This window comes from Helianthus annuus, chromosome 14 (genome assembly GCF_002127325.2).
Source record: "Helianthus annuus cultivar XRQ/B chromosome 14, HanXRQr2.0-SUNRISE, whole genome shotgun sequence".
Taxonomy (NCBI): Eukaryota; Viridiplantae; Streptophyta; class Magnoliopsida; order Asterales; family Asteraceae; genus Helianthus; species Helianthus annuus.
The window spans coordinates 141,593,933-141,666,021 of record NC_035446.2 but is presented as its reverse complement, the minus strand read 5'-3'; the positions used below and the strand labels follow the sequence as shown (position 1 = coordinate 141,666,021).

The 72,089-nt window shown below is 37.7% G+C and overlaps 3 protein-coding genes and 2 long non-coding RNA genes across 8 annotated transcripts in view; 4 read left to right on the top strand and 1 right to left on the bottom strand.

Moving 5' to 3' along the window:
• The first annotated feature begins 30,128 nt into the window (after positions 1-30,128).
• On the top strand, positions 30,129-34,745 carry LOC110904034 (alpha-dioxygenase 1). 2 transcript variants are annotated; one of them, XM_022149844.2, is made up of 10 exons: positions 30,129-30,308; positions 30,397-30,663; positions 32,318-32,467; positions 32,565-32,695; positions 32,849-33,062; positions 33,148-33,293; positions 33,400-33,627; positions 33,743-33,945; positions 34,028-34,271; positions 34,375-34,745. In XM_022149844.2, the coding sequence occupies exons 1-10, from the start codon at positions 30,189-30,191 to the stop codon at positions 34,598-34,600; spliced, it is 1,929 nt and encodes a 642-aa protein (XP_022005536.1). In that variant the 5' UTR covers positions 30,129-30,188; the 3' UTR covers positions 34,601-34,745. The 2 variants fall into 2 exon arrangements, with proteins under 2 accessions (XP_022005536.1, XP_022005535.1); XM_022149843.2 differs by having other exon boundaries at positions 32,565-32,698.
• A 2,722-nt stretch (positions 34,746-37,467) lies between these two features.
• On the bottom strand, positions 37,468-38,301 carry LOC110907487. The gene has a single exon (XM_022152466.1). The coding sequence runs from the start codon at positions 38,299-38,301 to the stop codon at positions 37,468-37,470; it is 834 nt and encodes a 277-aa protein (XP_022008158.1).
• A 4,954-nt stretch (positions 38,302-43,255) lies between these two features.
• LOC110905996 lies at positions 43,256-45,697 on the top strand. 3 transcript variants are annotated; one of them, XR_004879512.1, is made up of 5 exons: positions 43,256-43,490; positions 43,585-43,798; positions 43,999-44,019; positions 44,624-44,691; positions 45,655-45,697. It is a non-coding gene; the product is annotated as an uncharacterized LOC110905996 (long non-coding RNA). The 3 variants fall into 3 exon arrangements; XR_004879511.1 differs by having other exon boundaries at positions 43,256-43,632; positions 43,724-43,798; XR_004879510.1 differs by having other exon boundaries at positions 43,256-43,798.
• Positions 45,698-47,807: 2,110 nt separating this feature from the next.
• Positions 47,808-49,915, top strand: LOC110905997. The gene is made up of 2 exons (XR_004879509.1): positions 47,808-47,838; positions 49,393-49,915. It is a non-coding gene; the product is annotated as an uncharacterized LOC110905997 (long non-coding RNA).
• Positions 49,916-70,963: 21,048 nt separating this feature from the next.
• The window catches only part of LOC110907488 (actin cytoskeleton-regulatory complex protein PAN1-like), a 6,552-nt gene continuing 5,426 nt past the window's right edge, over positions 70,964-72,089 (top strand). Inside the window, exon 1 of the mRNA XM_022152467.1 lies at positions 70,964-71,522. Coding sequence (XP_022008159.1) covers positions 70,964-71,522 — 559 coding nt within the window. The remainder of the gene's footprint in view (positions 71,523-72,089) is intronic.

Genomic DNA, 72,089 nt, shown 5'->3' with positions numbered 1-72,089 from the left:
CAGCCTGTGGTTCGTCTTGCCCACAAACTCACCAACCAGGCTGTGGAAGAGGGCAGGTTGCCCAAAAGGATCAGTGCTGCGGAAGGAACTTCTAGTGATGGCAAACGAAAGTGTGATGGAAATCAGGGCAAGGATGCTAACTCTACTCAGGCCCCAGCTCAGCAAAGGAAAACTGAGAACAACAAAGGCACTCAGCAACAGGGTGGCTACCGGGGAAGTTACCCTAAGTGCAACAAGTGTAACAGGCACCACAATGGGGCATGTAACAAAGGTCAGTGCCAGCGATGCCACAAGATGGGGCATGAAGCCAAGGATTGTAGAAGTCAGTTCCCAGCAAGGCAGAACCAGCAACAGCCCCAACAGCAACAGCAGCAGGGAAACAACCGCGGATGTTTTAAATGTGGGGCAACGGGGCACATGCGAAAGGATTGCCCTGAACTGAATCAGAATCGCAACAACAACCAGGGAGCTGGGAACAATGAGCAAAACAACAATGCTGGGAATGGTACAAGGGGAAGAGCTTTTGTGATTGGAGTTGGAGAAGCAAGGAACGACCCCAACGTCGTGGCGGGTAAGTTCCTACTTGATGATCGTTATGTTTCTGTGTTATTTGATTCCGGTGCCGATGCCAGTTATGTATCCCTTCGCATTAGTAAGAAACTTAAGCACCCGCCTGCATTATTAAGTTCTAAGCACATCGTCGAGATAGCTAATGGTAGGAACATCGAGGCCACGCACGTGATCCATGACTGCACACTAGAATTGTCTGGTCACACGTTTAGTATCGATCTTTTCCCTGTCAAACTTGGAAGCTTCGACGTCGTCATCGGCATGGATTGGTTATCCAAACATCGCGCTGAGATCCTCTGTCAAGAGAAAGCGGTTCGTATTCCTCGCCGTTCTGGCCAACCCCTCATCGTTCAAGGCAACAAAGGTGGAGAAGTCACAGGCATTATCTCGCTTTTAAAAGCCCAGAAGTGTTTACAGAAAGGGCACACCGCTATCCTAGCACTTGTCACCGACACCCACGAAAAGGAGAAGAGGATTGAAGATTTTCCTGTAGTACGTGACTATCCCGAGGTATTTCCCGAGGAACTACCTGGACTCCCTCCCCACCGTCAGGTCGAATTCCAAATCGAGCTAGCCCCCGGAGCAGCGCCTATAGCTCGTGCGCCTTACCGTCTAGCCCCTGCAGAACTGAAGGAACTCTCTACGCAACTACAAGAACTATTGGATAAAGGATTTATCCGTCCCAGTTCGTCGCCCTGGGGAGCGCCAGTACTCTTTGTTAAGAAGAAGGATGGCACATTCCGAATGTGCATCGACTATCGTGAGCTGAACAAGGTTACCATCAAGAATCGTTACCCTCTCCCGCGCATCGACGACCTATTCGATCAGTTGCAAGGATCGAGCTACTATTCTAAGATTGACCTGCGATCAGGCTATCATCAGCTGAGAGTTCGTAATGAAGACATCTCTAAGACTGCGTTCAGAACTCGTTACGGTCATTACGAGTTCCTCGTTATGCCTTTTGGAATTACTAACGCGCCTGCGGTTTTCATGGATCTCATGAACCGAGTGTGCAAGCCTTACCTCGACAAATTCGTGATTGTGTTTATCGACGACATCCTGATCTACTCAAAAAGTCAAGAAGAGCATGAACGACACCTACGCCTTATCCTCGAACTCTTACGCAATGAGCAATTGTACGCCAAATTCTCGAAGTGTGACTTTTGGCTTCGAGAGGTCCATTTCCTTGGGCATGTGGTCAATAAGGACGGGATTCACGTCGACCCCGCTAAGATCGACTCGATAAAGAATTGGCCTACACCCAAGACTCCAACCGAAGTTCGCCAATTCTTGGGATTGGCAGGATACTACCGCAGATTCATCAAAGGATTCTCAGAGATTGCTCAACCCCTCACGACTCTTACTCAGAAAGGCATTGTTTACAAGTGGAATGAAGCTCAGGAGTCGGCCTTTCAAAGGCTAAAGGATAACCTCTGTAGTGCTCCTATTCTCTCGTTGCCTGAAGGCACTGACGACTTTGTGGTTTACTGCGATGCGTCTATCCATGGGCTCGGTTGCGTGTTAATGCAACGCGAGAAAGTTATTGCCTACGCCTCTCGACAACTTAAGACGCATGAAAGGAACTACACTACGCATGATTTGGAATTGGGAGCAGTAATCTTTGCTCTTAAGATTTGGAGACATTACCTGTACGGTACCAAGTGCACAATTTACACCGATCACAGGAGTCTCGAGCATATCTTTAGGCAAAAGGAATTAAACATGCGACAACGTCGATGGGTCGAACTCTTGAATGACTACGAATGCGCCATCAAGTACCATCCGGGCAAGGCCAATGTCGTGGCAGACGCCCTCAGCCGAAAGGACACTATACCAAAGCGCGTGCGAGCATTGCAACTTACCATCCAGTCTAACCTCCCTACCCAGATCCGAAATGCTCAAGTCGAAGCATTGAAACCGGAAAACATCAGGGCTGAGTCTCTGCGAGGATCGAGACAGCGATTAGAACAGAAGGAAGATGGCGCTTACTACGTAACAGGGCGCATTTGGGTCCCACTCTATGGAGATTTACGTGAACTCGTGATGGACGAAGCCCACAAGTCCCGTTACTCAGTACATCCTGGTTCGGACAAGATGTACCACGACTTGAGGACTACATATTGGTGGCCTGGCATGAAGGCCCACATAGCAACATACGTCAGCAAATGTTTGACTTGCGCGAGAGTCAAGACAGAGTACCAGAAGCCAGCAGGCCTACTCCAACAACCAGAAATCCCGAAATGGAAATGGGAGCAAATTTTCATGGATTTTGTTACAGGGCTACCTAGATCTCAACGCGGAAATGACACCATTTGGGTAATAATAGATCGATTGACCAAGTCCGCGCACTTTCTGGCTATTAAGGAAACAGACAAGTTTTCTACCTTGGCGGAGATTTACTTAAAGGAAGTAGTTTCGAGGCACGGGGTGCCAACCTCAATAATTTCAGACCGAGACGCTCGTTTTACTTCGGAATTGTGGCAAGCTATGCACAAATCCTTTGGCTCACGTCTGGACATGAGCACCGCTTATCACCCACAAACGGATGGGCAGTCTGAACGCACCATCCAAACCCTAGAAGACATGCTTAGAGCATGTGTGATCGATTTTGGCAAGAATTGGGAGAAGCATCTACCGCTAGTGGAATTCTCCTACAACAACAGCTACCACACTAGTATTCAGGCAGCACCTTTTGAGGCATTGTACGGTCGTAAATGCCGGTCACCTCTCTGCTGGGCGGAAATCGGTGATAGTCAAATCACGGCCCCAGAGATGGTGGTAGATACAACGGAAAAGATTGCCCAGATCAGACAACGCATGGCGGCAGCTCGTGACCGTCAGAAAGACTATGCTGATAAACGTAGGAAACCACTAGAATTCCAGGTCGGTGACCGGGTTCTACTTAAGGTCTCACCCTGGAAGGGTGTGGTTCGTTTTGGTAAACGGGGCAAGCTCAATCCGCGATATATCGGACCATTCGAAATTACCGAGAAAATTGGTAAGGTTGCTTATAGATTGAACCTGCCTGAAGAACTGAGTGCGGTACACAACGTATTTCACGTATCTAATCTGAAGAAGTGTCTATCAGATGAAACACTCGTAATTCCTTTCAAGGAACTAACTATTGATGAACAGCTACACTTTACTGAGGAACCGATTGAGATCACGGATCGAGAAATCAAAATCCTCAAACGTAGCCAGATACCTCTTGTACGAGTCCGTTGGAACTCGCGACGCGGCCCAGAGTTTACCTGGGAGCGGGAAGACCAGATGAAGCACAAGTATCCCCAGTTGTTCCCAAACGAAAACCCCAGCACTGAAGCTACAGCCGAATTTCGGGACGAAATTCCAAACTAACGGGGGGATGATGTGACACCCCGTTGAAACGTTCTCACTTGTACTAGCTTGACAGTGACTGCCTTAACTTTCGGGACGAAAGTTCTTAAAACTTGGAGATAATGTGACACTCTAGGTTTTCCGAACAACTACTTTGTAATTACATTGTGCGTGTATATGTGTTATAAAATGAAAGTTGTGATTTCTTTTGTGCTATGTGCCGATAATGTGTTGTATGTATGTATGATATAAATATATATTAGAGTAGAAGTGAGTCGAGACCGCGAACCCGACTCGAGACCACCCGGTCTCGAGTGAATAGTGAACTTATGGGCCGTTGGGCCGCTTCCTTTAGCCTCACACGAAACCCACTCGGAAACCCATAAGGGTGCATGGCCCTTGAATGGGTTATAAAATCCCCACATAAGCCACACTTCCCTCATTTTGACACTCAAACATTCTCTCACACTCTCTACCTCTCACTAAAACCCTAAAACCCTAACAAATCAAGATCACTTCCTCACCCTCTCATCTCTCTCGGATCCAACCGTAGCATCAAGACTCCCGGATTTCTACTCGGAACCATCACTCGGAAGTGGAACCTTTGATCCTTCGCACCCACAACATCAACCGGTTAGTGTTTTTAGGTGTTTGCTATGATTCTTGAGTATGATGATAAGTGTTGCCATGCTTTTAACTTAAAAATGTCACTAATGATGATGATGAACATGTTTTAGCTAGTTAGAAGTCGAACCGTGTGTTGTTACTTTGATGATGTTTTGACCGTATGATATGCTAATGAAACATGCTAGATTTAGGAACCTATAATGAGGATACCAATTATGTCCGATTATGTTATGATGATTTGTGATAAATGTGTGGTCTTTGATCCTGATAATTCATATGAAGAACCTTGTGATTATGTGTTTAAAAGTGGGATGAATATGTGAAGAACATGTTGAAGGTGTGATGAATGTTATGAATATTTGAAAAATGCTTGTCTTGATCCATTTTGCTTAGTAATCAGACAAGGAAACATGTTGGTGCAATATGGTTGGATAGTACACAATCACACAAAAACACAATTTCATTGGCTAGTACATAGGACAGGTTCTAGAAGGATTCAGGTGCACGTAACAGTGGTTGCGAGTCGGAATCCTTGGTTGCGACTCGAGACCAAAACGTGATTCGTCGAGATATCCCGGTTGCGACTCGCAAGCAGCACATGATGAACCGAAACCGAGGTTGCGAGTCGGAATCCCTGGATTGCGACTCGAAACCAAAGCATGATGAACCGAGACCGAGGTTGCGAGTCGGAACCCTTGGTTGCGACTCGAAACCGTGCATTCTCGAGTCGAAACCGCCCTTGTCTCGACTGGGCTGCTTAAGTGTTATTGGGCCAAAAGCTTGTTGGACTATCTATTGACTGGACTGCTTGTGTATCTGTTACTGTTGTGAATGTTAGAACAGGCCCAATAACCCAACTATTGAATGTGTGCATACTAAGTGTGTCTATACATGTTTGCTATACGTGATTACTTGTACCCCAACTTGACCTATATCTGGTAACCATGCTAGGACGTGGTGACCAACGTGATTGACCGGGTATTTAATCTACCGAGCAACCCAAGGTGAGTTCACAACCTAAAGCATGCGTTCCCGGTGGTTTGGGAAACGGAACTACAAACAACACTATCCCCTATGAGGGATACAACTTACTTTTCTTCCCTTGTTATTGGGAACCTTTAGTTAATTACTGTTTATACGGATTGCAACTAACGGCACTAAACGAAACTCTATCGCTCAAGTCCCTACTACATAATACCGATTAGTCGCCGGGGCCAGGCGAACGGGTTATTAGTTGATAGCGCTATTTAGGTTTTACCAACCTCACACCGTGCCATGGTTTGGGATCGGTCGTGAACTAATGTACTCAGGCATCCGTCAATGATGATAGAACATTGACATCGGGGCATCCTGCGGAAACGCAAACGGTTACCTAGTGTTCGGTATTGGAAAAACAGTTTAGTCGCTAACTTTTGGGGTAGCTCCCCATGGCATGTATAAACGAGTAAATTAACTGGTGAAACAAGTTTTTGGTAATTAAAACTGGACAACTAGTGAACTCACTCAGCATTATTGTTGACACCTTACTGCATGCTTTGCAGGTAACCAGTGACTGAGGAGCTGCTGCTTGGGGATGTGTAGTGTTCGTCAAAACCCGTGTGTTGGGTTTTATTTATCTTGAACCATGAACTATCTTTTAAAACTATTTGGTTTATGCTTCCGCTGTTTTTGTTTAAACTATTTATCGAACTTAAACTACGATGTTGCTAACCACTTTGGATAGCAATTATTTTACTATTAACCAATGCTTAGTATAATTGGTGGCTGGATCCTGGTCAGTCACGCCCTCAAGCGGATGTTACTCCGCAGGTGGAATTTGGGGGTGTGACAGATTGGTATCAGAGCCATTGGTTATAGTGAACTTGGTTTTAAAAAGGGGAAAAATCTTTTTGAGAAAAACCAGACTATAACCCGTGACTCGTGACGACACTACACTCCAAGTGCAACGCTCGACTTATTTGACCTCATAGCTCGGACCCATGTTTACTTGCTTGCTTGTCTTATGCTTTCTGCGCTACTATACGTACTAGTTTGCCTAATTAGATAGATTCGCCTCCCCTCTTCTATCTCATTCTCGCTATGTTACGACATCACACTCATACTATGTTTTCTGGCTATGAAGACAATGAGTGGACGCGGACGAGGAAACGTCAACATGACTCAGGCTCAGTTCACTAACCTGATCAACACGGTGGCTGCAGCTTTCGCAGCTCACCCTGGAGGTAAGCTCTTGTTTTAGGATGTTTAGATCCTACCGCCACATCGTCTTTTCACCTCTAAGCCCATTCTTATCACTCTCGCAACAGGTCAGCATGCACCTGTGCAACCACGTGTTTGTACCTTCAAGACCTTCATGGATTGCAAGCCTCTACCTTTCAATGGCACTGAGGGTGCCATAGGCCTCCTGCACTGGATCGAGAAGGTCGAAGCTGTTTTCGCTGTCTGCGAATGTCCCCCAGCTAATTGGGTAAAGTTTGCTACTGGTACTCTTGAGGGAAGCGCGCTTTCGTGGTGGAAAGCGCAAATTCAAATGCTTGGTTTGGAGACTGCTAATGCTACTGCATGGGAAGATTTCAAGGATATGATCAAGGAAGAGTATTGTCACAGCACAAACTCGAGGACGAGTACTATGGTCTCAAGATGGTTGGGTCAGAGATTGAGACCTACACCAAGCTGTCCAACGACTATGCTGCACTTTGCCCAAACATGTCCCGACCCATGTACCGAAGGATCGAATTGTACATCAAAGGCTTAGTCCCAGAAATCAAGGGCCATGTAACCTCGGCCAACCTCACTACCATACAGCCTGTGGTTCGTCTTGCCCACAAACTCACCAACCAGGCTGTGGAAGAGGGCAGGTTGCCCAAAAGGATCAGTGCTGCGGAAGGAACTTCTAGTGATGGCAAACGAAAGTGTGATGGAAATCAGGGCAAGGATGCTAACTCTACTCAGGCCCCAGCTCAGCAAAGGAAAACTGAGAACAACAAAGGCACTCAGCAACAGGGTGGCTACCGGGGAAGTTACCCTAAGTGCAACAAGTGTAACAGGCACCACAATGGGGCATGTAACAAAGGTCAGTGCCAGCGATGCCACAAGATGGGGCATGAAGCCAAGGATTGTAGAAGTCAGTTCCCAGCAAGGCAGAACCAGCAACAGCCCCAACAGCAACAGCAGCAGGGAAACAACCGCGGATGTTTTAAATGTGGGGCAACGGGGCACATGCGAAAGGATTGCCCTGAACTGAATCAGAATCGCAACAACAACCAGGGAGCTGGGAACAATGAGCAAAACAACAATGCTGGGAATGGTACAAGGGGAAGAGCTTTTGTGATTGGAGTTGGAGAAGCAAGGAACGACCCCAACGTCGTGGCGGGTAAGTTCCTACTTGATGATCGTTATGTTTCTGTGTTATTTGATTCCAGTGCCGATGCCAGTTATGTATCCCTTCGCATTAGTAAGAAACTTAAGCACCCGCCTGCATTATTAAGTTCTAAGCACATCGTCGAGATAGCTAATGGTAGGAACATCGAGGCCACGCACGTGATCCACGACTGCACACTAGAATTGTCTGGTCACACGTTTAGTATCGATCTTTTCCCTGTCAAACTTGGAAGCTTCGACGTCGTCATCGGCATGGATTGGTTATCCAAACATCGCGCTGAGATCCTCTGTCAAGAGAAAGCGGTTCGTATTCCTCGCCGTTCTGGCCAACCCCTCATCGTTCAAGGCAACAAAGGTGGAGAAGTCACAGGCATTATCTCGCTTTTAAAAGCCCAGAAGTGTTTACAGAAAGGGCACACCGCTATCCTAGCACTTGTCACCGACACCCACGAAAAGGAGAAGAGGATTGAAGATTTTCCTGTAGTACGTGACTATCCCGAGGTATTTCCCGAGGAACTACCTGGACTCCCTCCCCACCGTCAGGTCGAATTCCAAATCGAGCTAGCCCCCGGAGCAGCGCCTATAGCTCGTGCGCCTTACCGTCTAGCCCCTGCAGAACTGAAGGAACTCTCTACGCAACTACAAGAACTATTGGATAAAGGATTTATCCGTCCCAGTTCGTCGCCCTGGGGAGCGCCAGTACTCTTTGTTAAGAAGAAGGATGGCACATTCCGAATGTGCATCGACTATCGTGAGCTGAACAAGGTTACCATCAAGAATCGTTACCCTCTCCCGCGCATCGACGACCTATTCGATCAGTTGCAAGGATCGAGCTACTATTCTAAGATTGACCTGCGATCAGGCTATCATCAGCTGAGAGTTCGTAATGAAGACATCTCTAAGACTGCGTTCAGAACTCGTTACGGTCATTACGAGTTCCTCGTTATGCCTTTTGGAATGACTAACGCGCCTGCGGTTTTCATGGATCTCATGAACCGAGTGTGCAAGCCTTACCTCGACAAATTCGTGATAGTGTTTATCGACGACATCCTGATCTACTCAAAAAGTCAAGAAGAGCATGAACGACACCTACGCCTTATCCTCGAACTCTTACGCAATGAGCAATTGTACGCCAAATTCTCGAAGTGTGACTTTTGGCTTCGAGAGGTCCATTTCCTTGGGCATGTGGTCAATAAGGACGGGATTCACGTCGACCCCGCTAAGATCGACTCGATAAAGAATTGGCCTACACCCAAGACTCCAACCGAAGTTCGCCAATTCTTGGGATTGGCAGGATACTACCGCAGATTCATCAAAGGATTCTCAGAGATTGCTCAACCCCTCACGACTCTTACTCAGAAAGGCATTGTTTACAAGTGGAATGAAGCTCAGGAGTCGGCCTTTCAAAGGCTAAAGGATAACCTCTGTAGTGCTCCTATTCTCTCGTTGCCTGAAGGCACTGACGACTTTGTGGTTTACTGCGATGCGTCTATCCATGGGCTCGGTTGCGTGTTAATGCAACGCGAGAAAGTTATTGCCTACGCCTCTCGACAACTTAAGACGCATGAAAGGAACTACACTACGCATGATTTGGAATTGGGAGCAGTAATCTTTGCTCTTAAGATTTGGAGACATTACCTGTACGGTACCAAGTGCACAATTTACACCGATCATAGGAGTCTCGAGCATATCTTTAGGCAAAAGGAATTAAACATGCGACAACGTCGATGGGTCGAACTCTTGAATGACTACGAATGCGCCATCAAGTACCATCCGGGCAAGGCCAATGTCGTGGCAGACGCCCTCAGCCGAAAGGACACTATACCAAAGCGCGTGCGAGCATTGCAACTTACCATCCAGTCTAACCTCCCTACCCAGATCCGAAATGCTCAAGTCGAAGCATTGAAACCGGAAAACATCAGGGCTGAGTCTCTGCGAGGATCGAGACAGCGATTAGAACAGAAGGAAGATGGCGCTTACTACGTAACAGGGCGCATTTGGGTCCCACTCTATGGAGATTTACGTGAACTCGTGATGGACGAAGCCCACAAGTCCCGTTACTCAGTACATCCTGGTTCGGACAAGATGTACCACGACTTGAGGACTACATATTGGTGGCCTGGCATGAAGGCCCACATAGCAACATACGTCAGCAAATGTTTGACTTGCGCGAGAGTCAAGACAGAGTACCAGAAGCCAGCAGGCCTACTCCAACAACCAGAAATCCCGAAATGGAAATGGGAGCAAATTTTCATGGATTTTGTTACAGGGCTACCTAGATCTCAACGCGGAAATGACACCATTTGGGTAATAATAGATCGATTGACCAAGTCCGCACACTTTCTGGCTATTAAGGAAACAGACAAGTTTTCTACCTTGGCGGAGATTTACTTAAAGGAAGTAGTTTCGAGGCACGGGGTGCCAACCTCAATAATTTCAGACCGAGACGCTCGTTTTACTTCGGAATTGTGGCAAGCTATGCACAAATCCTTTGGCTCACGTCTGGACATGAGCACCGCTTATCACCCACAAACGGATGGGCAGTCTGAACGCACCATCCAAACCCTAGAAGACATGCTTAGAGCATGTGTGATCGATTTTGGCAAGAATTGGGAGAAGCATCTACCGCTAGTGGAATTCTCCTACAACAACAACTACCACACTAGTATTCAGGCAGCACCTTTTGAGGCATTGTACGGTCGTAAATGCCGGTCACCTCTCTGCTGGGTGGAAATCGGTGATAGTCAAATCACGGGCCCAGAGATGGTGGTAGATACAACGGAAAAGATTGCCCAGATCAGACAACGCATGGCGGCAGCTCGTGACCGTCAGAAAGACTATGCTGATAAACGTAGGAAACCACTAGAATTCCAGGTCGGTGACCGGGTTCTACTTAAGGTCTCACCCTGGAAGGGTGTGGTTCGTTTTGGTAAACGGGGCAAGCTCAATCCGCGATATATCGGACCATTCGAAATTACCGAGAAAATTGGTAAGGTTGCTTATAGATTGAACCTGCCTGAAGAACTGAGTGCGGTACACAACGTATTTCACGTATCTAATCTGAAGAAGTGTCTATCAGATGAAACTCTCGTAATTCCTTTCAAGGAACTAACTATTGATGAACAGCTACACTTTACTGAGGAACCGATTGAGATCACGGATCGAGAAATCAAAATCCTCAAACGTAGCCAGATACCTCTTGTACGAGTCCGTTGGAACTCGCGACGCGGCCCAGAGTTTACCTGGGAGCGGGAAGACCAGATGAAGCACAAGTATCCCCAGTTGTTCCCAAACGAAAACCCCAGCACTGAAGCTACAGCCGAATTTCGGGACGAAATTCCAAACTAACGGGGGGATGATGTGACACCCCGTTGAAACGTTCTCACTTGTACTAGCTTGACAGTGACTGCCTTAACTTTCGGGACGAAAGTTCTTAAAACTTGGGGATAATGTGACACTATAGGTTTTCCGAACAACTACTTTGTAATTACATTGTGCGTGTATATGTGTTATAAAATGAAAGTTGTGATTTCTTTTGTGCTATGTGCCGATAATGTGTTGTATGTATGTATGATATAAATATATATTAGAGTAGAAGTGAGTCGAGACCGCGAACCCGACTCGAGACCACCCGGTCTCGAGTGAATAGTGAACTTATGGGCCGTTGGGCCGCTTCCTTTAGCCTCACACGAAACCCACTCGGAAACCCATAAGGGTGCATGGCCCTTGAATGGGTTATAAAATCCCCACATAAGCCACACTTCCCTCATTTTGACACTCAAACATTCTCTCACACTCTCTACCTCTCACTAAAACCCTAAAACCCTAACAAATCAAGATCACTTCCTCACCCTCTCATCTCTCTCGGATCCAACCGTAGCATCAAGACTCCCGGATTTCTACTCGGAACCATCACTCGGAAGTGGAACCTTTGATCCTTCGCACCCACAACATCAACCGGTTAGTGTTTTTAGGTGTTTGCTATGATTCTTGAGTATGATGATAAGTGTTGCCATGCTTTTAACTTAAAAATGTCACTAATGATGATGATGAACATGTTTTAGCTAGTTAGAAGTCGAACCGTGTGTTGTTACTTTGATGATGTTTTGACCGTATGATATGCTAATGAAACATGCTAGATTTAGGAACCTATAATGAGGATACCAATTATGTCCGATTATGTTATGATGATTTGTGATAAATGTGTGGTCTTTGATCCTGATAATTCATATGAAGAACCTTGTGATTATGTGTTTAAAAGTGGGATGAATATGTGAAGAACATGTTGAAGGTGTGATGAATGTTATGAATATTTGAAAAATGCTTGTCTTGATCCATTTTGCTTAGTAATCAGACAAGGAAACATGTTGGTGCAATATGGTTGGATAGTACACAATCACACAAAAACACAATTTCATTGGCTAGTACATAGGACAGGTTCTAGAAGGATTCAGGTGCACGTAACAGTGGTTGCCAGTCGGAATCCTTGGTTGCGACTCGAGACCAAAACGTGATTCGTCGAGATCTCCCGGTTGCGACTCGCAAGCAGCACATGATGAACCGAAACCGAGGTTGCGAGTCGGAATCCCTGGATTGCGACTCGAAACCAAAGCATGATGAACCGAGACCGAGGTTGCGAGTCGGAACCCTTGGTTGCGACTCGAAACCGTGCATTCTCGAGTCGAAACCGCCCTTGTCTCGACTGGGCTGCTTAAGTGTTATTGGGCCAAAAGCTTGTTGGACTATCTGTTGACTGGACTGCTTGTGTATCTGTTACTGTTGTGAATGTTAGAACAGGCCCAATAACCCAACTATTGAATGTGTGCATACTAAGTGTGTCTATACGTGTTTGCTATACGTGATTACTTGTACCCCAACTTGACCTATATCTGGTAACCATGCTAGGACGTGGTGACCAACGTGATTGATCGGGTATTTAATCTACCGAGCAACCCAAGGTGAGTTCACAACCTAAAGCATGCGTTCCCGGTGGTTTGGGAAACGGAACTACAAACAACACTATCCCCTATGAGGGATACAACTTACTTTTCTTCCCTTGTTATTGGGAACCTTTAGTTAATTACTGTTTATACGGATTGCAACTAACGGCACTAAACGAAACTCTATCGCTCAAGTCCCTACTACATAATACCGATTAGTCGCCGGGGCCAGGCGAACGGGTTATTAGTTGATAGCGCTATTTAGGTTTTACCAACCTCACACCGTGCCATGGTTTGGGATCGGTCGTGAACTAATGTACTCAGGCATCCGTCAATGATGATAGAACATTGACATCGGGGCATCCTGCGGAAACGCAAACGGTTACCTAGTGTTCGGTATTGGAAAAACAGTTTAGTCGCTAACTTTTGGGGTAGCTCCCCATGGCATGTATAAACGAGTAAATTAACTGGTGAAACAAGTTTTTGGTAATTAAAACTGGACAACTAGTGAACTCACTCAGCATTATTGTTGACACCTTACTGCATGCTTTGCAGGTAACCAGTGACTGAGGAGCTGCTGCTTGGGGATGTGTAGTGTTCGTCAAAACCCGTGTGTTGGGTTTTATTTATCTTGAACCATGAACTATCTTTTAAAACTATTTGGTTTATGCTTCCGCTGTTTTTGTTTAAACTATTTATCGAACTTAAACTACGATGTTGCTAACCACTTTGGATAGCAATTATTTTACTATTAACCAATGCTTAGTATAATTGGTGGCTGGATCCTGGTCAGTCACGCCCTTAAGCGGATGTTACTCCGTAGGTGGAATTTGGGGGTGTGACAATTGAGATCAAGAACAGTTTGAATGAAAGGTTGTTAGCTGCATAGAAGGAGGCTATGTTAGAAGCTAACTACCCTGATGAAAAGCTAGGGTTGACTGAAGAGCAGTTATCCTATGGCAAGGACGGAATCCTGAGATTAAATGGAAGAATATGGGTTCCTGTTTATGGAGGACTTCGAGACGTCATCCTTCAGGAAGCCCATAGTTCCAAATATTCCGTTCATCCTGGAGCGGATAAGATGTACCAGGATTTGAAGGCAAACTATTGGTGGATAGGCTTGAAAAAGTTTATAGCTGCCTATGTAACTAAATGTTTGACGTGTGCGCAAGTCAAAGCTGAACATCAAAAGCCGTCAGGTTTGCTGCAACAACCTGAAATTCTCACTTGGAAATGGGAAATGGTGATGATGGATTTCATCACCAAATTGCCAAAGACAAAGAAAGGGAATGATACTATATGGGTCATAGTTGATAGACTGACTAAGTCAGCACATTTCCTACCCATTAAGGAAACTTACAGTTCAGACACGTTAGCCCAATTGTACGTCGATAAGATTGTGTCTCTACATGGAGTATCAGTGGCTATTATCTCTGACAGAGATACAAGATACACGTCACACTTTTGGAAAAGTTTCCAACAGTCTTTGGGCACGCACTTAAACTTCAGTACGGCTTACCATCCTCAGACGGATGGGCAGAGTGAGCGTACCATTCAAACTTTTGAAGACATGCTTCGTGCATGTGTGATTGATTTAGGAGGTAGCTGGGATAAGCACCTACCTTTGGTCGAGTTCTCCTACAACAATAGCTACCATACCAGCATTCAGGCTGCACCTTTTGAGGCACTATATGGTAGGAAGTGCAGAACGCCCAACTGTTGGGAGAAGTAGGAGACACTCAATTATCAGGTCCTGATATAGTCTTTGAGACAACGGACAAGATTGTCTAGATTCGCGACCGCCTAAAAGCTACCCGAGATAGACAAAAGAGCTATGCGGATAAAAGGCGAAAACCCCTCAAGTTTGAGGTTGGTGATAAAGTTTTGCTTAAGGTATCACCTTGGAAGGGGGTGATGCGATTTGGTAAGAAAGGTAAGTTAAGCCCAAGGTATATAGGACCATTCGAGATAATCGAATGCGTAGGAACAGTGGCTTATAAGTTAAACTTACCTGAAGAGCTCAGTGGTATTCACAATGTGTTCCACGTCTGCAATCTGAAGAAATGTCTAGCTGATGAATCACTAGTCATACCACACACAGATGTGCATATAGATGAGAGCTTGAAATTTGTGGAAAAACCTGTTGTCACACCCCGATTTCCACGTGTATCACCGGTGGGCCCGGTGGGGGATTACCGTGACGTAGTTGGCAACAATATAGTCAAACCACACAATTATATGAATGCACAGCGGAAGCATAAAGATAAATATAATTCAACCTTTGATTGTAATATCGTATGTATCACAAATAGTCGAATGGTATCCACAGGGGATCAAAATAATAGTAAAAATATTGTTCAACAGACAAGGCATCAAAAGCTTGCGAGACTCTTTAGGATGATAAGGAGCTATAGCCAGCCGATTACGTTTAGTACCTGCACTTAATCTTTTTGGGGAAAATACGTCAGTTTACACTGGTAAATACATTCAACCGACACTTTTGTAAAATGTTTATTAAAAATTGATTTGAATGCACAAGGCACAAACTCTTTTATAACTTGGGAGAATTATTTAATATTATAATCTTGTGAACGAATTACATGTTCCTTTTGCGTTCAGTAGCCCGGATCTAGTCCGGGTTAAAGATCAATAGACACACCACATTGCGTAAAACCGTGGTGGGTAAACCAACGGTTACGTCTTTTATTAATATAGACATAATGTCGGGTGTACGCCTACACCCGGATGTCGAGGTCGTGGCCATTTCGTAAAATGATGCCAAGGATATCCGGGACATGGTCATTAACCCCCCAAAGGCTTTTAAGTAACAAGACTGTTTAAACGAGCCGATCAAATTATTCAATTAACCACCTAACGATGGAAGATTTGATGCTCGATCAAGCGGTATTTTATATATACCGTAACCCAAGCCCGTATAACGGAAAATAAGTTAAAAGTATTTACCTTTGCAAGTATTGTCCTTAATTGATTAAATCACATATATCTTTTACTGGGGCTCCTATTCTGGAACGAAGGTCTTAAAATAACCTATTAGAATCCTAACGGGTCTTTATATTAGCTGTAGCCTAGACCGGTCAGTTTCAAGGGATAAATACGGTTTAATCGCGTGAAAGGCGAGAACCGAGAATGGAATGTGATTCTGACCCAACAAGTTCGAAGACTTGTTTTATATGGGTTTAATATTCACACTCTGGATTTTGGGGTCAAAATAATATGGTTTGACCCGTATCGGCTAATTTATGTAAACTAGTTACATAAGCCGAACCGTGCGCGCAATAGGCGCAACAAGTAACCGTAAGAGTCCTACACTTGTTTCCTAAGTCAATATGCTTTAAAGAGGTTGTGGTGTCAGTAGGATACCTTCCGTGATGCCCGTAACGAGTTTAAGTTTATTATACGCCCCGTAGGGGTTTTCCGGTCATTTTAAAGACTTTTAAAGGAGGTTTTAGAGTTCTACAGGAAATCTGGGTTTCCCGTTCAGTTTATAAAGTCCAAAATACTTTATTTATTATTTAAAATCAGTAGCAACTGGAATCGGGTCAAAAGACCTTGTAGAACTCAAGTTTTGGCCGAAAAGGGCATATTCGGTATTTACCGAACCGTAGCCATAACCGCAGGTTATGAGCAGGTTAAAATTTATTAAAAATCTTTAAAAATCCCAAAATATTATTTTACAACAGTGAGTAAAAGGTTTGGTGACGAAATCTTGTTTTAGGTAGGCGTCATGCTAATCGCGCCGTTTATTACAAAAGTTTCTTTTAATTGCGCTATTTAGCATAACTCCTATTCTAGACCTCGGATTGGCGTGAAACTTTAGGGACATGCTTAGAATTTAGTAAGCAAGGTTATGGTCCCTTCACGTGTCCGAAACACTCGTTTTATTTTGAAAAGGGCGTTACGGTCAACTTTTAAGCAATTAACGGAAATGCGTAAAGACTCGGACAAACAACGAACCGGTCACAGAGGGTGATACCATCATGTGACCTGGTCCTAAGAGAGTCCTAAGGCATATCTACATTGCACTAAAACGGGTCAGAACTGAAGTCAAAGCAAAAGTCAAACTTTTGCGACATTCGGCTCCGAACCGGGTCAATATAGCAAATGGCCGAATCAAACAATCTTAGACAAGTTTATATACTTAATATCATGTTTTATGAGTATTCAAACAGGTTACATATCACCTACATTACAGATTATGCAAGAATCGCAAAAACGGCTTTCTGTTGACTTTTTAAGTATACGTTTGACTCGACATTTGGCCTAGTTAGAGTGGTGATCAGGGGGAACCCTTTTAGGGGTTTATTACCCACATAAATACCAACTTATAACTACTTTCAATTCGAAATATGACTGAGTCATTGCAGACTAATCTCGAAGTCAAACCGTAATTACGACGGTTTGATTTTTAGCTATGTAACTAAGCAAAATTAAACCACAAAGGATTGAACGACTTACAGAGGTCTTATGCTTGCTTAGAGGACACTTGAGAGGAAATGTTGAGCTCCAGATGTGATCAATGAAGGCAGAGAAGGTGTGAGTAACATGTTATGCAATGAGGCCTTTATATAGTACTTCTAAGGCCTTAGATTATTGACAAACATGTCTACCCATGCCCCTTGATCAACAACATGTGTCCTCTAGTGGTAGAGAGTGATTAGGGGTCGCCCATACCTCTGGGAAACCCATACATTAATGTCTTAACGTTTTAAACAGCCAACAGCCAACTTTCTGTCGCTGGGCATCGCTTACGGACCGTATGGTTTGGGCCTTGCGGTCCATAAGCCTGTGGCGGAGACAAGCCAAATCTTTTACCCCCTTACGGTCCGTAAGGCAGGACCTTTGCGGTCCGTAAGGGTTGTTTTTAAATCTTTTTAAATCTTTTGTAATGATTAACGAATCTTCGGTAATTCATAACCTAACCTTTCGGGTTTGAAGGGGTAACTTTGCGATTTGGCCCTCGGTTAATTACAATTAAGGGCCTCATGCCTTTTACCCGTACTGTTAAGCCCCCGGTTAGTTTAATTATTATCCGAGAAGCCTTAACTTTCATTGTTGACGCTTTTAACCCCTCTCGTACGAATTTGATCATAACTTTCTCGTTTTAAAACGGAACTTCGCGGAATTTATATAGTACCTTCTAGTGAGTGTATTTTACTGTTACAAAGTCTCGGGTACGTCAAAGGGTCACTCAGAGGTATAATTAAACATGTTGACACAGTTAACCCCTGCAGCTTGTAATCTCTCACTTTCTTCCGCGTTTCGCTTCCGTACGATCCATGATTTATTCGTTTGAAGGTACGAGCATCGTTTAGGGTTACTATACAGTATACTTACCCTTGTTTGACATTTATAACCCTCGAATTTACATACTTTCAAGGTTTGTCAACTTTAGTCCTTTATTTAATATTAAATGCCACGTGCAAACTCAAGACACGTGTCAATACATTATTGGACACAAAATTTCGAGGTGTTACATCCTCACCCCATTAAAATAAATCTCGACCCGAGATTTACTCAAACAAATAGGGATATTTCTCTTTCATCGTGGATTCAACTTCCCACGTGAATTCGGGACCTCTCCGGGCATCCCATTTAACCTTGACTATAGGTACGTGCTTTCTTCGAAGCTTTTTCACCTGTCGGTCTTCAATCGACAAAGGCTTCTCCACAAACTTCAAGCTCTCATCTATATGCACATCTGTGTGTGGGATCACCAATGATTCATCAGCGAAGCACTTCTTTAGATTGCAGATGTGGAACACGTTGTGAATTCCACTGAGCTCTTCTGGTAAGTTCAACTTATAGGCAACTGACCCGACACGTTCGATAACCTCAAAAGGTCCTATGTATCTCGGGCTCAGTTTACCCATCTTACCGAAACGCATCACCCCCTTCCAGGGTGATACTTTTAGTAGCACTTTTTCACCTACCTCGAAGTGAAATTCCTTACGCTTTGGATCAGCGTAACTTTTCTGCCTATCACGGGCAGCTTTGAGACGTTCCCGAATCTGGACAATCTTGTCCGTTGTTTCGAAAACTATCTCTGGTCCTGATAATTGGACCTCTCCAACTTCCGCCCAACAAACAGGCGATCTACACTTTCTACCGTATAATGCCTCGAAAGGCGCAGCCTTTATGCTGGTATGGTAGTTATTGTTGTAGGAGAATTCGATTAGTGGTAGGTTCTTATCCCAACTACCACCTAAATCGATAGCACATGCACGCAGCATGTCTTCTAACGTTTGAATAGTACGCTCACTCTGACCGTCTGTCTGAGGATGGTAAGCCGTACTAAAATTCAAACGTGTGCCCAAAGATTGTTGGAAACTCTTCCAGAAATGAGACGTGTATCTAGTATCTCGATCAGAGATAATGGACACAGGTATGCCATGTAAGGCTACAATCTTATCAACATATAACTGGGCTAATGTGTCGGAGCTATAAGTCTCCTTGATGGGTAAGAAATGAGCTGACTTAGGTGCTGTTTGTTTTTTCTCAAGAAGCTCTTTTGAGCACTTATGTCTGCGTCGCGCAGAGGCGCGCAGAGATAAGGTTCCTGCAGCTTGTTTGTTTTCTTGAAGATCTGCAGACCAAAAACGTCTGCAGAAGCTCTTCCCCAAGCAGACTTGTCCACAAGTCTTCTAACCTCTGCAACCTCTTCTCCCTCTTCAGCCACCACCTCCGACACCACCTCCACCTCCACCACCATCATCTCAGCCACCACCATCATCATCATCGGAGACCTCCACCTCCGACACCCATCACCTCCACCTTCAACAATCACCACCTCCATCTTCACAAGAACCGCCGCTCCAGCCCTGCTCCGCCGCCCACCCTTGCTCCGCCACCACCTCCAAATCGAAAACAAAACCCTCATCATCATCAACATCGCAAACAAAACCCCCAAATTGAAAACCCTCATCATCATCAACATCAACATCGATCGCAAACAAAACAGACCTGCAACTTCGATCTGAACTTCGATTCACAGCCGTCGAGCATCACCACCGCCTTCGAGCATCACCACCGCCGTCGAACTCCTCTCTCTAGCTGTTGTTTCTCTCTCTCTCTCTCGCTGTTTCTCTCTCTAGCCGCCTTCGATTCACAGATCTGAAGGAGAAAGGGGTGGGGGTGGGATGGATTAGCAGGTTTGATGGCGGTGGTGGTGCGGTGGTGGTGGTGGCGGTGGTGGTGCGGTGGTGGTGGTGCTTTGGGCGGTGGTGGTGACAGATTCTAGAGAGAGAGTGTGTTTGTAGAGAGAGAGAAAGGCAGAGTAGTGTGTGTGTTGTGTGTGAACTGTGAAGAGGTTTTGTAGAAAAAAAACAAACCCTCTTCTCCTTGCAGACTGCAGACATTTGGTCCATCTCTTCTCCTGCAGATGCCTGCAGATATGGTCCGCAGACTGCAGACCTTTTGCCGCAGAAAAAACAAACAGCACCTTAGTCAGTATATCGACTATAACCCATATTGTGTCATTTCCCTTGCTCGTCTTTGGTAACTTGGTGATAAAATCCATAGTTACACACTCCCATTTCCATTCAGGAAGTTCAGGCTGTTGTAGCAAGCCAGATGGCTTTTGATGCTCAGCCTTGACTTGCGCACAAGTTAAGCATTTGGCTACATAAGCGGCTACAGACTTTTTCAAGCCTATCCACCAATAATTTGCCCTTAAATCCTGATACATTTTATCTGCTCCAGGATGCACAGAATATTTGGAATTATGGGCTTCCTGGAGGATAACATCTCGTAGTCCTCCATAAATAGGAACCCATATTCGCCCATTCAATCTCAAAATTCCATCATTGTTAAGAGTTAACTGCTCCTCAGTTACTCCTAACTTTTCCTTAGGATAATTAGCTTCTAACACAGCCTCTCGCTGTGCAGCTAATATCCTTTCGATCAAGTTATTCTTGACTTCAATGCTCTTAGCATTGATTCGGATGGGTTTCATCCTTTCTTTCCGGCTCAGGGCATCAGCGACTACATTCGCCTTGCCGGGATGGTATCTGATCTCACAATCATAATCGTTTAAGGTCTCCATCCAACGGCGTTGCCTCATGTTTAGCTCCTTCTGATTGAACAGATGTTGAAGGCTCTTGTGATCTGAATAGATCACAAACTTGATTCCGTATAGATAATGCCTCCACAGTTTTAGTGCGAACACAACGGCACCCAACTCCAAGTCATGGGTGGTGTAATTCTTTTCATGCACCTTCAACTGTCTCGAAGCATAGGCAATCACCTTGCCTTTCTGCATGAGCACACACCCCATGCCAGTGTGTGACGCGTCGCAGTAAACTACGAACTCTTCGGTACCTTCCGGTAGCGTCAACACAGGGGCGTTGCTTAGCTTTTGCTTTAAAATATCAAAGGATTCTTGCTGCTTAGGGCCCAAACAAATTTTTCCTTCTTCTTGGTCAAGGAGGTTAAGGGCGCAGCAATCCTTGAAAAATTTTCGATGAATCTCCTGTAGTATCCTGCCAACCCCAGGAAACTATGGATTTCGGTAGGCGTCTTTGGCTCTTGCCAATTCATGACTGCCTCTACCTTAGCGGGATCCACCTGGATACCACGCTCGCTTACGACATGTCCAAGAAATTGGACCTCTCGTAGCCAGAATTCGCATTTAGAGAATTTAGCATAGAGTTTCTCGCGATGCAGCAATTTGAGAATACATCGTAGGTGTTTCTCATGGTCAGCTTTGTTCCTTGAATAGATAAGAATGTCGTCGATGAATACGATGACGAATTTGTCTAAGTACGGCTTGCAGACGCGATTCATGAGATCCATGAACGCAGACGGTGCATTTGTGAGCCCAAAAGGCATCACTAGGAACTCGTAGTGACCGTATCGAGTCCTAAATGCTGTTTTATGTACGTCTTCATCTCTGACCTTCAGCTGATGGTAGCCCGACCTCAAGTCGATCTTTGAGAAATAACTAGCCCCTTGCAACTGATCAAACAAATCGTCGATCCTTGGCAATGGGTATCTATTCTTTATCGTGGCCTTATTAAGTTCACGATAATCGATGCACAGGCGCATCGATCCGTCCTTCTTCTTAACAAACAGGACAGGTGCTCCCCAAGGAGATGAACTCGGTTTAATGAAACCTTTAGCCAACAGTTCATCCAGCTGGGTCCTTAATTCCTTCATTTCAGTTGGTGCTAGCCTGTAGGGTGCTCTAGCAATGGGAGCTGCTCCAGGGATGATATCTATTCTGAATTCCACTTGCCTTTCTGGTGGCAAACCAGGCAGATCTTCGGGGAAAACTTCTGGATACTCCGAAATGACAGGAATATCTTCCATCTTTGGTTTGGGTTCTTCAATAATCACTTGTGCCATGTAGATGACACAGCCTCTTTTTAAACATCTAGAAGCCTTGAGCATAGTTACGTTCTCGGGCAATCCGTACTACGTATCTCCTCGAATGGTAAGCGATTCACCAGTCGGAGTTTTTAGCACTATTTGTTTTCTGTTGCAGACGATCTGGGCCTGGTTGTGGGATAACCAGTCCATACCCAGAACGATGTCAAAACCAGCCAGTTTGAAGGGGAGTAGAGATAGTGGAAAAGAGTGGTTCCTAATGGATATCACACATCCATCTAGTATAGTGGAGACGGTTTCTACCATGCCGTCTGCTAGCTCTACCTCGTATTTTACATTTAGGGTTTTGACAGGCATGTTCAGCAATTTGCAAAATTTTTGGTCTACGAAGGATTTATCAGCGCCTGAATCGAAAAGTACTCTTGCAAAGATATTATTCACGAGAAAAATACCTGTGATTACGTTGTCGTCTTGCAAAGCTTCCTTCACATCCATCTTGAAGACTCTAGCATTGTTCTTCTTGGTTTCTTCAGTCTTCTTGGCGAGCTTGGGGCAGTTGCTTTTAATGTTCCCCTTCTCACTGCAGTTATAGCAGGTTGCATCCTTTATGAGTATTCAAACAGGTTACATATCACCTACATTACAGATTATGCAAGAATCGCAAAAACGGCTTTCTGTTGACTTTTTAAATATACGTTTGACTCGACATTTGGCCTAGTTAGAGTGGTGATCAGGGGGAACCCTTTTAGGGGTTTATTACCCACATAAATACCAACTTATAACTACTTTCAATTCGAAATATGACTGAGTCATTGCAGACTAATCTCGAAGTCAAACCGTAATTACGGCGGTTTGATTTTTAGCTATATAACTAAGCAAAACTAAACCACAAAGGATTGAACGACTTACAGAGATCTTATGCTTGCTTAGAGGACACTTGAGAGGAAATGTTGAGCTCCAGATGTGATCAATGAAGGCAGAGAAGGTGTGAGTAACATGTTGTGCAATGAGGCCTTTATATAGTACTTCTAAGGCCTTAGATTATTGACAAACATGTCTACCCATGCCCCTTGATCAACAACATGTGTCCTCTAGTGCTAGAGAGTGATTAGGGGTCGCCCATACCTCTGGGAAACCCATACATTAATGTCTTAACGTTTTAAACAGCCAACAGCCAACTTTCTGTCGCTGGGCATCGCTTACGGACCGTATGGTTTGGGCCTTGCGGTCCGTAAGCCTGTGGCGGAGACAAGCCAAATCTTTTACCCCCTTACGGTCCGTAAGGCAGGACCTTTGCGGTCCGTAAGGGTTGTTTTTAAATCTTTTTAAATCTTTTGTAATGATTAACGAAATCTTCGGTAATTAATAACCTGACCTTTCGGGTTTGAAGGGGTAACTTTGCGATTTGGCCCTCGGTTAATTACAACTAAGGGCCTCATGCCTTTTACCCGTACTGTTAAGCCCCCGGTTAGTTTAATTATTATCCGAGAAGCCTTAACTTTCATTGTTGACGCTTTTAACCCCTCTCGTACGAATTTGATCATAACTTTCTCGTTTTAAAACGGAACTTCGCGGAATTTATATAGTACCTTCTAGTGAGTGTATTTTACTGTTACAAAGCCTCGGGTACGTCAAAGGGTCACTCAGAGGTATAATTAAACATGTTGACACAGTTAACCCCTGCAGCTTGTAATCTCTCACTTTCTTCCGCGTTTCGCTTCCGTACGATCCATGATTTATTCGTTTGAAGGTACGAGCATCGTTTAGGGTTACTATACAGTATACTTACCCTTGTTTGACATTTATAACCCTTGAATTTACATACTTTCAAGGTTTGTCAACTTTAGTCCTTTATTTAATATTAAATGCCACGTGTAAACTCAAGACACGTGTCAATACATTATTGGACACAAAATTTCGAGGTGTTACACCTGTGTCGATTGAGGATCGACAGGTAAAGAAGCTTCGGAGGAAGCATGTGCCTATTGTCAAGGTCAAGTGGGATGCCCGCAGAGGTCCCGAATATACGTGGGAGTTAGAATCCACGATAAAGGAAAAATACCCTCAATTGTTCCAGTAAATCTCGAGGTCGAGATTTCTTTTAAGGGTGTGAGGATGTAACACCTCGAAAATTCATGCCCAATAAAATAAAGACACGTGTCATGTGAGACAAACGTGTCAGGAACCCGGATCAAATAAAGATGTATGGTAGGATTTAATAAGGGCGTCATGTTATTAAAAATACATCTGAACGACCCAAGGGCGACATGTTATTAAAACACCTCTGAGCGACCCAAATTATAAATCCCAAGATCCTTAAATCATTTGATAAGCATCGAATATATTATCCGGATTGTTCCTAAATAAATAAAATTTCCATTTTCATATGGAAAAATGGATTCTATGAATTGTTATTACAACCTTCGCTAAATAAATTCTGGATTTAAAAGAATTACACTTGATATATTATTCATGTCCAACCCTCAAGAGAATCCAAGATGCATTCTTGGAAATTCTGTCATTTCAAACCTTGCCATAAGGATCCAAAGTGAGAAAGTTCATGCAAGGCATGCAAAAGCCTGCCCACATGGTCCCCTACTGCAAAGCATGCATGAGAATCCGTCACTACACAATTGCATGGTCAAATTTTGGAAGTTTGCATGATTTTTGGCTTCTGACCATCAGTTACGGACCGTATGGCTTTAAGCTTACGGTCCGCAAGGAGCATATCTGGGCGATTTGAGCAAGGGTCGGTTACGGACCGCAACCGTATAAGCATACGGTCCGCAAGAGAGGCATACGGACCGCAAGAGCTTAGGCTTACGGTCCGTAAGCCTGTCGCTGGCAGCAGGTTTTGGACAGCTGCCTGTTCAGCCTGTTGCACCGCCTTAGTAATATGGTTTTCGAAATCAGGGGCATGATAAGCAGTATATAGCATCTTAGGGACACCTGGGATGATCTTGTAACCATCATAGACTATCTTGGCTTGATCTTGAGCTCCCTACTTCACTATATAGGGACTTGAAGTTGTGACATTGGACTTGCTCCTTTTCACTTTCACTCAAGACACTTCTCTGGAGCTCCTGGACAGCAACCAACTCTTCTTAGGCTCCATAAGCATACTTAGGACCCTTGTAAGTGTCCTTAACCTCCCTTAATCCGGTTTAGCTTAATTAATTAGTTTAAGAGTCAAACCGTCGTAATTAAGGTTTGACTTCGAGATTAAACAATAATTACTCAGCCAAATCTCGAATTAAAAATACCTATAAGTAGGTAATTATGTGGGCAATAAACCCTTAAAAGGGTATTTCCAGATTCCCACTCTAACTATGCAAATTGTCGAGTCAAAGCTTACTTTAAAAAGTCAACAGAATGCTTAATTCCAAATTAATACATAATTAGCAATATAGGATATATGCAACCTGTTTGATCATTAATATAACTTGGTAATTAATGTAAGAACATGTTTAAACATGTTCAACTCGACAATTTTCAGTTTAGACCCGGTTTGGAACCGAAAGTCACATAGTTTGACTTTCGCTTTGACTTTCAGTTCTGACCCGTTTAGGCCAAGTTTAGGATTGCCTTAGAGCTTCTTTTGGACCTAGTTACATGTTAGTATAACCCTCTGTGTTTATACGACTTGGTTCACTAGTTGTCTAATTATTATGCAAGTTTCCGTTAAATGCTCATATGTTGACCATTATGCCCAAATGACCTTAAAATATGATTTTTAAAAATGTAAAAGAGTAGACATCTTAGTTACTGGATTAACTTGTACCCAAACTTTGACATCAGTTTGATGTCTAGATTAAGAGTTATGCTCCTTAGCGTAATTAGAAGCATTCTTAGTAATTAATTGGCGTAATTAGCATATAGCGTATCTAAACCCAAATTTTAATATCAAACTTTATGCCCATTGAGATATAATAATATTTTGGGATTTTTGGAGATTTTTATTTATTTTTAGGCGGAGCATAACTTAGAGTTTTAAGCTTATTTCGGTTATTGCCGGTTTTATCCTTTTAGGCTATAAAATGAGTTTTATAAATCCTTTTGACCTCAAACCTTTTTCTACTGATTTATTATGTTAAAATAATTATTTTGAGCCTTCTGGAATATTAAAAATACCAGCTTTTTATACAAAACCCGGAAATGGCTCCAAATCGCCTTTTTAGGCATTTTTACGACATAGTATGTATCAAAACTAGTTTATATGTATAAGGGTTAATACCTACTGATATATTCAGTAAATTTTTATATTATAACAGTAAACTAAAGTTTTAAACTCAGGTTTCCAGTTTTGACCTTTTAGGCTTATGTGAAATTACCAAAATGCCCTTTCGGTGCATAGGATGGTTATAATTTATAAAATTCACATATATATGACACTATACTGTTATGACCCATTAAAATGAGTATATTTACTGATTTATTCAGATATATAACTCAGGTTACTAGTTTAACTCTTTTACACCCTTTAAAATGACTAAAATGCCCTTTCGGGGCATAGTTTGAATTAAAAATTATTTTGGGCATAATAGGACATATCTTACTGATATCACAACATATTTGGTGCATATTAACTCAGGAAACTTGTATATGATTTATATGGTTACCCGTTACGCACTTTCGCGTTCGGATCGGCTTATGTAACTAGTTTACACATATTAGCCGAAACAGGTCAAACCATATCCTTTTTGTCTCAAAATCCAGAATGTGATTATGTTACCCATATTAAACAAGCATGCGAGCTTGTCGGGTCAAAACCACATTCCAAACCGGTCTTCGCCTTTCATGCGATTGAACCGTATTCATTCTTGAAACTAACCGGTCTAAGCTTAGGCTAATTTAAAGACCCGTTAGGATTCTAATAGGTTATTATAAACCTTCGTTCCAGAATAGGAGATCCAGTAAAAGATACGTGCAGTTGCTTATTGTGAATTATACTTGCTCAGGTAAATACTTTTAACTTATTTTCCCTTATACGGGCTTGGGGTACGGTATATAAAATACCGCTTGGTCGGGCATTTGACCTTAATCGATTAGTGGTTAAGTATTATCAAGATGACCCGTTTGAAAATTTGTTTTGTTTGTTTTACGCCTTTGGGAGTTTAATGACCATGTCCTGGATATCCTTAGCATCATTCATGAAATGGCCACGACCTTGACACGCGGGTGTAGGCGTACACCCGACAATGTGTCCATATTTAATTAAGGTATAACCGCTGGTTTCCCGCCGTGGGTTTATACTATGTGGTGTGTCTATTAATCTTAAATCCGGTACGAACCGGGCGACTAAACGCATAAAAAACATGTAATTCTTTTACAAGTTTAAATTTGATTAATTATCCCAAGTTATAAAAAGTTTTGTGCCATGTGCATTCAAATCAATTTTTAAAAACATTTTCAAAATGAGTCAGTTAAATTGTATTTACCAGTGTAAACTGACGTATTTTCCCCAAAAAGATTAAGTGCAGGTTCTACACGTAATATGCTGGCCTCTCCTTAGCATCGTTTAGAGTCTTGCAAGCTCGGATGCAATAAATCTGTTGAACAATTCTCCTTTTTATTTTGATCCGCCTGTGGATCTATTTCAGCTACATTGTGATATTTGAATATTATAATTTGTTTGGTTGAAATAAATCTATCTTTTTGCTTCCGTTGTGCATTTATAATTTGTGTTGTTTGACTATGATGATATCAACTACGTCACGATACTCCCCCACCGGGCCCACCGGTGACACGTGGAAAAATAGGGGTGTGACATACAAACAGGGCAACAACGATACAACGAGTCGCAAAGTGTTCAATATTACGGACTTTAGTAGCCTACATATGGGGTAGCTCCCCATGGCAGATATAAATGAGTAATCTAACAACACAAGCTTTTGAAAATAAAACTGAATAAACCGTGAACTCGCCATCTTTATGTTGACACCTTACTGCATGCTTTGCAGGTACTCAGTGACAACTCAGGAGCTTGCAGCGGGGAGTGTAGTGGTTGTTTGACCCATGTTGGGTTTCTTAATAATAATTATGAACTTTTGAACTCTTGTTTGAACTGTTTAACTTATGCTTCCGCTATTAAATTTAAACGTTGTTTTTGAACTTTAAACTTTGGACTTTAGATGCTGATAGTCACTAATCGTATTGGTAGTGATGAAAACTATTTTATTGTACTTATTGTTCAATATAATTAGTGAAATGATCTTGGTTAGTCACACGCCTCATGGTAATACTTCACATGTGAAAATTGAGGGTATGACAATTGTTGGCATATATATGAGACTGACACCTCAGGTTTTGTTAGATCAGCTCATATTCTTCTTTAATAATAAGTAAAGATTAGTTTGTAACTTTTAGTTATGAAAAATAGTCATTAAACTAAAAGTTTATGGATGTGGGAGTTAGAAATATATTTTTAATGGGAAAATCTTAATTAAAAACACCTAAAGAGCACAAACTTTTTAGCACCAAATTGTCTAAATATATTTCTTATTTTAGGTCTGTTTTATGTTTATATAATAAATTTCATACTTTTCAGCTGCAGCTAATTTGTCAAATATCTTTCAACAATCAAATTAGTTTCAGATTTTAGTTCTAAATAAAAGTTTAAGCTTTTAGCTTTCAACTTCAACTATGATTAGGTTTTTGTTCCAACTCCAACTTGCCTAATCACTACAAGAAAAAAGACTTTTCCGCCACTGTTATCGCCGTCTTACAATTGAACTCACTGGACTTGCTCGACGAACCCTAATAGCCCCAAAACGAACAACAAATCATTGTTGCGTTCTGTTTCTTGTCGGAAATCTGTAAATAGATAGAACAATTACACCCTAAACGAACGTAAATGACGAAAAAGAGGGATGGGGCTTACAAGCGACGAGTGAAGGCTGTGGTCTCTTGCCGTAAATCACCATATGAGAGGAAGGGAATTACGAGTGGGTTTAGGGCTGAAGTTGCAAATCAGATATGGACCGGTACCTTTTGGTGTATTATTATTTAATAAATTAAAAATTAATGCCCGGACCTATAGGAACTATATTTAGTCGCAATAGGTTAGCAAAAATAGTTTTTTTTTTCTCACTTTTCTGCCCCATTTAGGTTAATAAAAATGAAAAAGAAAAAGATTTTCTTTATCAAAACGAAAATTAGTCGCTACACATATTTCCCCAAAGCGGGATATTTTCCCTCCATCCCGCCAAACCTATAGCGACGAATTTTAGTCCCTACAGGGTTCAGAAAATGAAAATTTGTGAAAAACTTGTTGCCACCAATTTTCGTTGCTACATGTTGTCTATCGCGACGACATAATTTCGTCGCTAAAGAGTTTGTCGCTAAAAGCCAGATTTCTTGTAGTGAATTACCAGATATACTAAATATCATTAACCTGTGAGAACTCATTTCTTTTACTTAATTATGACAGGTAGAAATGTTAACTTATTATTAATTAAGATCGATCTGATATATACTTGGTCTTTAACAATCAAATGGATAAAATGAAAATGGTATATATTTTGTCAAACGAGTTAAACAGTTTATTAAGAAAAAGCCTATATTGTTTCTCAGTTACGTAGTAGTTTCATAATCAAAGTTATATTAATTTTGTAAAACTAAACTTCCACGATGATATAATTTTAGAGGATAAATTATCTGACCCGGTCCTACCTCAAACAACATACTTGTGCTAAGATAATTTTTGTATTTTATATAATGTGTAGTGGCTAGTGATTGACTGGTTGTACATTTTTGACTTAGAAAATGTCCACATTGTGGTTCTTTACAGTAGTTTTCTGTAAGACTGTAACTAATCTTCTTCATTTCTGTACGTACACACTCAATTTTATTGAATATTCAGAGTCAAACCACAAGCGTGTCTAAAGTCCCCATATCTATATCTATAATGTTATATATAGGCCATCTTGGCATTGTAAACCTCACAAAAACATCTCACTTTGCCCATCAAACACTTCATCAATACCCAAAATGAAAACATTCATGTCTTTTGCAAAACAACAACTTCTTTCACCCGTCAAACACTTCATCCATGCCGACTTTCATGAACTCTTTGAAAGGATGACACTCATCGACAAGTTTCTCTTCTTGGTACGTTAATGCTGCATGCATGTAATTAAACACTTAATTAAACTTTTAATTTACTATAGCTCATTCTAAGATTATAATACTTTGGCAGATCATTCATGGTGTCGATAAATCCGGGATAGGATGGCACCGTTTTCCTGTGTTCTTAGGTCTTACTTACTTGGCCATTCGCCGGAGTCTTCATGATAAGTATAATCTGCTCAATGTTGGGAAAACTCGGGTAGGGGTTCGGTTTGATACCGATGACGTTGATTTCAGGACCGCCAATGGAAAGTTTAACGATCCTTTCAATGAAAGTGCCGGCAGTGAAGGAACTTTCATTGGCCGTAACATGCCCCCCGTTGATCAGAAAGAGAAGGTATATTAATCGATGAACTTCAAATTAACACATATTGACATATATATCACTAGCTAGTTATTTTTTACAACGTTGACTGGTTAATTAGGGTTTCTTTTAGGTTTTGATTGACAAAGAGCACAAGAAAAATATTAGTATATCCTTTTACTATTTTATTTCAAGTTAGTCTTAATAGAGACATGATAGAAAAAGCAACCACGACGTCTTTGCTTTAATTTTCAAGCTTTTTAGACACGAACTTTTCCCAAAGTTTTATTTGTAAGATGTTTAGGATGATATTTAAAAAGATTATACATGTTTTTTTTTTAAATCCTAGCACAAATCTATACATATATCCAGTGGCGGAACTAGAAAATCTTCATAGGGGTAACGTCTTAAAAGAAAAGGGTAACGAAATCGAAAAAAGGTTAAAAAAATGTCAATTTTTTCCAAAATTTACACTACCGCCGGAGCGCCAAGGGGTAGCGGAGGCTACCCCTTCTCATATGGTACATCCGCCCCTGCATATATCCTTAAATTTACGTAACATGTTTTGCAAAATAAATTAGTGATAGTTTGATAGTCATTTGGGTGATTTCCGTGTATTTATGTAAGCATTATTAGGTCTACATGAGGGGAGTATATTAGAGATCATCAATTGTCTCAACCAAACTTAATATTTAGAGCTTTGTATATCTATATATTTTAGGCTTTTTTCATACTAATTAATCCAACTTCATAATTAGAGGCTTAGAGCTTTGTATATCGATATTCTTACTAATTAATTCTAAATATAAATCTCAAGGTCAGATAAGCTTGACACACGTGATTATCTAAAATTTTAATAATCATCAAGAGAATTCTGTCCATCTTTAAATTAGATGTTTATTACTCTTGTAGATAATACAAAAGTCATATATAAACATACCGATCGATTCACTGTCATTGTTCATGATTTGTTATTCTTTCTTTCGTGTTTTCATTTGTAATGTAGTTATTGGCAGTACTAGATATTCTAACTGCCACTCCGATATATCCCATTAAAACATCACGTAAGGTCCACACCAACATTTATAAAATAAGATTAAAATTTTTTAGTCTAAATACTTTCCTTTTTATATAATATGTGACAATGACCTGACTTCCTTTCGTTAGATGGTAATAGCAATTTTATCCGACATAATTATCAATGAGATTAAAGTGAGATATGATATACACGAAACCCACTTTTTAACAAGAATTTTTTACACATAAATATCATCCAACTTTTCACTTACAAAGATTTAAATTCATTTTCTATGAGGAAAAAAAAACACCATCCTACTAGACCATTAGATCATGAGTACATATCCAGTTTATTAATCACACGTTTGTCTAATCAGTAAAAATTAAACAAGCAGGTCTCGAAGATTTCATTCTTATTATACCTTATAAATTTTATAATCATTTTTATACAAGTGTCATCCTTTGCTTGTGTTCTTGTCTAAAGCTGATATTACTATCAAATTTAAAGCAAGTAAATAACTTCTAGATAAAAATGCAACATGCAAAAAAGTTCGTTCATCTAATAGTAGTTATTCAATGCAACTCACAATAAACCTAAGAAATTTGAAATGGTAGTCGAGCTTTGAATGTAGGGTGAGACAATTGTACTAAAACGTATTTCTGTGTGCAGCTGTTGAAGCCGGATCCGATGTTGGTAGCAACAAAGCTTCTAGCACGTAAACAACTTATAGACACCGGAAAGCAGTTCAACATGATTGCTGCTTCATGGATTCAGTTCATGATTCATGATTGGATTGATCACCTTGAAGAAACAAATCAGGTTCGATTAATCAAGATATTATATAATCTCGTGACATAAGAAGGATGAACTTTTGTACTAACACATAATATGTTACCATGGATTATTATGATAACAGATTGAGCTTAGGGCGCCAGCAGAAGTAGCAAGTGAATGCCCTCTCAAATCCTTCAAGTTCTTCGAGACTAAAGAAATCGATACTGGTCTTTCTGACATTAAGAAAGGTCATCGTAACATCAGAACTCCTTGGTGGTATGATTTCTATAATTTAATTAATCATATTTTATAACCTCGCATTGTTAAAAACTCTCAAAGTTATAATAAAAGAATTGAGAAAGACAATCATTGTATATACAAATAAATAGTACGAAGTTAAGAGTGGGATATATATGATATGTACAGGGATGGGAGTGTGGTATATGGAAGCAACTCAAAGGCTGGACGTCACGTAAGAACGTTCATTGACGGAAAGCTCAAGATTGCAGATGATGGTCTCCTTCAACATGACAACGATGGATTGCCTATAGCGGGAGACGTTCGTAATAGTTGGATTGGGGTGTCAACTTTGCAAGCCCTCTTTATCCACGAGCACAATGCGGTTTGTGACGCCTTAAAGGTATATGTGTATATGATAAACATGTAGCTAGTTATTTTTAGTTTATTAGCTAGCTAGTGGCTTACAATATACTTATGTCAATCAGAAAGAATATCCTTATTTGGACGATGAAGATCTGTATCGCCACGCAAGACTAGTAACTTCTGCGGTGATCGCAAAGGTGCACACCATTGATTGGACCATTGAGCTTCTCAAAACTGACATGCTTGTTGCTGGAATGAGAGCTAACTGGTAATTACTTACTTTAAAATAAATAATTAATCTAGTCTTATGTGTTAATTACATTCATGAAATGAAGCATATTTACTAATATTTTGTTGAAATATGATATATTAAGGTATGGGCTATTGGGGAAAAGATTCAAGGACACATTTGGGCATGTTGGAGGATCTATTTTGGGAGGACTAGTAGGGCTAAAGAAACCCGAAAACCACGGGGTACCCTACTCGCTAACAGAAGAGTTTACAAGTGTTTATCGAATGCATTCTCTCTTACCTGATCAACTTGTCATAAGGGATGTTAATTCCACACCAGGACCTAACAAGTCTCCAAAGATTACCAAGGAGTATGTAAATCGCACCTAAGTTATTTTCTCTTAATTTGAATAACAATTTACTTCTTTGTATCTTCATGTAATAACCAACAAATAAGTATGCTCATAGTTATTAATTTATATTCAGGATTGACATGATCAATTTGATTGGAAAGAATGGAGAAAAGGAATTATCAAAAATTGGATTTACCACACAAATGGTATCCATGGGACATCAAGCGTGTGGGGCGCTTGAGCTATTCAACTATCCAGTCTGGCTTAGGGACATTGTGCCTCAAAACGTGGACGGGACAGATCGCCCTGACCACATTGACTTAGCATCACTCGACAGTACGATACTATTTTCTTTCACCAAAGAATGTGTACATACATGATTTATTTTGATCCTAACATATGATCATGATGCGTGCAGTTTATAGGGATAGGGAGAGGAAAGTAGCAAGATACAATGAGTTCCGTAGATCACTTTTCTTGATCCCAATTTCCAAATGGGAAGATCTAACGGAGGACAAAGAAGCTATTGCCACATTGCGTGAAGTGTACGGTGATGATGTCGAAGAGCTTGATTTGTTAGTAGGATTGATGGCTGAGAAAAAGATCAATGGGTTCGCCATTAGCGAAACCTCTTTTATAATCTTTCTAGCCATGGCCTCAAGGTATATATACAAATCACTACGATAAAGAGAATGAAAACTGTAAATTAACAAACTAATGGATCAATTATATATACCAACTAAATATATTGGGTCATGTGTGCAGGCGACTCCAAGCGGATAGATTCTTCACTAGCGATTTCAACGAAAATGTGTACACGAAAAAAGGGTTCGAATGGGTAAACACAACAGAGAGTCTGAAAGATGTGTTGGACCGACACTATCCAGAGATGAGCGATAGATGGATGAACTCAACGAGTGCTTTTTCGGTGTGGGATGCTACCCCAGAACCTCATAATCCCGTACCAATTTATTTTCGTCTCCCCAAGTGATAATGCTTTGATGGAAAAAAATATGTTACATGTTTGGTATATATGTATAGGTATTGCATCTGTTGGGGGTGCCTTATTTAATCTATTTGCTTAGTATGCGTTATTTAATTTTCTTATAGAATAAATGAATAATATATTATATGTATCTTGATTAAATAAAAGGCAATTAGATTTTTTTTTTTTAAAGGAGAATATCATAAAACCGAACGCCAAAACCCGAGAAGGGCGGCAAAACAAACAAACAAACAGAGAAAATTACATGTTATTGAAACTACACCAATTTACCCATTTGACCATCCCATCCTTAGATCTCGCGTTAAACCAAAAAAAGCCGATGGATTTTATCTCCCGAATTATATCCTCCAGCTTGACACCTTTGTTATTAAATCTGGCCTCGTTCATGGCCTTCCAAATACTCCAACAACCAATTCTAACAATACCTTGGATCAAAACTTTTTTCTTCCCTTTAAGACCGATGAATTCATGCGTTTCGAGAAGATCCTTGACCGAAAAAGCCCATATAAAAGGAATCTTGCACCATGAAGACACAATAGACCAAACTGTCGAGGATAAACTACACGAAGTGAAGAGATGTTCAGCTGTCTCGTCTGCGTCACCGCAAAGCACACAATTCTGATTCCCCATATTGATATTCCTTTTCCTTAGAGCATCCATTGAAGCCAACTTATTTAATCCAAGTCTCCATATGAAAACGTTACATTTACGAGGGAGCCATCTGCAAATACTTGGGATATAATTGCCCTGTGGAAAATAATTTCTAGTCAACATCTCTTTGACTGATCCCACGCTGAACTGATTATCAGCCGAGCCTAGCCAAAGCCAGACGTCCGCTGCTTCCTTGCTGGCCACTTCGAAAAGCAGAGAACACAAGTCGATCATTTCATCCACCTCTTGGCCTGCCTCCAAAGTTCTTTTCCACTTCCAATTATAACTAGTAATTCTATTATTGTTGCTGCACAGTCTCTCAGCCACTTTACAATCTTTATTAACCTCCAGATCAAATAAGGCAGGAAAACGATTTTTTAGAGAGCCCTCAATTAGCCAAGAATCCAACCAGAATTGAATATTCTCCCCATTGCCCATATCCCCTTTAATAAAATCTTTCATGGGCTTATTGTCAATCAAGATGTTATTCAGAACTTTGACGATACTACACCAAACTCCCCCCATGAAATTTCTAACCGGAAAACTTTCCTTGATAGCGTTCGATTTGTGAACCGACTCAATAACTTTCACCCATAGCTTATCTTTTTCCACCTTGAACCGCCAGCCCCACTTGGACAATAAAGCAATATTGATGTGTTTGAGCTTACATAGACCAGACCACCTTTTTCCAATGGGCAGGCCACCCGGTCCCAGGCTGCCCAATGAATCTTGTTATAATCATTACCTCCACCCCATAAAAAATTCCTGATTTTGGATTCAAGATCCTTAATAACTTGTACAGGGGCTTTATACAACGAAAAGAAATAATTCGGTAAACTTTCGAGCACCGATTTGATCAATGTAATTCTCCCACCCATAGAAAGCATCACCGCTTTCCATTTAGCAAGCCTGGCATCTATAGTATCATAAACCGGTTTCCAATTGGCGACCCTATTCATGTTAGAACCGACCGTCAGCCCGAGATATTTAAAAGGAAACGCCTCCGCTTGACATCCGATCAGGTTCGCCATAATATCCAACTCATCATTGCTAACTCCGATCCCAAAAAGGTTAGATTTGGAGAGATTTATTTTTAAACCAGAGCACAAATGGAAAATCCTGAGAATACGAACCACACAATCAATATTATTCCTCGACCAATCTCCCATAAGAAGAGCGTCATCCGCATAGAATAAATGAGAAATAACCGGACCATTCAAGGGGGTTTTGATACCAGCCAAAATACCTTCATTCTTAGCCTTATCAACCATGATCGATAAAGCCTCCATCACAATGATAAAAAGAAAAGGGGAGATTGGATCCCCTTGTCTAATCCCTTTTGAGCAACCAAATTCAAACGTGGGCGAGCCGTTAACTAAGACAGACGACCTCGCCGATTCCACACAACCTTTTATCCAAGCACACCATCTAGAAGGAAAACCCATACGCTCCATGATAGACAACAAAAACTTCCAATTCACATTATCATAAGCCTTCTCGAAGTCGATCTTAAGGAAAAAAAGTTTCTTCTTCATCTTCTTTCCCCAATTGAGTAACTCATTAATTATCAGAGGGCCATCCAAGATATAATTACCTTTCAAAAAGGCCGATTACGACTCCGAAATCACCGAACCGATAACCTTCTTCAATCTAGAAGCAAGGACCATCGAGATTAATTTAGTAATAATCCCAATAAGATTAATGGGTCTATAATTTTTTAAGTCCACCGGATCTTTTATCTTGGGAATGAGAGTGATAAAAGAAGCATTGCATCCATTGCTAAACTTTCCAGTCTCAAAGAAACGATCAAAAATTTTCATGAAATCTTCCTCAAACAGATGCCAAAAAACTTTTATGAACTTAAAGTTTAGTCCGTCCGGGCTAGGAGCTTTGTCGTCACCGCACTCCTTTAAATCTTCTTTTATCCTCCTCAGAAAATTGTTTCAGATCAAAGCAATCAAACACCGGCCTGTTAGCCACCTCTTCCGAAAATCTGGCTCTAAAAAATTTTAAGACTTCCAGCTTAACCACCGAAGGTTTGTTGACCCAACTCGAACCGATATTGAGACCCGGGATTCCGTTTACCACTTTCCTAGCATTGATGTGAGCATGAAAAAACTTAGAATTTTCGTCTCCGTCTAACGCCCACTTCATTCTAGATCTTTGTCTCAAATCCAAAGATTTACTTCTCTCGATTTCCATTAATAATTTTTTTTGTTTTCCAAGAAGGACCACTCTTCCTCCTCCGTTAGGTCTCTCGACTCCATAATTTTCTCCAATTCCTCCAACTCTTCCAATGCTCTACTAGACGATTCCCCTTCTTTCTTTTTCATCTCATCTCTCCAAACTTTTAACCCTTTTCTGATAGTCGCAAATTTTTGTAACAGAACGTAATCCGGCGGACCCGATACGTTGAAACCCTCCAAAGACTTCTCCACAGCTTCATTATAACCTTCTTTTTCCAGACATGAGTTAAAAACTCTAAACGGTTTAGCACCAAAATTCCTCATTTGGGAAACAAGCAGAATCGGACCGTGATCAGAGTAGCTAGCCGGAAGCGCTCTGAACGTAGCATCTGGCCATCGGTTAAAAAAATCCGAGCACACCAAGAACCTGTTGATCTTACTAAGTTTCTTTCCATTTCCTCTAATACAGGTGAACCTACTACCTTTCATGTCGTACTCTAAAAGCCCCGAGTTGAAAATGAAACTATTGAAGTTTGAAGCACAGGCATTCTTAAATCCGGAGTTCCTCCTTTCCGAAGGTTCCCTAACCGCTTTGAAATCACCACCCACGACCCACATACTAGGATGGTCTTCCATGATACTAGCGATCTCATCCCAAAGATCTTTCTTCGCTCTAACCAGTTGAGGGGCATACACATTACCAATATTCAACAAAAGGCCACTGCCTTTGAGTTTACCGACAACAACAAGAAAATTAGTGTTTTTAACTACCGAAATCGCTTCGAATAAAACAGGATCCCAAATACACATGAGACCTCCTGATAGACCAACCGAACCGACGTATTCCATTCCAAATTCCTTATTTCCCCAAAAACTATAAATATTGACCCGAGATAAATCCTCTTTTTTAGTTTCCTGGATCAACACAAAATCAATCCCATGCTCTTGTTTGAGCCCTCTGATCCAACTGAAAAAAGGCAATTAGATTAGAATATTATTAACGAGAGGAGACTTTATGAATTCATTACCAATTAAAAGACTTTTCCAAACATATAATCCGCCAATGTTATTGTCAGTCAATTAAGTTTGTCTGGGGGATTGCTGTGCATCTGGAATCCAGCTGTCTTTCGCTTGTCAAGTACGGTTAAAAATAGAAATTACCTTCAACTTTCGGGTCACAGTGGTCAGGCTCTATGCATTATTAACGTGTATGCCCCCCAGAACGTTGTGGCCAAAAAGTCTCTGTGGGATGAATTGAATCTTGTGATATCAGCTTGGGACGGTCTGTGTGTGGTTACGGGCGATTTTAATGCGGTTATGTTTCAAGAAGAAAGGAAGAACTGCTCGTTTAAACTGTCTTGTGCTACCAACTTTAATAATTTCATCTTCGAGTCAGGGCTTATTGAGTATAATATGAGAGGCTCTAAATTCACCTTCTCCTCTGCTGATGGTAGGAAACAGAGTAAGCTTGACAGATTTCTTGTTAATTCTGGTTTTTTCAATGATTGGCCTGAAGCGGATGTTGAAGCGGTTTCGTCATTTTTATCTGATCACTGTGCGATTATTTTAAAGACGAGTCTGGCCAACTTTGGCCCTAAACCGTTTCGGATTTTTGACTCCTAGTTTGACAAACCGGGTTTTTGTGACACGGTTGCTTCGGCTTTAAATAAGGATCCCGGAGTCCTCGGACCGTCGGATGTTCGCCTTATGAGAAAGCTAAGTATTATCAGATCTGACATTAAGACCTAGAGAGATGATATGCTTAAGAAAAGTTCGGAAGAAGTGTCGGCGGCATTGTCCGACCTTGAAGGTATTCAGGAAATCTTGGTTGAACGGAACCTCTCGGTTGAGGAGGAGTGGATCCTTATTGAAAGTAAGAAAATCTTAAGGGAGGAAGAAGAACGGAAAAGTAACGACCCGAGACAAAGATCAAGGATAAAATGGGCTAAGGACGGGGATGAAAACACTAGGTTCTTTCATGCTATGGTTAATTGTCGAAAGGCCTCAAACTCGATCCATGGGTTGGAAGTCAATGGTTCTTGGGTGTCGAAACCATCGCTTATAAAGAAGGAGGTTTACAGGTTCTTTAAAGAGAAATTTGTTGAAGAATGGGTTATCCGCCCTCGCCTTAATTGTGCTGCCATAAAGAGGATTTCGGCAGCGGACGCGGCATCTCTTGAAGCTTGGTTCAGTAAGGATGAAATTAAAAGTGCCGTATTTGATTGCGGTGACAACCGTGCCCCGCGTCCTAACGGTATTAGCTTCCGGCTTATCAAGCGGTTCTGGAGTCTCTTCGAAGAAGACTTTTGCAATATTATGGCAGATCTTTTTGTTAACGGGGCGATAAATATGGGTTGTGGTTCGTCATTCATAGCTATGATTCCCAAAGTTATTGACCCGATTGGTTTGAGTGACTATCGCCCGATCAGCTTGGTGGGAATCGTCAACAAGGTTATTTCGAAGATCTTGGCGTGTAGACTCAAAAGAGTGTTGGATTCGGTCATTTCGGCATCTCAGACTGCTTTCATTAGTGGTCGATTCATTCTGGATGGCCCGTTTATTATCAATGAAATTCAGAACTGGAGCCGTAAAGCTAGGAAAAAGGTTTTCTTCCTCAAGATCGACTTTCAAAAGGCGTACGACAATATAAACTGGAACTTCGTGCTGGATGTTCTTGACCAGATGGGTTTTTCTAGCAAGTGGCGTTCGTGGATTAAGGGTGTGTTGTCTTCGGCTAGGGCTTCGGTCCTGGTCAGTGGTTCCCCGACTTTTGAATTTAAATGTCACAAAGGAATGCGTCAGGGGGATCCGATATCTCCTTTCCTCTTCGTCATAGTCATGGAAGCTCTAACATGGATGATTAATAAAGCGTGTAGTCTGGGAATTGTCGAGGGAGTTTCTCTTCCGAACGGGGTCAGACCGTCTCGCACCTTTTCTATGCAGATGATGCGATTATCATGGGGGAGTGGTCCACGGAAAATATTCTAAATGTGGTTAGAATTCTGAAATGCTTTCACGTTTGTTCGGGTCTCAGGATTAATTTGGGCAAATCGAGCTTGTTGGGGGTAGGGTGCAATCTGGAGAAGTAGACGAGATGGCAGCCTTTATTGATTGTTGCCCGGGTTCGTTTCCTTTCAATTTTCTTGGGCTTTGTGTGGGTTCAAACATGAACCGCACGTCGAGCTGGAGACCGGTTATCGATGTGTTTGAGAAAAGGCTTTCTCTTTGGAAGGCTTCGACCCTTTCGGTGGGAGGTAGAGTTACATTGATCCGTTCCGTGCTTGAGAGCCTGCCCTGTTATTATTTTTCCTTGTATCGTGCTCCGGTGAAGGTGATACAGGACTTAGAAGCCTTCATCAGAAAATTTTTGTGGGGAGGTAATTCGGAGGTTAAAAAGGTTCATTGGGTCGCCTGGGATAAGGTTGCTTCGCCGGTCAGATTCGGAGGTCTTGGCCTCCAACATCTTAAAGATGTCAACACGGCCTTGTTGGCAAAATGGGGATGGAGGTTTAAAAATGAGCAAGATAGTCTGTGGGTCAAGGTCATTACCGCTATCCATTTCGGCAACTCGGAATGGGATTTTCTTCCGATTAGGAAAGCGATTGGTGGGGTGTGGAGTAGCATCGTTTCGGTCCTTAAGCGACCGTTGTTCGAGAACGTCCTGATGCGGAGTCTTCTTAAAGGTGTGGTGAATAGGGGAGATAGAATATTATTTTGGTTAGATCCGTGGCTCTTCGACGTCCCGCTTAAAGATAAATTTCCGGCTCTTTTTTCTCTTGAGGTTGTGAAATCTTGTAGTGTGAGAGATCGGTTGGAAGGGGATGGCCTTTGGCTCTGGAAACACGACCCGGATTCTCCCGAAGAGACGGCGGAATGGCTTTCGCTAAGGGCAGCGGTGGTGTCGGTTAACCTCTCTTATGGTTCGGACATGTGGGAATGGTTGGGTAATGGAGCAAAGGGGTTTTCGGTAGCGGTAGTGAAACACCTCATTGTGTCGAATCGTGATTTCAGCAGCAGATTTGAACAGCGAATGCGTTGAGGAGATCAGCCCTAATTGAAGACCCGATACTCTCAACCAAGAACTTCTATATATAACACCAACCGCGGAACAGGAGCATGCGTTACACACGTCATCTTGTTGAGGGAACAAAAGAATTCTATGACCATCTTGACTTAAGACAGAATGATTTCTTTCAAGATCAATATAGGGTACCATTTGTGACCAGTGAACAACTGCTTTAAAAGGCCGTAAATCATCAATAAGAAAGGAGTTACATCATAACTAAATACCGAACCCGGACCACAAAACCATGCTCTCGTTGAGCGAGGGCCTGCACTCACTCCGCTCTCCTCCCCCTTAGTATATAGAGCTGTTGTTTTTTTGTTTTTCTCGGTGTTAAGTCGGGGAGTGCGGACTTGTCAGCTAACATAGGCAGTAAAAGAGCAGCAACAAAGCAAGCCATGGGAGGGGGGCCATAGCGATAACTTGGCCAGCAAAGAGCAACTCGAAAGTACTTGACTTCTGTCCCAGTACTGAAAGTCGTGACTTCAGGAGTGGATTTCGGAAAGAAAGACTTCGTTTACTTCCTGCAAATTCTTATGTAAGAACTAGTAGAAAGAAAGGAATTTTGAACTAAATAAGGCAGCATTGATAGACCGTTGAATGAGAATGCTTGAGTGGGAATCGTCTTAGCAACTGGCTATAGACATGACTAAAAGCCGCCGGGAGAGGAGAGACAATCTTTCATGAGAGAGGGACGAGCGAGTGAGAGATTGGGAAAAAAAGAGGTAGGCCTTCTGAGCGGTCATTTAGGGGCCTTGTTAGCGAGCCATCATTCTTCCCTAAGCTGCCAGAGTCCGATCGAATAGAGGAATCATCGCTCATAGATGTGAATTGAGAAAGCAAGCCCTAATTCTTTTTCATCTCCTCGGGCAAGACCAATTATAAATGGGTTCCAAAAAAAATGCAACATCTTCGCTTGGCGTGCGGACTTGAATCGAATCCCAATGGTTGAGGCGCTAGAAAAAAGGGGTATGGTGGTGATCGACGACGGATGTAACTTTTGCAACGAAGACCTGGATTCGGTTTCTCATATTTTCACTGCTTGCCCGTTAGCCTTGGGTGTTTGGGAGAAGATTAGCTTTTGATGCAATATTCCTAAGTTCTTCATCTTTTCTTTCAGAGATTTAATCGAAATTCACAAAATGGGGAGTAGAAGGACGGCGGAACGTAATGCTATTCACGGTATAGTTATTGTCATGTGTCGGGTTTTGTGGAAGGCTAAAAATAATTTGAGATTTAACGGTAAAAAGAGTAGTGTTGAAGAGGTGTTTAGCGAAGTCATGATAGTTAGTTTCTTTTGGTACAAGTATAGAGCCAAGAAAGGTAATTATGATTGGGGAGATTGGTGTAAATTTGTGAATATGTAAGTTTTGTTTTGTTCGGTTGTCCCGGTTTGCGGGTTCGATGTTGTTTAATGAAGTTCACCTTTCAAAAAAAAAAGTCAATTAAGTTTGTCGACGAAAGTATGTTTTGAACCGTGAAATTAAAATGTATTAAAGCTAAATGATTTTGTTACATATGGCATCAATTTTGATATTTGTTGCAAATGTGTATTTTTTGTTAGGAGGGATTATATATAAATATTCAAATATGGTATTTTTTAAAGATAAACTTGTAAGAATCTACAGAAAACAATGTACTAGGAAACACTAACTCAAAATCAAAACTAAGACAATCTATATATATATAAATGAGATGTGATTTGGGCTAGGTAGCATTGGATTTGGGACTTTTTTGCTGATGTGGCAACTTATATTTTTGAGTTTAGGAGGGAATTCTCAAATGCCTTCATCATTCACGATTTTAACAAAAAAGTGGCGGGATCCGGCTGTGATTCGGGTCACCCAATATTAAAAAACGGATCCTATATATCATCTTTACCAGACCACCATATCTCATAACCTCACTTTTCACAAACCCTACATACCATTTCCTAAATCTGCTTCTTCGTTTTTCAGAGATTCATCGTCCTTAGGTATGTTATTATGCCATTCCTTCTTTGTTTTCGTATTGTTAATCTAATACATCTTTGATTTTTTTCGATTTCATCAACTATCTTACATATTCAGATGAGATTCATAAGGACGACAATGTTTTGATGCTTTCTTCATCTTCATGTAAATGCTATTTGTTTCATGTTTCCAGATTTGAAGAGATCGATTTGTTTGCTGTTTAATAATGATTTACGATGTGTTTTGTCATATCTAGGGTTTGCTTGTGGTCTTTCGTATCTGTCAAAACCCTAATCGACCAGAGAAATCGTCAAAAGTTCTTCACAATATGGTTAGTTTCTTCTCTCAATTTTGTTATTCAATCATCTTTCATCCACATTCAATTTTACAAACCCTAAAGCTCATCTACGGTTTCATATGTAATTAGATCTTATACTGTTTATGTATGTTATTAGATCTTATAGGAACTTTTTTTTTTGTTCAAAACCCATTCGGCAGATCTTAATCATTTTCGTTGTTATTTGTTTGTAGATCGTTCCACATAATTTGCAGGTATGTAATTTATATTAGATTGTTATTTATTGTAAATGTTTAATGTGAATTTTTGATGATTTTTATGTTTTTTTTTTGTTGATCGAACCTGTTTTATATAAGTTTAATCAACAATCTATAAAAATTTGTTCTTCATCTCCTTCTCCACAAATGCTTATTGTTTGATTTTTCTTTTTTCTCGTTGTTTGTTGACGATGATTTTGCATTATCCGATTCCAATCATATGAAATGATATTTTGTTGATGTTTTGATTTTGTTCTCATGTTACTCATATTTTTATTTACAGTCTTTTAGTTTGTTGTTGATGATGATATGTTTTGATTGTGTCCGATGTTTTTTGATTGTGTTGATGAAGATTTACAGTGGTCTGATATTTTTCATCCGGTGTAATGTTTTTGTCTTCGGAATATTGATTTTGTTTCTAAAAAATAAATATTTTTTATTTTTTTTAAACCGTTTCTTTTTATTTTTGGATTTGGAAGTTTCTCAATTGATTAAATTATCTTTTAAAGCTTATTGATTGTTGATTTAGGAATATTGATTGTTTTTCTATAAATATTTTACCGTTTTATTTTTTTAAAAACCTTCATATATATATTTTCAGATATGCATCCCTTGCACAACAGTCCTTCATTTTTAAAGCTTATTGATGAAGATGACCCGATATTTTTGGTACGTTTATGTGTATTCTAATTACTAATCATATTTTAAGTAAACTGATATTTATCTTTTTTTTATTTTGTTTTAAACTTATAGCAAATAAATGGTGATTTCTATTTAGTATGATAATTTATGGCATTGGATGTTAGTGATGTAATTTTCAGAATTCAAATTTTAAATTTTAAATTTTGAGGTTTCTATTTTAAATTTTAAATTTAAAATTTTGAGCAATTTTAAATTTCGTTAGTGATTTATTTTTAGTATGATAATTTTGCGGAATTAAGGTTTCTGTTTCTATAAATAAATGGTGTTACGTTTTTTGAAACCTCAAATTTAAAATTTTAAGGTTTCTATTTATATTTCCGGAATTTAAATTTTAAATTTAAAATTTTGAGCAATTTTAAATTTCGTTAGTGATTTATTTTTAGTATGATTATTTTCCGGAATTAGGGTTTCTATTTCTATTTCCAGAATTCAAATTTTAAATTTTAAATTTTGAGCAATTTTAAATTTCGTTAATGTTTTTTTTTTTTTTGAAACCTCAAATTTAAATTTTAGTGATTTATTTTTAGTATGATAATTTTTCCGGAATTAAGGTTTCTATTTAAATTTTAAATTTAAAAGTTTTCCATTAATGTGTTTCATTTTTAAATTTCGAATCTGTAAATTGAATTTAAATTTGAAAGGTTAGACTTTCCTAATAAGTTTGCTTGATTTACGGGATTGGATATTAGTGATTTGATTTTCAGATTTTAAATTTTAAATTTTGAAGTCAATCATTATTATAAATTTAAATTTTGAAGTAAACCATTATTGTGTTTGATTTTAAATTTTGTATGCTTTGAAATCTTGATGTTTTTTTATGAGATGCTTTGACTATATTATTTGTAATTTTAGGGATGCTTCGAGTCTTTGACTATTGTTTTTGTATTCGAGTTGCATATCTCACAAACTTTTTGTGTTTTGTAATTTTAGGTGAAGAGCTTCTTTCAGACTCCTTCCCCTACAAGGAACTATTGAATAGGTTCCTATGAGAAGTTGAAGAAAAGGTATATCTTGCACTGTTTTGTGAGTTATAACTTTTTGTATTTTAGTTATAATTTTTGTATTTAATTAGTTTTTAATTCTTTAAAGATGTCTTTAATTTCTTTTTAAATCTGTTTTTGTTTCTATAAATAGGTAAATGTTGTTAAAGATGATTTTTGTATTCGAAATTATGATTCGGTTTCTGTAAATAGACTTTGTTTCTATAAATAGATTACCGTTATATTTTTTTAAACAATGGTTACTTCCTTTGCAGTTATGGATAATGAAAACAACGCTCCTTCGTTATTAAAGTCGATTGAGGACTATGATCCTATATTTTTCGAATTGTTCGTCGACCAAAAAACAGGTTAGTTCAGTTTTGTTGGTGTTGTTTGTTTTTTTATATGTATAGTCTTTCTTTTTTATTTTTGTCTTTAGGTGTTAATTTGAAATTTTATGTGATTATCTTTTGAAGTTCTTATGGTTTGTTTTGTGAGTTATAATTTTTTGTATTTAGTTATGATTTTTGTACTTAGTTAATTGTTAATTCTTTAAAGATGTCTTTAATTTCTTTTTAAAGTTGTTTTTGTTTCTATAAATAGATTAGTGTTGTTAAAGATGATTTTTGTATTCGAAATTATGATTCGGTTTATGTAAATAGACTTTGTTTCTATAAATAGATTACCGTTATATTTTTTTTTAAAATAGTGGTTACTTCCATTGCAGTTATGGATCATGAAAACAACGCTCATTCGTGTTAAAGTTGATTGGGGACTATGATCCTATATTTTTGGTATGTTTCTTAAGTTTTCAGTTTTATGCACACAATAAGTTATTGCAACTTATATTTTTTTTGTTTCGATTGATAGGAAATACCATATGATTTTGCAACCTTATTGTGGGGAGAACAACTTTCATATGTCAATGTCTTAAAATTATTGATGATGATTTATCGTGAGTCATTGAGTTATAATTTTTGTATTTAGTTAGTTGTTAATTCTTTAAAGTTGCCTTTGATTTCAATTTTAAAGTTGTTTTTGTTTCTATAAACAGATTACTGTTGTTAAAGATTATTTTTGTATTCGGAATTATGATTCGGTTTCTGTAAATAGACTTTGTTTCTATAAATATATTACCATTATATATTTTTTAAAACAATGGTTACTTCCTTTGCAGTTATGGATCCTAAAAACAACTCTCATTCGTTGTTAAAGTTGATTGAGGAATATGATCCTATATTTTTTGTATGTTTCCTTAGTGATTTGATTTTTAAATTTTAAATTTTGAAATCAATCATTATTTTAAATTTAAATTTGAAAGTTTTCCATTAATGTGTTTGATTTTAAATTTCGAATCTGTAAATTGAATTTAAATTTGAAAGGTTAGACTTTCTTAATAAGTTTGTTTGTTTTACGGGATTGGATATTAGTGATTTGATTTTCAGATTTTAAATTTTAAATTTTGAAGTCAATCATTATTTTAAATTTAAATTTTGAAGTAAACCATTATTGTGTTTGATTTTAAATTTTGAATGCTTTGAAATCCTGATGTTTTTTATGAGATGCTTTGACTATATTATTTGTAATTTTAGGGATATGCTTTTATTTTGATTCATTAGGTGTTTATTTTGGATGGTCCGAAGTTTTTGGCTGCAACTATGTTGGACAGAGATATGCTTGCTATTGCTATAAATTGGTACCATGTCGGTTGGTTTTGCTTGGTAAGGTTAGACTTTCCTAATAAGTTTGCTTGATTTACGGGATTAGATATTAGTGATTTGATTTTCAGATTTTAAATTTTAAATTTTGAAGTTAATCATTATTCTAAATTTAAATTTTGAAATAAACCATTATTGTGTTTGATTTTAAATTTTCAATTTCGAAGTCAATTATTATGTTAAATTTAAATTTGAAAGTTTGCCATTAATGTGTTTGATTTTAAATTTCGAATCTGTAAATTGAATTTAAATTTGAAAAGTTAGTCTTTCCTAATAAGTTTGCTTGATTTACGGGATTGGATATTAGTATACTTTGTTTATTGGGTTTTAACTAATAATTTGATTGACTCGGTTGTTAGATTTGTGACGATGCGTCAGACAAACCACATTGGGAAAATATACAGCCTTGAGCCTTGGTAAGTTAACACATTAGTTAAGGTTATGATGTTTTTTCATGGCACCGACACATTATTGAGTAGTAGCGCATTAGGTTAGTGATATTAAAATTTGTGCCTTGAGAAATTTTGTATATTGATTGATGTTTGAAATTGATTGTGAGGTCTTTGATTGTGCATTGTATTGCTGATTGATGTATGAGATTTTGTTGATTGGCATAAGGTATTAGATAAGATGTGTTTGAAGTTGTGAAGATGAATAAGTGAGACATGTGTAGCAGATATTATTGAGTGCACAACACATTAGTCAGGGTTTTGAATTATTGCTACAGGTTAGTGATGTTAGAGATTGTGTTATGAGAAATGTGTAGATTGAATTATGTCTGTGTTTGATTGTGACACCTTTGATTGTGCATGAAATTGCTGGTTATATGAGATTTTGTTGATTGTAGACAAATAAGTTTGAACAGAACTTATTAGATTTGAAAGTTTGCCATTAATGTGTTTGATTTTAAATTTCGAAACTGTAAATTGAATTTAAATTTGAAAGGTTAGACTTTCCTAATAAGTTTGCTTGATTTACGGGATTGGATATTAGTGATTTGATTTTCAGATTTTAAATTTTAAATTTTGAAGTCAATCATTATTTTAAATTTAAATTTTGAAGTAATGGCAATCTGAGTCTATTTTTTTCGTGATTAATATCCGCTTGAGTAACCCAATCTGAGTCTGATTTTTTTCGTTAACGATTCTGGTAAACTTTCCCGATTTGGGTTTTCTGCAAGGCTAATCATCTAAATTAATTTGTTATTTTTATGGTTTACCATTGCATAAGTTAGTATAATTTGTTGACAAAGTTTTGTTTTGTGGGATAGTAGTCATAAATTGAGTAATATTCAAGGTTTATGTGTTTTTATTTTGATTCATTAAATAAGATGTGTTTGAGTAATATTCAATGTTTATGTATATATGAGATTTTGTTGATTGGCATAAGGTGTTAGATAAGATGTATTTGAAGTTGTGAAGATGAATAAGTGAGACATGTGTAGCAGATATTAGTGAGTGCACAACACATTAGTTAGGGTTTTGAATTATTGCTACAGGTTAGTGATGTTAGAGATTGTGTTTTGAGAAATGTGTAGATTGAATTATGTTTGTGTTTGATTGTGACACCTTTGATTGTGCATGAAATTGCTGGTTATATGAGATTTTGTTGATTTTAGACAAATAAGTTTGAACAATTAGATTCACATTTAAGTATAAAAAATGAGAGGTTGTTATAATCTGAATTATATTCTGAACGAAAAACTGAAAGGAAAAGGAAAAAAAAGAATAATTTAACACAGAGAAAAGAGGATAGAGAGAGAGAGAGTTGCCACATTTTTAAAACAAAAAATATAAGGTAACCATGCTTCTAAAATCTACTATACTTTTGAATAATATTTTGTGAAAAATGGACTATATTGGGTAGGTAGTCAAACATGGTTTTTAGGGTCAAAACGGCTGTGTTGGGTTGACTCGGGACACTTTTATGAAAAACTTGATGTTTCTGACCTTAATAAACCATTTTTGTAGATGACCAATGTATATCTCTATTTGAGGAATTCTCCAAAGATCCAGAGCCGATTGTTTCATAGAGCTGTGAAGTTGCGTTAAACATATTGGATTTTGAACGATCCGACAAACCATTCGAGGTACTTGGAAGATTAAGTCTCTTATCTGGGTGGTTGTTACAGGTTTAGGATGTTAAATGATTTTGGATGTACTCTGCGATGTCGATGATGCAGAGATGTTGGTGAAGCTCAGGTTAACAACTTCATGTGTATATTTTAATGAATAAAGTTTTTGTTGTTTATATTTTCTAATTTAAACTTTTAATTAACTTCTAAATTTAATTAAATGAGTTTGTTTTGCAGGTTCGAACAACTTCATGTGTATATTTTATTATAAAAAATAAAAGTTTTTTTTTTGTTTCATGGGTCGTTCAGAGAGGCAAGTTTCTGCCTCCGGTTCTTGCCCGAAGTTTCTGACCTTACTCGCAACCCATTGACTACAACTTTCAATTCAAAACAATTATAAAAAAAATTACGTTTGAAAACATGTATTTTTATTTTATTTAATGACATAACTCGATTAATATAAAGTAAATTTTTCTACCCGCGAAGTTCGCGGGTGATAACCTAGTAACAAGATAAATCCATTAGCCACTCTATAATTAAAATACGTCAAAGGAAAGAGTCAATTTCAAATTTTGTACTTTTATCTCTATAGTGAATTTCAGGCGGTGTCATTTATCTTTCAAATTGATAAGTCTTATACTTAATGTTTTAAAATCTTGCACGCTATCTCCTTTAGCCCTAATCCAGTTAGATTTTTCTGTTAAATCTGGTTATATGACTTGCACACGAAGGTATTATTATCATTTCATTTTTCAGAGACTAGTTATGTAAATAAATTAAATACCTAACCACTAAAAAAATAAAAATAAAAAATTAGATATATCTCTCACCTCGCTCTCTCCCATTTATCACCAACATCCACCATCTGCCATCACCACCACCATCCACCTCACATCACCTGCTGCCATCACCACCAAAATCCATATCTAATTCAAAAAAACAAGGGAAACAACATCAAATAACTTAAACCATATATTGAATTCATCGATGATATTGATGTTTTTTTGGGGCTTTTGTTTTCCTTTGTCCTTGTATAAAGGTCTGGAGTGGAATAGCGGGTGTCTTCAACATTCAGCACCACCAAAGCTGTCAAGATAAAGACCCAGATTAAGAACATTTACAAATTACATCCACGTACGTATCTTGAAATAAACGCGAATAACATCTGAGCAATGAATGGAATGAATGAGGTAATGGAATGGACGAGGGAATGCAATGGATCATTACCATTCCATGTCTTGTTTGGTTACCATGTGTGAATGGAATGAATTATTATTCTATATTGTTCGGTAGGCAAGAAAAACGGAGTAATAAAATCATTGGTGAGTGGTGGTGGTCGGTGGTAGTGATTGTGGGTGGTTATAGGTGGCGGTGGTGGGTGTCGGCGGCGACGATTGGTGGTGGTGGTGGCGGCGAGTGGCGGTGACGACGAGTGGTGGTGGCGACAAGGTGGTCGTTGGTGGTGGGTGACAGCAGAGGTAGCGGTGGACGGCGTTGGGGGTTGGTGGTGGCGGTGGTGGTGGTGGCGTCAACGATGGTTGTGGGCCGCGGCAACGAGTGGCGTTGGCGGTTGGTCGCGGCGGTGCTGATAACGGTGGCGAGTGGGTGGCGGCGGCGATGGTGGCTGTCGGGGTGAGGTGGTGGCGGGTGGCGGCGATGGCGTCGGTGGTGTGTGGTGGTGGTGGTGGTGGGTTGTGGCGAAGGTGGTGGGTTTTGGTGTTGTTGATGAATGGTGTAAGAGAGGATGGAATGGAAAAAAAAACATGGGGGGTGGAAGGAATGATTTTGAAGGAATGGAATGTCTTTTGGAATGAGTGATTCCATTCCATTGACCTTCCATTTCTTCGTACCAAACACTACCTAGAGATGTACCCAAAAAGGTAAGCTAAAGGGAAGCATTGGAAACATTTCAAGCAGATCATACAACCTAAAAATTACCCCTAGATGAAGCGAATTGTGAGTCCATATTATATTGCATCTGTTTTTGAACTCCTTCAAGAGCTAAAGCAAACCCTAAAATTAGACATATTTTAAATCAAATTAACCATAACTTGGTTTATTACATCAGAAAATTAACAAGTTATGTTACATTCAAGAGCTCGAAATATGCCAATTTATCATAAATGACAGTGGTGTTGGTCCCGCCGATCGTTGTGGAATCCACATTTAGTTATTTGTTGTGGTTTCTCCTATTTTTTTTTTAATTAGATATGGATTTTGGTGGTGACGATAGCAGGTAATCTATTTTTTAATTTTTTATTTTTTTAATGGTTAGATATTTAATTTATTTACACAACTAGTCTCTGAAAAGTGAAATGACAATAATACTTTTATGTGCAAGTCACATGATAAGATTTAACAGAAAAATCTAATTGGGTTAGTGCTAAAAGACATAATGTGCAAAATTTTAAAACATTAAGTAGAAGACTCGTCAATTTGATAGATAAAGAAAATCGTCTGAAATTCACTATAAAGATAAAGGACAAAATTTAAAATTCACTCCGAAGGAAATAAAAGATCTCTTTTGGTAGCTAAAAGGAATTCACTACTACGAAAGAGAGAAAACAACACCGTACTAAAAAAAAATACTTGCAACAAATTTACGCCAATTTTGAACATCACAAATGGTAGTTTTTTAATAGTAGTGAAACCCCTTTAACATATGTAAGGTTTGGTAAAAATGATAGGTTTGGTAAAAATGATATATTGCTTTATCGCTAATACACTATATATTAAATTAAATTATATCAGAAACTATAATAGACAAAAAGTCCTTTCCTTTTAAGTTTATTTACAAGAATTACATAATGCTATTTGATTAATGAATATGCTATTAGAAACTCAAATGTATTGAACTTTAAAAGTTTGAGTAAACTGCTAAAATGGTCTATGTGGTTTGATCACTTTTGCCACTTTAGTTCAAAACTCAAACCTTCTGAATCTAAGTCCCTGTGGTTTTAATTTTGTTGTTATTTTCATCCAAAATTAAAATCTGTTTAGATTTTTCAGTTAACATCCAGTTTTTTTGTCGTTTTCTTCTCTTTTAATGAAGGGCAAAATTGTCACAATTTTTTAATTTGTTATAATAAAACGTTCAAAGACCGTTTTGCCCTTCATTAAAAGAGGAAAAAAAAAAGACAAAAAAACTGGATGCTAACTGAAAATTCTGACCAGATTTTGATTTTGGATAAAAATAGCAACAAAGTTGAAACTATAGGGACCTAAATTCAAAAGATTTATGCTTTGCACTAAAGTGGCAAAAGTGACCAAACCTCAGAGACCATTTTGATAGTTTACTCTAAAAGTTTTCAACCTTTTTTTACTTTTCTTTCATCATTATTTTCTGTTTTGTTTTTATTTAATCCTTAAATAACTTTTTTAATATTTCTATTTCTATTTCTATATATAACAAATAATGTAGGATCTTATGAACAGTGTAGCAATTGACCAGATTTAGGTTATTATTTACTATTCTGCCATCAACCTTTATTATTTGAAAAAAAAGAGGCTGAGAGATAAAAGGGATGTGAGACAGCCTGACAGTGTATTGGGGGGGTTCGGCGCCAAAGAGCAAGGATGAAAGAGATCAGACGGCAGAGGCGGTGTGGAACGGTGAGGGGATGGGTACCGGTCGTTAAGTACGTCGCACTGGCGTTGGTGGTATGGAGGTGGAGGGGAGTGATGGTGGTGGTTCAGCACATCAACATCAGAAGTCGAGTCTGTTTTCATTTTTTTCCGAGAGCTGAACAACAAATCATGATCACAAATCAGTTTAAGAAACCTGCAAAATGACTTTTCTGTTGGTCGATTTCATGCAAGGGGAGTGACGATGGTGGTTCAGCGGTGGTTTTACCGCCAAATGCCTCGCCGCAACCACTTAAGCAAGTCGTTTGTGGGTGAGTAGAACTCGGTTTGGAGGGGATGATGAGAACTGTGTAGTCCTGGGGTTGTGTGTCAAGGCAAAAAGTCAGCCGTTGGATCTCTAGGTTAGGGATATGAATCCACTTACCATGTGAAAAAGTGAATATTAGAACAGTAAAATAAACTTAAACAACAAACGAATTAGGATATGGTTGATGCAAATGATAACATTTCTCCTTGAACTAACATTAACTCAAAAGTTACAGACCTTGAAATATTTCTTTATGTACTTATTTTAAAAATTATGTTTGTTTATTCTTCATATAGTAACTAAATCAATTTTCAAATGCATATTTAAAAAAATAGTCTCAGACGTTGATTATTCTAAGATAAACAAAATGTTTGATTCGTTAAAAGAGTTAACATCGGTACCATATTGGCACTATTAGAACATTTAAATTTTAATGGTATTCGTTTACTATGGTTTTCAATCGATGTAAACCATGTGTCGACATACTTATGGACTTAACACGGCTTTATTTTTTAAGTGTTCTCTTTCGACTGCAATAGTGAGTACTGGTACTATATCGATACCATAATGAACCAGGCCAATGTCGACCAGATTCCTACCATGAACGTTATTTTTTCCACCACGTCTACGATTCATGTAAAATCTATTAGAAATCGGGTCGCCCTCGCTGCGAAGCGCGGGTGTAACCCGCTAGTTTACAAATGTATTATGTGTTTTGCATGATTTGAATCACGGATTCCATAAATGTGTTTTTATTATATTTTTTGAATTTACTTTTTTCTATTGTTGTCCATATATGATTTACAGATTTGTAACTAACGTTGGTTGTAATAACAACTATGTTTGATTGAAAAAAAAATTATGAAATTTATGAGCATTTTCTTTTATGCTATAGCATTTATAATTTATGTTTAAAAAAACAATATGAAATTTATTAGCATTTTCTTTTATGTTACAGCATTTATAATTTATGTTTAAAAATGTGAAAAGGTTAAAATTGAAGACGTTTATAACTAGGATTGCGACCCACCGCAATGCGGTGGAGATTCTTTAGTTATAATTAAGTCGATCTAAGATCCGCACGTTATGTTAAACCTGTCAAACGGGGAAAAATAGACGATGTAAAAACGTTCACACATACACGCACGTTGCGTCGTGTTAACTCGCAAAATTTAGAACTAAACGTAAAAACGTTAAACCAAAGACGCACGTTGCGATGTGTTAAGTCACAAAATTTAGAACCAAGCATAAAGCGAAAAATTTGCAGAAAATGAAAACTATAAAGGACCAAAGTTGAAAGTAAAAAAAAAAAGTTATGAGAATAGATTGCAAAAGATAAAAAGTTTTGGGTTAGAAGTAATAAAACAAATAGTTTTGGGTTAAAAGTAATTTATTAAATACTTTTGGGTAAAAAATTAAAAAAATCATTTTTTTGAAACCCCCAAAGCCAACATTACAACAACCATATGCATAACCATATGAAAGTAAAAAAGTTACGAGTATAGATTGCAAAAGATAAAAAGTTTTGGGTTAGAAGTAATAAAACAAATAGTTTTGGGTTAAAAGTAATTTATTAAATACTTTTGGGTAAAAAGTAAAAAAAAATCATTTTTTTTTTGAAAAACCCCCAAAGCCAACGTTACGACAACCATATGCATAACCATTTTTTCTTTGAAAACCCCCCAAAGCACACCCCGCATTGCGGCGGGGAATAAAACGGTGTCAAATGGTACTAATGTCACACAACCGTCATCGACTACCAACACTGACTCGACCTAGGGTATGCGTGTTGCGACGAACCTGTCAAACATGGGAAAATAGAGGCAAAAACGTTGAACCACACATGCACGTTGCGTCGTATTAACGCGAAGAATTTAGAACTACACGTAAAACGAAAATTTACGGAAGATGAAAAGTATAAGTGACAAAAGTTGTGAACTTAAATTGAAAATAATGAAAAGTTTTTTGTTAAAGTTAAAAAAACAAATTATGTACGGTTAAAATTGCAAATAAAATATAATTGATTTGTTGACTTTTTAAAATATGCCACAATATTGGTCAAAGTATTCTCCTTCGTTGTTAAAAAAAAAACTAAACAAAAAGCGTTTTTAACTAAAAATATATACCTCAATGATGTTCACATCTAAGTCTCCAATAATTCTCCTTCGTTGTTAAAAAAACTAAACAAAAAACATTTTTAACTAAAAATATATACCTCAATGATGTTCAGTTGTTCACACTCTAAGTCTCCAATAAAAATATAGTAGATCATTGACCAAATATGACCTAGCTAGCATTCAAAGCTTGTTTTCATTTCAAAGTCAACTTTCAAGAAATTGACCATAGTTGGTAGCTAGTTTTTAATATATAACTAGATTTTTGCCCTCGGCCGCGTGTTGCGGCGGCAACGGCTTAGTTGTTTATAGCTGGCAATACATTATATAATCCATTAACTATACGAAAACGCGTGTGTCGATGTATCCGGTCTAAAGCATTGCGTTTACAAAAGAAACGGAATCAAACCCGGGTTGGTTCGTTTAGTGAGGGTTCCACCTAACCACTACACCGCCCTTACCTTCAAGACTTAGTAATGTCAAACGTACAGGAACTCGAATTTGTAGCGTCGAATGAAAGTGTATTATATTTGACCCGACTCGTTTGCGAACAAAGTTGACGTCAAAACGTAAACCAAACGAAAACATACGTAAAAATAAGCATGAAAGCATATTATATTTGACCAGACTCGTTTCGAAAAAAAAAACTATGTTGAAACATGAGTTTTGTATCATTAACGCAGAAAAGTGAAGCATGAAAATGCATTACATATAGACTCGTTTTCGAAAAAATTATCAAAATGAAAGAATGGAGGGTTAGTTCTTTTGTCAATTAAAAATTACAAAATATTTAAAAAAAAAAAGAGAATATGGAAATTGAAAGAATGCAACCATTTGACCATATCAACGTCTCATTTAGTAACAGCCAAACAATTGAATATTAAAAGAAAAGGGATGCAGAGGGACCGAGGCTAACAATCAATGGAAACTATGATGGCCAAAGTGTAAAAGAAAGGAGGATCAAAAAGGTAAAAGTCACCGACCTTTAAGTTTAAGATTATATAAATTGAAGTATAGAACCCTACCTTGCTAACTCATTTATATAAAAAGCTTATTTTTAAAAAAAAATAATAGCGTGGAATGATTATAAAATATACAAAGGAGTTGGACAAAAATCATTGACCTCGAGTGTGAGTACATGCAAGAGGACAGATATTCAGGAGAGTTACTGAAGACCTCCATGACATATATGCACATATGGGTTTAGTTAAGAGTATATCCAATGAGCCCTTGGAGATGAGTATTTGGAGGCCCTTGGACGTTTATCATGCGTTGAGTTCATCCGTCCAAAGAAGCTTTTATGTGTTGCGTCCTTGCATAAGAGCATGGGTTTGGCCCAAAGTAAAAAAAATATATATTTAAACATTGTGTGTTGTGTGTTGGTGATGATGTGGAAATTAAAAAGAGTAAGGATGTTTTTAGTGGTGGAGATGAAATTGGGGTTTTAAGGAATTTTAAGGACATTAATTAAGTGATATAGGGTGTGGCTTCTAAGTGCGATTAATAAGAGTGCACGTAGCAATAAAGATAGTCTTAGAGTTTCTTCTCATACAATTTGGTATAAATAGATGCACATTGGTGGACTTAGGTAATTATGCGGTTACAACCCATGAGGTTTTTTTTTTTCTTTCAGTATACATGCGATATAATCACAAACGACCCCCAATGAATTACAACATCGACTCCCGTGAAATATGAAACCGGCTATCAAGAAAAAAATATTTAAGATTTTAAAGTTATGCAAATATATATATATATATATATATATATATATATATATATAGGTAGAGGATCCTGTACAAGTCCATCTTTTGTAAGAAGTGTAAGAAATAATTTGGGAATGACAAGTGTCCCTCATCTTAATTAATTCAAAAGGGTATATTAGTAATTGTACATTCTTGTCAATTAATTGATTTCCAATATAACTGAAAAAAAATAACTGGCGATGAGAATGTTTAGGGATCGATTCGAATTTGGTATTTTTTTTTGCAAGATCCAATACGATTGTTATGTACGTATCATTCTTTATCAATTATAAATACAAGAAGTCTTATGAAATCGCTAGAGACAATAGAGTTGTTTAACTTCTGCACCCTTCTTCGATTCTGGTATTTTAAAGGGTTATATACATACAACTTCGATCTTGAGTTGGTGTTTTAATGTTTTTTGGATTCTAGATAAAACACCATGACTTGAATCATAGTCATGGTGTTTAAAATCTGGGAATGTTTCTTATTGATTGTCCAGATATTAAAACACCATGGATGTAATCACAATACAATGTTTTCTGGATTCCAGATAAAACACCATGACTTGAATCATAGTCAATGTCTCCAGATTTTTAAAACACCACGCCATGAACAATGTCTCTAGATAAAACACCATGACTTGAATTATAGTCAATTTATCCAGTTATTTTAAAACACCACGCCATGAATCTGATTAGACAATGTCTCCATATAAAACACCATGACTTGAATCATAGATGTTTAAAACACCACACCATGAACAATGTCTCCAGATAAAACACCATGACTTGAATCATAGTCATGGTGTTTTAAAATCTGGGAATGTTTTGTATTGATAAAACACCACGCCATGAACAATGTCCCCAGATAAAATGAATCATAGATGTTTAAAACACCACGCCATGAACAATGTCTCCAGATAAAACACCATGACTTGAATCATAGTCAATTTATCCTGTTGTTTTAGAACACCACGCCATGAATCTGATTATAGATCTCTTTATGATAATGTATGAAGAATATGCAACCAAAGACCTCCCTACAATTAAGGTGAATCATTAATTCCGATATTTAAGGAAAAAGGAGTGAATGTAGGTGTTTTTGATTGTGTAGGTTACGGTTACCATATTTCAAACATTGAAAAAGACACTATTTCCCTTCAATTTAACATAAGGTCCCTCTAATTAAAACACAATTTACATTTTTATACCCTATTGATCTCAACCATTAGATCAAATATCCAATGGTTTAAAACACTTCTTACCCTTCTCACATTTTAAACACTTTTTACCATATCCCTACCCTATATATGTATATATATATATATATATATATATATATATATGGCCAGGATTTAAAATTATAGATGTTAAAAGACGATCCTACCCTTATGTTAGATTTAAGAAGATCTATGGCCAGGATTTGTTCGTTTTGTTCATCACTTAGGAATGGTTCACAAAAGAACCTAAACCTATATATATATATATATATAGATATGGGTAGGTTTCTAGAGTGAACAATGGTTAAGTTGTGAACAAAATGAATAAATCTTGACTCTTCATTTCTTAGATGATGAGATTAATGGTAATGGCAATTTGGTAAATATTTCGTAAAATATAACCAGTAAATAAGGGGGATAGGGGCATTAATGTAAATGTATACTAAATCTAATTATGTAAATATCACAATCACAATCTCTCTCATAAAGATCGATCGGTGGTTTCATCATCGCTCTCATAAATCTAATTATTTAAATATCACAATTTCTCTCTCATTGTCTCTGTAACTGATCGACCATCTCCTCCATTTTAGGGTTCTTCATCAAAAATCGATCAGCAGTTTCAAGTTCATCATCTCTGTAATCGATCGGCCATCTCTTCCATTTTTTGTGTTTTTATCAAATAAAAGAAGACAGAAGATAGAAGATTAAAGGGCGACGACGAAGAACACTCTTTACCCTCATCATCATCTTCGTCGAAACGGCGAGCAACCAAGGTACACCGATGTAATCCCTCGTGTTTGTTTGATTAGACATCGCCGGTGTTCGATTCGTCAGGAATTGGTTACATTGTTTATGAATCATTAATTTGAATTATTGTTTGGATCGTTTTGATGTTGAATGGGTATTCGTCGATGAAATCAATAGAGGGTTAGGGTTTTGTTTCTTGTTTGAGGCGGGTGTACACATGTGTATTCCGATTACTTGAGTTGATTTTTAGGGGGGTAAATGTGATCAGATTGTACACATATGTACAGTGTGTTTTTTTGTTTATTAATGCTCTGGTTTTGAAGATGTATTAATAATGTGGTGTAAAAGTTGTTCTAAAAGTTTCTTAATCACAAGTTTTTTGATAGTGTTGACTTAAAAAATAATCTTTTATGTATACCTGTGTACAGCATGGTTAATTAGGTTGAGATTTTGAAAAATTGTGTATGTACACCTGTGTACAGCGTGCTCTGTTTTTTAAAGGATTCTAGGTTGTTTGTTTGGTTGAGTTGGTGTAGAGTCGTTACAGCGTGGTTAATTAGGTTGAGATGTTCAAAAATTGTTTATGTACACCTGTGTATAGTGTGCTTAATAAGGTTGAGATTTTGTAAAATCGTTTGGTGCCTCTGTTTTTTTTTTTTTTTTTTTTTTTTGAAGAATAAGGTTGATTTAACAGTTTTGGTCATACTCTGTTTTGTCATTAATTACCTAAAGGAAGTTTAGCATCTGAATGGGTTGGAGTTTGAAGCAGCAATGCAATACAGGTCTGAGCCTCTAATAGTCGTGGTTATGAAGATACAGTTGAAGAGACACGTGAACTGAATGAATCGAAAAATCCGATCGCGTTTAGTTCCAAGATTCAATGTCTTGTGGAGCCTCCAGCAAGCCAAAATGTGGTATGTGGATTATAAGATTATCTTGTATACAATTAACTTTGCATGCTTATTGATGGGTTGTTAAATATTAATGGATGAAAACAGGAGGATGCAGATCAAGTGAAGCCAGTTGCTGGAAAGCACATAAAGGGCTGCAACTGTAAAAAGTCAATGTGCCAGAAAAAGTAATGCGAGTGTTATCAGGGTTGTTCACATCGCGGTGTTATGGTTCAATTCGTTTCAGATTCTCACAAATTACTTATCTTAGAGGTGTCTGTTTTGACCTGTATACTTATACAACGTGTCAAGTTATGTATTATATCTAACGGGTCAAACAAGAAAAACTAAAACTATTATGTTTTGCATTGTATAGATTAATGTTTGTTTGGTTTTTTCATTATCTACGGCTTGTTATCATTCAAGAGAGAGATTTTGTTGATAGGTTTTTTTATTGTGATGTTGTTGTAGTAGTATAGATCAAGTTTTGTAACATACAGGGGTTTTTACTCTGTTTTTAGGCGATGGTATGATTTTTGTTTGGTTGATTTGTTGTAGACATTTGTACAGGAGTTTTTTTATTAAATACACTGGGTTATGAAGATTTATTAATACACTGTGTACGTATATGTATACTACGATGTTGTCACACCCCTAATTTCCACGTGTCACCGGTGGGCCCGGTGGGGAGTATCGTGACGTAATTGATATCATCATAGTCAAACAACACAATATATAAATGCACAGCGGAAGCAAAAGATATATTTATTTCAACTAAATAAATTGTAATGTTTAAGTATCACAAAACAATTGAAATAGATCCACAGGCGGATCGATTAAAAACGAAAACTGTTCAACAGACTTTGACATCTAAAGCTTGCGAGACTTGAGTAATGATGCCTGGAGTAGCCAGCCTATTTCGTCTAGTACCTGCACTTAGCCTCAGTTTGCACAGTTAAATACAACTTAACTGACTCATTTTGAAAAGAGTTTGAAAATTGATTTAAATGCACCTCGACAAAAATATTTTATAACTTAGGACAATTATTCAAAATAATCTTGTATACAGTTTTACTCATTTGTCGTCCATTAGGGCCGGTTGCAAGGCCGGACTTAAGTTAACTGACACGCCACAGGTATAATGCCCACAAGGTTGATTCCTTATAGTGGGATACCAGTTTTTACATAATGCAACTGTCAGGTGTACGCCTACACCCCGTGCTTAGGTCGTGGCCATTTCTATGAATGATGCCAAGGATATCCGGGACATGGTCATTTAACCCCCAAGGGCCATACACCAAATAATACATATCAAACAGGTTATGTAAATACATCGATCACAATACAATTTAAATGACTACATACACCCGACCAAGCGGTACTTTTATAGTACCGTATCCCAAGCCCGTATAGGGAAAATAAGTTAAGAGTATTTACCTAAGCATAGTATAAATCAAATACAGCAAGTGCACGTAGCTTTTACTGGGCTCCTAATCTGGAACGAAGGTTTTTAATAACCTATTAGAATCCTAACGAGTCTTTAATTCAGCCTAAGCTTAGCCCGGTTAGTTTTCAAAAGAAGGCACGGTTCAAACGCATGATAAAGCGAAGACCGGCTTAGAATGTGGTTTTGACCCGACAAGCTTGTATACTTGTTTGATATGGGTAACTTAAACACATTCTGAATTTTGAGACAAAAATGATATGGTTTGCCCCGTTTCGGCTAATATATGTAAACTAGTTACATAGACCGATCCGAACGCGAAACATGCGTAACGGGTAACCATAAGAGTCATGAACATGTTCCTTAAGTTAATATGCTTTAAATATGTTGTGACATCAGTAGGATGTCTTCTATTATGCCCAAAATGATTTTAAACACAAATTACACCTCGTAAGGGTATTTTGGTCATTTAAAAGGTTATAAAAGGGTTTAAATACGTTTCTGAGTTTCAGGTCTGATGTAATCAGTAAAAATACTTAATTTACTAAGTTATATCAGTAGGGTATAACTTATATGTTAAATTTATCCGTTCTAACCATACTATGCACCGAAAGGGCATTTTGGTAATTTCACCTAAGGTTTAAAGGTCAAATCCGGAAATCTGACTTCAAAACTTTTACCTACTGTTGGAACATAAATGTTAACTTAAAATATCAGTAGGTATCAAGTCTTATATATCTAATATGGTTTTAATACATACTATGCGTTTAAAACGCTTAAAACGCTTAAAATGGCGATTTTGAGCTATTTCCGGGTTCTTAAAGGAAAGCTGATATTTTTACCATTCCAAAAGGCTTAAAATATTTTATTTATCACATTACATCAGTAGAAAGAGGTTTGGGGTCAAAAGTTTTGGTAAAACTCATTTTATAGCCTAAAAGGGTAAAACCGACAATTGCCGAATTAAGCTTAGAACTCTAGGTTATGATCAGCCTAAAAATAAATAAAAATCTCCAAAATTCCCAAAATATTATTTTACATCAGTAGGTATAAGGTCTGGTATCAAAAAATTGGGTTTAGATAGGCTATATGCTAATTACGCCTTTTAATTACTTAAAAGCTTTCTAATTACGCTATTGAGCGTAACTCTTAATCTAGACCTCAAACTGATGTCAACTTCTAGGTACAAGTTTATAAAATCAGTAGTGAAGGTTTCTATTCTTTCACTTTTTCAAAAATCACTTTTTAAGATGATAAGGGCATAATAGTCAACATTTAGGCGATTAACGGAAACATGCATATACATTGGATGACTAATGAACCAAGTTGTATAATCACAGAGGGTTATACTTATAGGTAACTTGTCCTATTAAGGCTCTAAGGCATTCCTAAATCATGCTTAAATGGGTCAGAACTGAAAGTCAAAGCATAAGTCAAACTATGCGACTTTCGGTCCCAAACCAAGCTTAAACTAAAAATTGTCGAGTTGAACATGTTTAGACATGTTCTTACATCAATTACCAAGTTATATTAATGTCAAAACAGGTTGCATAGCTTCTACATTGCTAATTATGCATTTATTTGAAAATTAGCTTTCTGTTGACTTTTTATAATCAAGTTTGACTCGACAATTGACCTAATTAGAGTGGGAATCAGAGGGTGACCTTTTAAGGGTTTAATGCCCACATAATTACCAACTCATAGGTACTTTCAATTAGAAATTTGACTGGAGCAATTAAGATTAATGACGAAGTCAAACCTTAATTACGACGGTTTGACTAAACGCTAATAAACTAAGCAAAACTGAATTAAAGGAGGTTAAGCATGCTTACAATAGTCCTAAGCACAACTAATGATCACTAGGAAAGATGCTTGAGCTCCAGGAACCTCCAAGAAATGAGATGTGAAGTTTACAAGTGAATGAGCAATTGAAGATCACAACTTCATGGCCTTATATAGGTTTCGTGGATCAATTTGATCATGCCAAACAAGTCTAGGATTGTTTCCAGGTCATTACAAGTGTCCCTAGGCCTCCATATACCATTAAACAAGCCCATAGATTCAAAAACAAGCTTCTTAAGTTGGTTAAACCGGCTGTACAGGCAGCTGTCAACAATTTTCTGTATCTGGGCACCTTAGGCGGCCCGTGTAAGGTTCATAGAGGCTTTACGCGCCCCGTGTGGACACTCTGATCCGGTTACAAAGTTTCAATAATTGCATATTTGGTCCCTGGTCCTTCCAAAACCCATTTTTAACTTGTTTCTTGCACTATAAACCCTCAAACTTGACTTTTAAGGACCCCAAGTCATAAACCAACTTTGTTTAGTCCTCGATTATTCATACGATCACCGAAAAGTCTTAAATTTCAATATTGACGCTTTTAACCCCTCATATACGAATATTGTCATAACTTTCTCATACTTTATCGAAACCTTGTGAAATTTTTATCACACATTCTTGTGAGTATAATTTATCATTACAAAGCTTCGGGTCTGCTAAAAGATCACTCAGAGGTATACTTTAAACATGTTGACACATTTAGCCCCTGTAGTTTGTAATTCCTCACTTTCTTTCACAATTAGCTTCGTATGATCCATGATTTATTCGTTTAAGGATATAAACATCATGTAGGGTTATTGAAAGATATAATTATCCGTTGTTGACATTTTGAAACCTTTTATTCACATACTTTCTCTGTTTGTCAACTTTAGTCCTTCATACGTAATCTTTCATACGTTCAAAGCTTATGACACGTGTCAATACATTATTGGACATGAATTTTCGAGGTGTTACAGATGTACACATGTGTATATTGTCTGCAACCTGGGTTGTACACATGTGTATACGTAGTCGATACACATTAACACATGGGCTTACAAAGCTGGGTAGTAGTATAGATCAAGTTTTGGTAACATGTATATATGGTTCACAAAACCAACCAATGTAAGCATTAACACATGGTCTTACAAACTTTTACTAAAATCATTTTGAAATTGACAGAAGGTACATTGAGAAAACTCATTGTTCTAGAAACATATCTCGAGTAAAATGTTTACTTTGTGACAACAAAAACAAGTTCTAAGGAAAACTAACGTAGAATTAAACAAATGTAGCACATGGTTGTGACAAGCAGCCGATTAGATGACATGTACCAACGGACTCCATCCTTCGAATGTCACCACCATATGAATATTTAAAATGCTTCTTTTGGTGAGTCTGGTCATTAAACCCTCCATGAAAGATCAAAACTTGACAAATTGTTTAACAAATATTAGGAAAAATGTCACGATTGTTTAGCCCAAACACGACCACTTCTACGAATAGTCTTGTCTGATGAATCCATTTGGGGAGCTTGAAGATCTGCATTTGTTTTTCTCTTTCTGGAATTTGGGGTTGTAGAGATTACTCTGTTTTCCTGTTTCGTTGCCTACAACTGTACCATTTGAAAATGCATCAGCCCTTTTCCACCTTTGGTTTCAAACACCATTTTCCTGCACATTCTCCATAAAATTAGACACTTGTATTGTCACAATAATACTTATGGATAACACAGTTTGTTCTTCGGTGTACACTGGTATGTTCACCTGTGTACAACAGTCGATACACATGTGCACAACAGTGCATTACATTAGTCTACATTATTCTAGGTTGCAGACAAATAACCAAACTTTTGTAGACCTGTGTATCGGCTGCTTATACACATGTGCACATAGTGTACAACCCAGGTTGCAGACAATATACACATGTGTACATCGCAGTATATTATCGCCTAAAAACAGAATAAAAACCCCTGTACAAATGTCTACAACAAATCAACCAACCAAACATCATACATCAACGATTTTACAATAAAATGTGCACACCAAACATCATACATCAACGATTTTACAACAAATCAACCAAAGTAACATCATAACATCGCGTAAAAACAGAGTAAAATCAAGTATCTTGTTAAATCTCATACCTTTCTTAAAAAAATCAAGTATCTTGTTAAATCAATACTAGCATCAATCAAACAAAACAAACTACAACAATTTACCTTATTATTGAATCAATATACCCAATTCAACTGGAAACCCTATGAACCCTAATTGTTGAATAAGAAGGAACAAATGTTTAAGAGGGAAAATTGGAAAATAAAATCTGATTAGATGAAGGAAAATCAATGGAATTCGAGATCTGTGAGAGAGAGTATTCCGGCGAAGATGATGGTCACGGCGATGATCTGTAACTTTTATGGTCCTCCTCTGCGATGATGATGAAAGACGGTAAGAACTGCAACAAAAAAAACTACGTGATGATGATGATGATAATTTTCTGCAATGTGAGGATAGGAGGTAAATCGCATGATTAGCTGGTGATTTGTTAAAGAGATAATGCTGAAAATCTTGTGTGACTGGTATATGATAGAATTTGAAATATAATGAAAGAAGATCTCGTAAAATATGCTATGAAATAGGAATTGTAACTGCCATTGGTTTATGGAATGGTATTTAAAATAAAAAATAATTTGTATAATTACAATCTTGCCCTTTTTCTCAAGAATTGAAATCAATGGTTGAGATTAGTTCACAACCAAGGATGTTGTTCACTCATGATCCTCATCCTATATATATAGTGAAAGGTTCAAATGAGAATATTTTTTTGTAAGAAGAAAAAAGAAGAAGTTTCAACCAATAAGAATGCTTCATTTTACTTAATTTAATATTTGCATTTAATTTTAATATAAGGGTATATTGGTAAACTTACATAAATCATTAATTTGAATTCTTCCCCTTTAATAAATAACTAAATTAAATTTGTAACTTCTTTTCAAAATATATACTTATTCCAAATTAAAAAAAACAACTTAATTTAAAGTGTAGGATAAATTACTAGTTATGTAGGATAAATTACGAGTTGTGTAGGATATATTTCGAGGTGTGTAGGATAAATTTTGACTGTGTAGGATAAAATTGTATAATGTGTAGGGTATATGTAGGAAAATTTTGATATGTGTAGATTTTGTAGATTATATGTAGGATAATTAATGATTAGTTGACTAATTAATTAAAGAGAGAAAAATTAATGATATAAGTTATAAATGAAATAGTATTTTACTAATATGCCCTTTCTCCTTTTTCTTTTCATATTAAATTTCTTCTCAAATGAACCTTCCCCTATGTATATATATGGGCGAGGGTTATCTTGAGAACGCTAAATATTGCGAGAATCGTGAGAATGAATGAAAAAACCAATCAAAACCAATTTTTTTAATACCACACTCCTTGTAATAAAAATACAACATCAAAAAAAAAGAATTTACAACATCAAATAATTCATTTCTCCTCTCAAAATCACTCTTATTAGATTTTTTACACATGTGTAAATTTTCTTTATTTACGAATTCACGTAAATTTGAACGTGTAAATTAAATTTCTAACATTGTAATCGAATAATAATGATAAGTGTAAAAGAAATCTTGAATTTGAATTGTTTTTGACCAAGTTCTCATGGTTTTTTCATTCGTTCTCACGGTTCTCACAATAGTTAGCGTTCTCATTTAAACCCTCCCCTATATATGTATATATGTGTGTGTGTATGTGTATATATATATAACGTAAACTAATTATTAAACATAAAACCACTAAGCTCATTTTATACGATTAAACAAATAATCACACTTTAAACTAACCACGTTAACCATTTGAACTCAATAAACATGTAACTAATAAGCCCAATAACCTAATAGAAAGTTGAAAGAACGACTTTTGATTAACCGTTTCCACCATTGACTTTTCAAACAAAAGAATCGACTATTCAATATGATATTGCCGCCCTAACTTCGCCCGACGACACCTATTGCCATCCCAAATCTAACCGGAAATGCATGTTGTCATCCCAATTCCGATCGATGACGCCTACTGGCGCCCCAATTGTGAATACCCTTTATCCTTTGACCCAAATTTCTTATATGACCCAACCCTAGAGTATGTGACCGACGCGACCCCATCCGAACCGATTTTTAACCATCAATATATTTATATTTATATTTTTTATATTTTTTTTGTTTTGTTTATATTTTTAATAAAATTATATGGATTTAAAGTTTATTATTTATAAACTTTGAGTTTATATATAATATTATTTAGATTAAGCTAGAAAGTTTTTTTACTAGCATATTATTATATATAAAGTCAAAGTTTATAGATAATAAACTTCAAATCTATTTAATTTTATAAAAAATATAAAAAAAATATATAAATAAAACTTTACATTAATTTAGTCAAATATAATTAATTAAAAAATAGACTCTCTAGATATTAAAGGACATGTTAGTCATTTTAGTAATACTTAACAAAAAAAAGTTAAAAGGTTTGGTCTTAGTACTCAACATTGTGACAAAATTTGACTTTAGTACTCAAAATTGTAACAAATTAGAACATTAATACCTGATGTTTGAAACAAAAAACTATTAACATCCAACATTGAAATTTGGCATAAACCACAAGAGTCAACGATGTAATTTTTTCTAATGACAATTCCTTCATTCTCACGATTCTTACAATATTTAGGATTTCTTTTATAATAAAACAACGAAACATGTTCTAATGACTTTATGATGGTTGCAATTTAGCTCTAGTGTTGCCAACTGTAATAGCAAATGGCCAAATTTGAGATGCTTTATTATCAATAAAATAACTTTTTTAAAGCAAAAACAAGACATTTCTTTACATGATAAATCATTGTAGCTAGATACTATTTGGAAAGCTAAGCTTCATGGCCCTGTAAAAGACGAAAGCTTAATTATTTCATACAGCAATATCTAGCTTGTCCCAATAGAATATATCGCAAAAGAAGCCATTGTTAGTTACAGACTATTAATGAAAATATATAAAAAATGTCCAACCTTAGTAACAATTTCTCCTTGTCAGCTTCAATGTCAGCTTAAATAAATGTTCCATGATGACTAGTCCTCAACTTATCATAAACTTAATGTGACGTTATTATTGTACGTGTTCTAGAACATCAATTTTATACATTAATAACTAAATAAAGACTTTTAATTTAAGCTAGTGGTTATTATCCGCTCTACGCAGCGGATGGATTTTGTATAAAATAAACACGTCAAGAGAGTAAGTTTGGAATTTAAAAGAAAATTAAGTTAGAAAATTACGTTATTGTGAAAACTAGAATTACGACCCGCCGCAATGCGGCGAGAATTGTTTAGTTATAATTAAGTCGATTTAGGACGCGAACATTATGTTGAACCTGTTAAACGGGAAAAAATAGACAATGTAAAAACGTTCACTCACACACGTACGTTGCGTCGTGTTAACTCGCAAAATTTAGAACGAAATATAAAAACGTTAAACCGAAGACGCACGTTGTGAGGTGTTAAGTCACACAATTTAGAACGAAGCATAAAGAGAAAAATTTGCAGAAAATGAAAACTATAAAGGACCAAAGTTGAAAGCAAAAAAAGTTGTGAGGATAGATTGCAAAAGATAAAAAAGTTTTGTGTTAAAAGTAAAAAAACAAATAGTCTTGGGTTAAAAGTAATTTATGAAATACTTTTGTGTGAAAAGTAAAAAAATCAAATTTTTTTTAGTAAAACCTCCAAAGCGAAGGTTACAACACATAAGTAAAAAAATGAAACTGGTTAAATCGCAAAAGATGAGAACTTTTGAATTAAAAGTGAAAAATCAAATTAATCAAAGGGGCTAAATTGTATAAGATGGAAACTTTTGAATTAGAAGTGAAAAATCAAATTAATTAAAGGGGTTAAATAACAAAGATTAAAACTTTAAACTCATATTGTCAAAGATTAAAACTTTAGGGTTAAAAAGGAAACAAATATTACGAAAGATTAAAACTTTAAACTCAAATTATCTAAGATTAAAATTTCAGGGTTAAAAAGGAAACAAATATTAAAACTTTAAAGTTAACTTGCAAAAGATTGAAACTTTAGGGTTAAAAAGGAAAAATCCAATTTTTTTTTAGAAACTCCCAAAGCTAGTGGTACAACTACCATATGCATAAAGTAGTTGGTTTTTAATAAGGTTTTAATAAGTGTTAAAAACACAAAATCTAAAAATAAAAACAAATGACCACAAAATATAGAACGAATATTGTTTGAAAGTTAATCCTAAAACTCATATGAGTTGAAAGTTGAAGGGCTAAAGTGAAATGTTGATATAACTAATTTTTATTAAAGTTTGGTTTATTTTAGGTAATTATATTGTAATTGGTTTAGGAAAGATTTAATATCTTGAAAAGCAAGTTTAGTAGTATTATAAATAGGGGTCTAGGTTAATGTTTTTATTTTTCCATTTTCTTTGTACGTTCGTATGTTCGTTTGATTGAAAAGAAAGAGTCGCGGGTTTGTCCGTCCAATATCATGTGTTCGTGTTTGTTGATACGATTATTTGAACCGTCTGGGCCAACAATTGGTACCAGAGCTGGTTAAGCTCTTGAAGCTTCAGAAACGATTAAGAACGAATACAATTGAAGATATCGATTTGTAATATTACAAGTCGATTAGGAATATCCGTAGAAAGATGAAATCCGAGTAAGCCATAGTCTGTGCTGATTGAATTTGATTTGCAAGAAAGAAAGAAAAATAAGGGAGGTATTCTATTGGAGTTTGTATGGTGAAAGTTTATTAATATATTTATTATTCTTACTTGTGGTTTGCATTGACCAAGAACGTCACAAAAAGAAAAGTTTTGTTTGTGGTTGTGGTTGTTGTACGTCTCACATCAAGAATAGAGAATAGAAAAGAGTTATTTTTAGATTTGTTTTGTGGTTGTTAAGGCAATAAAAGTGGAATAAGAAAAAATTTTGTTTAGGATCTGACACAAAAAAGGACGATTTAATTGTTCTTTGTTAACAAGTTTTGTTTGATCGACAAGTCTAGTTCGATCAAGCACCAAGATCATGATCTCAATCTGGTTTAGGTTCGTTTGAACACAGAAAAGAAAAATAAAACGCAATAGTAAGTTTCGTTTAGCAAGATTGTTTTTGGGTAATCAAGAATGTTGTTCTTGAATCTTTGATGAATTGAAAGAAAGAAAGAAAGTAAGAAAGAAGGAAAGAAAGAAAGAAAGAAAAGTTTGTAGTGTTTGGTTCTTTATTAGAGATTGGTTTCAGGATCGGGAACCAATTCTAACTGAAAATAACAAACAATAAAAGAATTGAAACAAAAGATAGAAAAGACACGATGGTGATTAGGGGACTTCCAGTATTAACAAAATCGAACTACAAAGTATGGTCGACCAAGATGGAAGGATTTCTAAAAGACTATGGCTTTTGGGATGTTATTGAATCTACAGTCGACGTAACTGTAGATGAAAAGGAAGATGTATACCGCATTGAGGTACATATGCCAAACCCTACAGGAAGACATCTTAGTACAAGTAGGCATACTAATGAATGCTAAGGAAGTATGGCGTGCCTTGAAGATTAGATTTCTTGGAATTAATCATGTAAGAAAGGAAGAAAGGGAAAAAGCAGCTCAAGAAGCCGCTGAGAAAGAAAGATTGGATGAGATCACTGAGAAAGAAAGATTAGATGCAATTGTTCAAGAAGAACAAGCACGTAAGAAAGAAGCTCGGGAAGCTATAGAGAAAGAAGAAGCTTTGCAAGCTGCTTTGGTAAGTGAAGAGAAGGAAAGACTAAATAAAGAAAAAGAAAGAATTGCTTTGGAAGAAGAAGAGAAGACGGTGAACCTTCATATATGTTTTCCTGACTCAAACGACCTTGAAGTTAAAGAGATTGTTAAGATCAGTGAGAAGCAACAAAGCAAGAAACCTACTACTAATCATGATGATGAAAGAAAGGATCTAGTAACGTATGAAAGGGAGGATGCAACTAACAAATCTGCACATTTAGAACCGTATGTGAAAATCAACAGTCGAGCATATGTTGAAGAAAAATCGGAACCAAATGAAAAGTTCAGAAGAGTAGTCAGAACGAAAAGCCCAACAGGTTCTAATAAAGAAAGAAAGAAAGACTAACCTAGCTGCAAGTTTTGGGTTAAAGCCAGATTGCCAAGAATTTTTGTACAAGCAAAGAAAGAAAAGAAAAGTGAGGAAAAAGAACTTGTCAATTGAACAAGTGATGCAACAAATATTTGAAGATAGAAAAGTTCAAGAAAAGAAAGTGAAGAATGAATTTGCATCTAAGATATATATGGATGGTTTGAATGATGAGCGTAAAGTACCTGTTAAACAGGTTTGTTGCAAATAATTGAAAAGAAAGTATAAAAACATACCAAAGATAGAAATGGAAGAGTTGAGAGTGCTATTTGGGATTCAAAACCTTGGTGGTACAAAGTCAAGAAAGTTCGAGTCAGGTTTTAGGATTAAGGGGGGATGTTGAAAGTTAATCCTAAAACTAATATGAGTTGAAGTTGAAGGGCTAAAGTGAAAGATTGATATAATTAGTTTTTATTAAATTTTGGTTAATTTATTTTAGGTATTTATATTGTAATTGGTTTAGGAAAGGTTTAATATCTTGGAAAGAAAGTTTAGTAGTATTATAAATTGGGGTCTA

Bases quoted from the DNA above. Each gene is read 5' to 3' on its own strand.
- LOC110904034 (XM_022149843.2), top strand. From the start codon at position 30,189: ATGAAAACATTCATGTCTTTTGCAAAACAACAACTTCTTTCACCCGTC. The intron at 33,294-33,399 runs GTAATTACTTAC...TGATATATTAAG, and splicing joins GCTGGAATGAGAGCTAACTG to GTATGGGCTATTGGGGAAAA. The intron at 33,628-33,742 runs GTATGTAAATCG...ATTTATATTCAG, and splicing joins TCTCCAAAGATTACCAAGGA to GATTGACATGATCAATTTGA.
- LOC110907487 (XM_022152466.1), bottom strand. From the start codon at position 38,301: ATGGAATACGTCGGTTCGGTTGGTCTATCAGGAGGTCTCATGTGTATT.